The sequence below is a fragment of the Oryza sativa genome, chromosome 6, assembly GCF_034140825.1.
Source record: "Oryza sativa Japonica Group chromosome 6, ASM3414082v1".
NCBI classification, from domain to species: Eukaryota; Viridiplantae; Streptophyta; class Magnoliopsida; order Poales; family Poaceae; genus Oryza; species Oryza sativa.
The window spans coordinates 1,162,188-1,226,640 of record NC_089040.1 but is presented as its reverse complement, the minus strand read 5'-3'; the positions used below and the strand labels follow the sequence as shown (position 1 = coordinate 1,226,640).

General features: G+C 44.6%; 7 protein-coding genes and 1 pseudogene across 7 annotated transcripts; 5 read left to right on the top strand and 3 right to left on the bottom strand.

Moving 5' to 3' along the window:
* The first annotated feature begins 3,747 nt into the window (after positions 1–3,747).
* Positions 3,748–6,761, top strand: LOC4339944 (aspartyl protease family protein At5g10770). Its single transcript, XM_015786655.3, has 3 exons — positions 3,748–3,994; positions 4,973–5,262; positions 5,369–6,761. Exons 1-3 carry the CDS (start codon positions 3,841–3,843, stop codon positions 6,410–6,412), a joined length of 1,488 nt encoding a protein of 495 aa, XP_015642141.1. The 5' UTR covers positions 3,748–3,840; the 3' UTR covers positions 6,413–6,761.
* Positions 6,735–8,043, top strand: LOC107281233 (aspartyl protease family protein At5g10770-like; annotated as a pseudogene).
* A 13,526-nt stretch (positions 8,044–21,569) lies between these two features.
* Positions 21,570–24,223, top strand: LOC4339943 (uncharacterized). Its single transcript, XM_015787110.3, has one exon. The coding sequence runs from the start codon at positions 21,702–21,704 to the stop codon at positions 24,000–24,002; it is 2,301 nt and encodes a 766-aa protein (XP_015642596.1). The 5' UTR covers positions 21,570–21,701; the 3' UTR covers positions 24,003–24,223.
* Positions 24,224–27,587: 3,364 nt separating this feature from the next.
* On the bottom strand, positions 27,588–32,599 carry LOC4339942 (uncharacterized). Its single transcript, XM_015786030.3, has one exon. It carries the CDS (start codon positions 30,283–30,285, stop codon positions 27,829–27,831), a length of 2,457 nt encoding a protein of 818 aa, XP_015641516.1. The 5' UTR covers positions 30,286–32,599; the 3' UTR covers positions 27,588–27,828.
* A 5,077-nt stretch (positions 32,600–37,676) lies between these two features.
* LOC136356884 (uncharacterized) lies at positions 37,677–40,154 on the top strand. Its single transcript, XM_066311422.1, has 2 exons — positions 37,677–37,813; positions 39,767–40,154. Exons 1-2 carry the CDS (start codon positions 37,677–37,679, stop codon positions 40,152–40,154), a joined length of 525 nt encoding a protein of 174 aa, XP_066167519.1.
* Positions 40,155–40,429: 275 nt separating this feature from the next.
* Positions 40,430–41,651, bottom strand: LOC107278138 (uncharacterized). The gene has a single exon (XM_015787041.3). It carries the CDS (start codon positions 41,536–41,538, stop codon positions 40,873–40,875), a length of 666 nt encoding a protein of 221 aa, XP_015642527.1. The 5' UTR covers positions 41,539–41,651; the 3' UTR covers positions 40,430–40,872.
* A 13,964-nt stretch (positions 41,652–55,615) lies between these two features.
* LOC4339940 (aspartyl protease family protein At5g10770) lies at positions 55,616–58,610 on the top strand. The gene is made up of 3 exons (XM_015786562.3): positions 55,616–55,862; positions 56,390–56,676; positions 57,371–58,610. The coding sequence occupies exons 1-3, from the start codon at positions 55,697–55,699 to the stop codon at positions 58,400–58,402; spliced, it is 1,485 nt and encodes a 494-aa protein (XP_015642048.1). The 5' UTR covers positions 55,616–55,696; the 3' UTR covers positions 58,403–58,610.
* A 1,011-nt stretch (positions 58,611–59,621) lies between these two features.
* Positions 59,622–64,179, bottom strand: LOC136356883 (uncharacterized). Its single transcript, XM_066311421.1, has 2 exons — positions 64,104–64,179; positions 59,622–60,562 (listed from the first exon to the last, which is right to left on the bottom strand). Exons 1-2 carry the CDS (start codon positions 64,177–64,179, stop codon positions 59,622–59,624), a joined length of 1,017 nt encoding a protein of 338 aa, XP_066167518.1.
* Between the last annotated feature and the right edge of the window lie 274 nt (positions 64,180–64,453).

The following is a 64,453-nucleotide window of genomic DNA, read 5'->3' as shown; positions in this document are numbered from 1 at the left end:
GGGTACGTTGGTATGAGAATCTATACGATACGACATCAAGCAAACAAGAAAACAAGGATTATACTGGTTCAGACCCCTTATCAAGAATAACCCTACGTCCAGTTTATATGATATTGATATGGAAAACCACAGATTACAAATAGAACAACCAAACTTGATGAAACCAGCGAGATCGTAGTCGATGGTTTCGACTAGATGCCCCGGCGAGAAGGCTTGACGTGCTCCGGCTTCGTAAACTATGGTGTATTTGTTGGTGGGAAGATTCGATGCCTGTAACCCCTCGGGGGGTACTCCTTTTATACCGTATATCACCTTGATCTCCAAGTAAGACTCGGAGATATCAGACCCCGTACGATATAGAAAGAGCCAAACCCTCTCCGAGTAGGACTCTGTTGTCTTCAGACTCGTTGAGGTATTTTCCATAATATCTATAGATTTCCTTAACAAATACGGGAACAATACCCGTCCATCATGGTATACCGTATCCGTATATTCTATGAGTCGTAGGATAGGAGGTATGCCTTATCCGTAACCCTGACAGAGATCACTTGGAATAGGACTCGGCTGTGTTCGGTAGGTCGAACGGGATCGAGTCGGAAGAGCTCCCCGACTGGTTCGAATCCAAGTCGGAGAGAGAAAGCTTGCCGAAGTCATCGGTGACGAGCTCAAGGCTACCAAAGACGTATGTCTGCCCGGGTGGGAAGACGAAGTCATCGACGCTTGATGGAGATCCCATTCCACTAGTCGGTGAAGAAATCGACACTGCCCTACCTGGCGCGCCAACTGTCGAAACTAGTTTTCGGCAATATGAATTGGGGGTTGCGTATGAGCTCGAAAAGTGCGATTGGGACAGACACAAAGCTTTAGACAGGTTCAGGCCCTCTCTCTTGAGAGGTAATACCCTACGTCCTGTTTCGGGGATTGTGTCCGCCGGGTGTATTGATTGTGGAAAAAGTCTTATGCCCCTTGGGGGCGTCCTGCCCTCCTTATATAGTCGGAGGAGCTAGGATTACAATGAAAATACCTCACCTCATACGGTTCGGTATTGTATTGCCTATGTTACAATAGTATAGGACTCGGACTCCTAAGTTATTACCTTAATACATAAGGAATCACGTAACTTGGGCCTTTATCCGTATAATATCTATACATGAACTACCCCTACTTGTAATCAGACAATCCATGCCATGTAGGTATGTGGTATCCATAATCTCCTGTTTCCATTTTCAGAGGGCCTCTGAAAATCAAATATTTTAGGTGTTTTCTTAAGAAAACCACTCTTTAGAATCACCCAAATTTATAGGCGGTGTTTGACAGCAGTCTTAGCCATCTTCATAGGCGGTTAAAAATTTAAACCGCCTATAAAATGAAAGGACTGCACAAATTATTTTTTAATGTTTTGCACGGTATTTTCTTCGTGTGATTGTGCACTAATTTCATGCTGCCTTAGTTGGTTATTTTGGTTTCGTCGAGATGAACAAATATATCTGAAACTCTGAATTGGTCTGTCCGGACCTAGAAAAGTGAGATGGTACAATCATTGTTTAACGATGCAAAACTTATTTCAAAAAATAAAAAGATCCGATGGTGCCGATCGATCCAAAGCTGATTATCTAAAAGAAAAACAGATCCAAAGTAGATGTAAGCTTTGGAGGTGTATTAAAGTAGACTAACTAAAGTTTTGTGAGATGCTTTGGAAAAGATAGTAAAGGAAGCAGTGGTCCTAAGCGAAAAGTTGATAAAGGTCTATTTATATATTCCTTTAAATCTTTTCTTTTGAGCTTGCCAGGTGTTCTTTTTTTTCTGCTACATCACATTTGCATTTACCAATGTTAACACATCATACATCAATAGTGAGTAATGAAGTGATGAAGGGGCCTCACGAAGATTCATGCTTTTGTATTTAATTACTATCTGCTTATTTTTCCATATATGATTGTACTTCTGTGTTAGTTTGGGATTTGTTAAATGTGTCTATCAGATACAATAAGTTACTCTCTCTCAATCCTAAAATATATATACCTTTAGACTTTTTAAATTAAAAGAATATGGTGAAATTAAATGATTGTCATGATTAAAAGTTTTAGGTGGTGTCTAATTTAGTAACTAGGTTTATATATTTTGAAATAGATAGTCCAATGACATTCATCAAAAAGCTATTCCATACAGACACACGACTTCGTTAAATATGACGCATTGTGTCACATGTACTTCATGTGGGAAGAAAATTTGGTAAGACGGAGGTCCTACGCTAATAGGAAAGACTTCATTTCCAAGCGTGACACGTGTGAGCACCAATCCTAAAGCAATTTCATCCTCTTCTTCAACCTCACGCCTCACGACATGTGTGGGCACCAATCTTGCAGTCCTTGTCTGCCCCCATGTTCCTAGCGAGCTTGCACAGAGGAGCACGCACATGGGAGCTTGCCCTTCCTTGGTCTGCGAGCGGCTCACAGCAGGCCATTGGGGGAGCAGTGGCGAACCTCCAGCAGTCCAGATGAAGTAATTTGTAGCAAGCTTGAGTAGTTGAGTAAATTGATGGGCAATTGAGTCTGACCGTAGGGTGAGGAGATTGCTGACCTCTCGCAGGCCACCGCTTCGCCTCCACCAGTGTGGCGTTGCTGCTACGCTGAACAAGAAGGTGTGTGAGCTCGTTGAGACGCTGAATGGGAGTGAGGAATCGCCTCCCGCTGATCTCCTGTTCTCTATGAGCGAGAGCTTGCCGCCGGACTGAACTGGATGAAGGAATCACTGCTGTGCCATTTCATATGTGCCAACAGAGGAGAACTGAGAGATTGCTTTGAGATTGTCACGTTTTGAAACAAAGTCTTTATGATAAGCATAAGACTTTAGTCCTACCAAATTTTCTTCCATTCATGTGGGCTTGGTGGGCCACCGTTGAAAACAGACAAGAATCAAAATCATGATTGGCGCTAATTACCGATTCTGCGTGATTTTAATAACCCTCCATGCAACTTTTTTTTCCTCAAATGGTTGTTACCATTTTTTGCTAAATAAATTGAAATCTATATGAAAATTTGAAACTTATTCGAATCAAATTTGATATTTTCAAGCGGACTTAAATTCTGTAACTTTCAACTTAATTTTTGAAACTTTCAAGTCAAATATCAAAACCTTCATCTCAAATTTCAAAAACTGTTAACATGAAATTCGAAAATCTCAACTCAAATTTAAAACTTTATACTCAAAATTTAAAACTTTCAACTCAAAATTTAGAAAAACAGTCCCCATATTTTGAAACTTTGAACTCTAATTTAAAACTTTGAATGCAAAACTTAAAACTTTAAATCTTAAATTTGAAACTTTCATCTTATATTTTAAAACTTTCAAGCATTAAGCGCGTGAATAGCGCTAAACATATTAACCTGCACCTAACAGATATGCATGCATTAGGAATTAACCCGTCATTTATACTACTACATGGTACTCCTTCCATATTTTAATACATGACGCCGTTGATTTTTTAATCAACGTTTGACCATTCGTCTTATTCAATTTTTTTTTAAATATAAAAATATTTATATCATGCTTAAAGAACATTTGATGATAAATTAAGTCACAATAAATAAATAATAATAATATTTTTTAATAAAATGAATAGTCAAACGTTAGTAAAAAAATTAACGGTGTCAACATTAAAATACGGAGGCAGTACTACGTTTGGATGTAGCGAGTATCAATGTAAGGCACCGTCCCTGTGTCGGTGCGTATAGCCCTATAAAATATAGCCACATCCCTAGGGCAAGGCTCAAATCGTAGGGTAACCCACAGCTTAGCTAGCAAGCAGCAGCAAGCCAACATAGTAGCTAGCACGTACAAATGATCGCCATGACTCCTCTTGGACTACTGCTAGTGCTTCTCGTCCTCTGTAGCTCCATTCTTGTTGCCCATGGAGGAGACGCTGCAGCCGGCGCCTATATGGTCATAGCAACCAGCACCATGAAACCGAAAACTTTCTGCTCCGGCCACAAGGGTATTATTGAATTTCTAACTTTATATATATATATATATATATATATATATATATATATATATATATATATATATATATATGGTGGACCAGAATAAAATATACACTTTTGTATAAATATCATATGCTCCTAAAATATTGGTCAAAGTAATTCTCATCTCTAATTTTTCTCTACTATTATAAATATTGAAAATGTTTTCGCAGAATTTTGGTACGTCATCAGTGTTTGATAAGGTATTTGAGATCCAACGAGAAATTTAGACAGATGTTTTTATTATGTGAATTGTATTTTCTCAAAGGTAAATTACAAATTCATGTAAAATTAATCTCATTATAGCTCCTAAATAGTTGTTGTATCATTGAAAAACGTCTTTACCCGTTACAACGTACGGGTATTTTTTTTAAGTAAATATATAAAGCCAACATATTTTTTAATGGAATTAATAAACGTAGCTTTGCTGTCAACGTCATTTGATGTGTATGAACATGTATATACTATACCCAACGTACTGAGAGGTCGGAGTTATGTGACATACGGGTATGTTTGGATGGCATCTACACATTGCCACACTTCGATCTTTTTCCAAATCTTGTCACAAGAATGACTGACAATTTACAATTTAACATATAGCCACACTTGTGGTAGGTTTGGAAAAATGAAGTGTTTGATACGTACGCCAGATAAAAGTATGAAATGGCAGGTCATAGTTGTGACACTGAATCAAACATACTACATTGATACTTATCTAGAAAACTATATATGACGTACCTAACATTTGACATAATAAATAAATAATTAAAAATTGTGGCATCCAAACAATTGCGCATATATATATATATATATATATATATATATATATATATATATATATGCGCAAAATCTCCGCATAAATTATGGTCTTTTTTTATCACTTGGATCTCCATACGGTTTTATTAATTACAAGGGAACCTCTCATCACCGGCCGCATGCTTGTACCACAGTTGCTCCAGGGGACGTGCCGTCGCCGAACAGCACTTGGGCACCGTTGCATCACCTGTATGGGCCATGCTCGCCGGCGCCGTCGTCGGCCAACAGCACCGCCGCCGACGTCGCCGCTTCCATGGCCGACATGGTCGACGACGACCAACGCCGCGCGGACTACATCCAAAAGAGGCTCACCGGCGCCACCGACGACAAGCAGCCGATGGCCTTTTCGAGCAGAACCTCGCAATACGAGAAGAACGGCCAGTACGCCACTAATGGTGGCTTAGGCAGTGTGCCTCACCTCAAAGTAAGCAACGTCTCTCCTTAATTAGCTTGCTTGATCTGTCAATATAGTAGGAGTACTAAATTAAGTGTGTATATTATACTAATTGATTTGTTAATAAATAATGAAGAGTTTATCAACGACGGCGACGACGAATTCGGCGCCGGATGGCACGTCGGCGGTGACCCAGACGGTGATAATCGACTCCGGCAGCGACGTTTCATGGGTGCAATGCAAGCCATGCCCCTTGCCGATGTGCCACCGGCAACGGGACCCCCTGTTCGACCCGGCCATGTCGACCACGTACGCCGCCGTCCCCTGCACCTCCGCCGCCTGCGCGCAGCTCGGCCCCTACCGCCGCGGCTGCTCCGCCAACGCGCAGTGCCAGTTCGGCATCAACTACGGCGACGGGTCGACGGCGACCGGGACGTACAGCTTCGACGACCTCACGCTGGGCCCCTACGACGTCATCAGGGGCTTCCGCTTCGGCTGTGCGCATGCCGATAGGGGGAGTGCGTTCGACTACGACGTCGCCGGGTCACTGGCGCTCGGCGGCGGCTCGCAGTCGCTGGTGCAGCAGACGGCGACGCGGTACGGCAGGGTCTTCTCCTACTGCCTCCCGCCGACGGCGAGCTCCCTCGGCTTCCTCGTTCTCGGCGTGCCGCCGGAACGCGCCCAGCTCATCCCGAGCTTCGTCTCCACGCCACTGCTGAGCAGCAGCATGGCGCCCACGTTCTACAGGGTGCTCCTCCGCGCCATCATCGTGGCGGGGCGCCCACTCGCCGTGCCACCGGCCGTGTTTTCCGCCAGCTCGGTCATCGACTCCTCCACGATCATCTCGCGCCTGCCGCCGACGGCGTACCAGGCGCTGCGCGCGGCGTTCAGGAGCGCCATGACCATGTACCGGGCGGCGCCGCCGGTGTCCATCCTCGACACCTGCTACGACTTCACCGGCGTCCGCAGCATCACCCTGCCCAGCATCGCCCTCGTCTTCGACGGCGGCGCCACCGTCAACCTCGACGCCGCCGGGATCCTGTTAGGCAGCTGCCTCGCCTTCGCGCCCACAGCCAGCGACCGCATGCCCGGCTTCATCGGCAACGTGCAGCAGAAGACGCTGGAGGTGGTGTACGACGTTCCCGCCAAGGCCATGCGATTCAGGACCGCCGCCTGCTAAGTGCTAATTCAAATTTGCTTGCTTGCCAAACTAGCGTATTGTTAGCTTATTATTCGAATATAAGCTAGCTAGTTGATGAAATAATTAGTCAAAGTGATTGTTGTTTATGTTTTGATGCCATGTTTATCCTACATGGCGTACTAGTAGAGCATCTATCTCTATGGAAAGGGATTAAAGTAGCTAGCTTAATTGCAGCATTGTCTGCTAAAGTTTAGGCTAGCTACTAAAGCTCTTTTATTTATCTTGTCTGCAATAATTTGTTATCTTGATGTGATTTCGGTCGTGTGAGATTGTAATATCGAGTTATGCATCTCCATCTTGCATGTCAAGTGATGTACTACTTTTTCCATATCTAGCATTTTATGCATAATCTGTTGACTATTTGTGCGCACACAATTAACTAGAGATAGATTCTAATCTCCCGGGTGGACGTCCACCTAGGGCTGCTCCGCCAACGCGCAGTGCCAGTTCGGCATCAACTACGGCGATGGCTCGACGGCGACCGGGACGTACAGCTTCGATGACCTCACGCTGGGTCCCTACGACGTCGATCGTCAGGGTCTTCCTCTTCGGGTGCGCGCACGCCGACCGGGGAAGCACCTTCAACTTCGACGTCTCCGGCACCCTGGCGCTCGGCGGCGGTGCGCAGTCCTTCGTTTAGCAGACGGCGACACAGTACGGCAGGGTGTTCTCGTACTGCATCCCGCCGTCGCCGAGCTCCCTCGGGTTCATCACGCTCGGCGTGCCGCCGCAGCGCGCCGCGCTCGTCCCGACCTTCGTCTCCACGCCATTGCTGAGCAGCAGCAGCATGCCGCCGACGTTCTACAGGGTGCTCCTCCGCGCCATCATCGTGGCGGGGCGCCCGCTGCCCGTGCCACCCACCGTCTTCTCCACCAGCTCTGTGATCGCCTCCACCACCGTCATCTCGCGGCTGCCGCCGACGGCGTACCAGGCGCTGCGCGCGGCGTTCAGGAGGGCGATGACCATGTACCGGACGGCGCCGCCGGTGTCCATCCTCGACACGTGCTACGACTTCACCGGCGTCCGCAGCATCACCCTGCCCAGCATCGCCCTGGTATTCGACGGCGGGGCCACCGTCAACCTCGACGCGGCGGGGATCCTGCTCCAAGGCTGCCTCGCCTTCGCGCCCACCGCCACCGACCGCATGCCAGGGTTCATCGGCAACGTTCAGCAGCGCACGCTGGAGGTGGTGTACGACGTCCCCGGCAAGGCCATTCGATTCCGGAGCGCCGCCTGCTAATCGATCGATCTAGCTGCTTCTAATTTGCTTGCCTGCCAAACTAGCTATCTTGGTTTATTCGAATATAATTAAGCTACCTAGCTAGTTGATGAAATAATTAGTCAACTTATCAATCGCTGTTTAATTTGTTTTTCTTCTGATGCCATGTTTATCCTACAGTACTACTCCAGTAGAGAGAGCATCTATCTCTATGGAAAGGGATTAAAGTAGCTAGCTAGCTTGCAGCATTGTCTGCTAAAGTTTAGGGTAGCTAGCAAAGCTCTTTTGTTGTCTGCAATAATTAGTTATCTTGATGTGATTTGTGCTCGTACGTACGTGTGAGATTGTAATATCGAGTTATGTCCATCTTATCAAGTCATGTACTTTACTACTTTTCCCATATCTAGCCTTTTTACACTCATTTTTAGGTTTTAATGCATGATTTCATTAATTTAATTTTATCATACATTAAACCATTTTTGTTATTTAAAATTTTATGTAAAATATACAAGTCATGTTTATAGTATCTTTAATAATGAAATAAATCACAACAAAATGAATGATAATAACATAATTTATTAATGGTAAATTTTCCTACATAGCACCTAAAATTTATGTAATTTGTTTACAGACATCGTAAAAAATGTATCATGGCTAAACGATATTTTTAAAAAATGGTAATTTACCGAGGATATTTTCGACATAATTAGAGAGAGAAATTCTTAAAAAGACGAGAATAATCAAATATGTCTCCGAGGATATATCCTGGACTAAAAACTGAAGGGAGTATTTTTAGTGTCGGTTACACGGCCTAGGACCCTGAATTCAGACAGTGCTTTGCATTTATATATGACCAGCTTTGGTGCTCTACACCCTGCCCCTTTAAAATGCGTCCGAACAAAGTGTACGTCTATGGACCAACATACATAGTTACAAAAGAGGATCTCACTCCGTCTCTTTCTCCGAAAAGCGAAAGAACGTGCACATGGCTCAATGATAAGCCAATTAACTCGCCTTCATGCTTATGGCTAGTTTTGGAGAGCTGCACCTGACACTGTATCTCTATCGATCTCACCATTTTTATGCCTATGATTGATCAAGTTTTTTTAGATAATGGAATATAATATCCCGGCCTTTACTCAAAAGAGCTACAGCCAATTATTATATAGTAGTTTTCATGAACATAGTGTAAATCTAAATGAATAGAACGCACCGAAGAGAAAAACAAAGAAACCAGCCTAACGTAAGGAGATCACAATTATTGAAGTCTATTTGTAAATCTCCAACCATAATTGGCAAATAGTTGCATAACCGTGGTCTCCAACTTTCAGCACGCAACTTTCAGAAACTCTTCATCTTCATCACACCTTTGTAGTTGTGCCCAAAACCGGAGCCAATGAGTTGCCCTGAAAATGACCTGCATATAGGAAAATGATGGTGATTTGTCAAAAACCATATCGTTCCTACTCAGCCATATTGCCCAACAAATGGCAGAAGCTCCAACAAGTATCAGTTTACTCATTTTCTTATCAACTCCCAAAAGCCACACATTAAAAATATGAGATATACTAACTGGAAGATTAAAACCAAAAGAGAATAGAACTGCTCTCCATAAAAACTTCGCAAAATGACAATCCATAAAGAGATGTTGAATAGACTCTTTCTTCAAACAAAAAGAACACCTCAAGCTACCATTCCAGTTACGCCTTGCCAAATTATCCTTAGTTAACACAACCCCTTTAAGCAGGTACCACATGAAAATTTTAATCTTAAGTGGCAACTTAAGCTTCGAAATACACTTGTTTCTCTCGATATAGCCATTATTAATTAAAGCTAGGTATATAGACCTCACCGAGAACAAGCAATTCTGATGGAAATTCCATCTAAAACTATCAGACGAATCATTCAACTGAATATGTACTATAGAGGCACACAACTCATGCCAACAAACAAGATTCTGACCAACTAAAGCTCTCCTGAAAGAAACATTAAGCGGAACAGATCCCATAACAGTGGCAATAGAAGATGTTTTCGTCCGAACAATTGCGTACAAAGATGGATATTTATCCTTAAAAGCCAAGTTACCAATCCATCTATCTTCCCAAAATCTAATTTGTTCCCCATTATTGACAATCCAAGAACCCATATTTAAGAAAGTACTTTTGACATTCATAAGACCAGACTAAAAATGGGAATCACCTTGTTTCCTGTCAACTTGGGTTATAGATTTATTATAAAGATATTTCCTCTTCAATAAATCATGCCAAACCCCTTCCTCATTAATTATCTTAAACAACCATTTACTTAAAAGACATTTATTTTGTATCTCCAAATTATGAATCCCAAGACCCCCCTGGTCCTTGGGTTGACAAACAACATCCCACCTAGTGAGCCTGTATTTTTTCTTATGGTCATCCCCTTGCCAAAAAAACCGCGATCTATAATAATCAATTTTATGAAGAACCACTTTCGGCACCTCAAAAAAAGATATCATAAACATGGCTAAACTTGAAAGAACATAATTAATCAACACCAGTCTACCACCAACAGATAAATGCTTGCCTTTCCAACTACTAAGCTTTTTCTCAATTCTCTCTTCAATAAGTTTCCAATCTTTATTAGAAAGCTTCCTAAAATGCATCGGAATTCCAAGGTATTTAAAAGGAAAGGTACCTAACTTACAACCAAAAATATCATAATATTGTTCATAACATTCCTTTGTCTGACCAAAGCAAAATAATTCACTCTTGTGAAAATTTATTTTTAGGCCAGATAACTTTTCAAATACCGATAAAATCAGTTTCAAATTCTTTGCCTGTTGCAAGTCATGTTCCAAGAAGATAATAGTATCATTTGCGTATTGCAAGATAGACAAACCATCATCAACAAAATGAGGAATAACCCCATTCAAGAGTCCCGCCTCTTTAGCCCTCTTAATCAATAGAGTAAGCATGTCAGCTACTATATTAAAAAGAATAGGAGATAAAGGATCCCCTTGCCTAAGACCTTTGTAAGTTTGAAAACAATTACCAATTTGATCGTTAACTTTTATACCAACATGACCACCTTGAACAAAAGAAGCTATCCATTCACACCATCTAGGAGAAAAGCCTTTCATTCTCAAAGTTTGTTGTACAAAAGGCCATTTAACTTTATCATAAGCTTTCTCAAAATCAATCTTAAAAATTACACCACTTTTATCTTTGCGATGTAATTCATGTAAAGTCTCATGTAAAATAACCACCCCTTCCATAATATTTCTCCCAGGAATGAACGCTGTTTGAGAAGGACTAATTACCTTTTGGGCAACATCCATTATTCTATTTGTAGCAACTTTGGTAAAAATCTTAAAGCTAACATTAAGTAGGCATATAGGTCTATATTGTTGAATCTTTAAAGCCTTAGCACACTTAGGCAAAAGAATGATAGTACCAAAGTTAAGCGAATATAAAGGCAAACTCCCAGAATGAAAGTCCTTAAATAGTTCTAAAAGGTCAAATTTAATGACATTCCAGAAAACATGGTAAAACTCAGCAGGAAATCCATCTGGACCCGGAGCTTTGTTATGTTCCATCTGGAAAATAGCATCCTTAACCTCATTTTCAGAAAATTCTTTAGTTAAGGCTTCATTCTCTAAATATGAAACTTGAGGAATGTCAGCAACATAATTCTCATCAAACTGAAGGTCAGACTCATCAGGAGGGCCAAAAAGACCTTTATAATAAGTGGTAATATGCGACTTTAAATTGGCATCACCCCTTATTAAATGATCACCCTCCTGTAGTTGATAAATTCTAGTTTTCCTATGTTTTCCATTTGCCACTAAATGAAAATACTTTGTATTAGAGTCACCCTCCAAAATATCCTTAGTCTTAGCCCGCTGATACCATTTAATTTCTTCTTCCCTTAGAATGACAGATAACCTACTCCTGAAAAACCATCTAATATCAACTTCCTCTTGAGACAGGAGAACAGTCTCTGCCTTTTTATCCAGTGCCTCCAACTTATCTAAAATCTGCTTTTTCTCTTTTTTGTATAAACCGCTGGTATGTTTAGCCCATCCCCTAAGATGCTGTCTTAGGCGGCGAATTTTCGCTTGCCAACGCTCCATAGGAGTATTGCCCTCATCAACCCCAGACCAAACTTCTTTTACCATATCAACAAATCCATCACGTAACAGCCAACCAAGTTCAAACTTAAAACTATGTTGAGCGTTACTAAAAGAGGAAGATTTTGTATTTAGGAGCAAAGGAGTATGGTCTGAAATATCTCTATCGAGAGCAACAACAGAGGATAAAGGGTATTTTTGCTCCCATTCCGTGGACACTAAAACTCTATCCAGTTTCTCATAGGTTGGGTGTGCCAAATTATTTGCCCAAGTAAAATTCCTACCAGTCATTTGTATCTCCCTAAGGCACAACTCATCAATAATAGCATTAAACAAGAAGGGCCATCTATCATCATAATTATCATTATTTTTTTCATTAGGACTACGAATAATGTTAAAATCACCACCAATAAGAATTGGTAAGGTCTCATGACTGCACATGTTAACTAATTATGCAAGGAATTGGTCCTTAAACTCATTTTGTGCAGGTCCATACACCAACACTAAGGCCCACTTAAAATTATCAGCTTTATTTCGCAAATGAAACTTAATGTAAAAATCCCCCTCATCAATCAAACCAATGTCAGAATTTAATAAATTAATACCCAACAGAAGACCACTAGATCTGCCTCTAGGAGGTTTACAATGCCACAAAAAATCTTTACCAGCACAAAGATTATTAAGAGCAGCTGTAGAAAATTCTTTCTTAACAGTCTCAGATAAAGCAATAAAATCAAGTTGATGTTCTTTAGTTAAATCAGAAACAAACTTATGTTTTTTCGGGTCCTTGAACCCATCACAATTCCAAAAGATTCCTTTCATTTAAAACTAATTTTATTATTCTTCTTCTTCTTTTTACCCTTCTTACCATTAGAAATACTATTAGAAGAAGGTACCATGGAATCCAAAGTGGACTGAATATTACCACTATTCCCACTTAAATCCATCACCTCCTCCATAATTTCACCACATAAATGTTGTAGTAGAGTATTATCATCGAACTGATCGTCTAACTCACCTTCAACAATTACATCAGGAATTTGGTTAACAGAGGAACTAATCTATTCACTCAACCTATTTTTCTCTACACACTTTAAATCTTCTATAACATTATTGAGAATAACATTTTTATTTGAAGTAATCACACCTAGATTATTAAGGGAAGCAGAAATTTGATCATTTGTAAATTGTAAAAAAGAAACATTAACATCCATATTACCTTTAGCATGGGGTTTCTCCAAGTTCTTTTCCGCCTTCAACCTTTCAGCTCTTTCAAGGACAAGCTGATCACTGTCAGAAGCTCTCCTCTGGCTTTTCCTGGATGGAGAAATTAACGCCTCGGGAATAGCAGAGATTTTTTCAACCAGATTTTCTTGCTCAACCAACACGGTCTCCTCATCCAACCCGTCAAAATCTTCGTCAGACGCAGTCAAACCTTCTGACTACGGTATCAAACTCAACTGAGAAGAGGTAAAAGAAGGACCACCCCTCTCAGTAAGATTACTATCAGTAGCCATACTCACATCAGAGACACCCGGTCCAGACTTATTTCCCATGTCCTTCTCATTTTCCCCATCGTCATTTCTCTTCCCATCACCATCCCCAAAATTATCCATATCCAAAGGAACAGGATCCCCAGCACCAATATCTGACTCCACTTTAAAAGACAGCTAATACAAATGATCACCAATGGCCACATCAACAACATCAGGGATTAGAGATGGGTCAAGGACCAAAACTTGTAAACGAGCTATCTCATACCTTCTAGTAAATAACATATCAATAACTTTAGTAATCCCAAGAATAGAACCAACTGCACAAATAATTAAATATTCCCTCAACTCAGAAGGAAGCCCCTTACACTGAACCCAAACTTTTGGAATGACATATTTCACCTCATTCCCAACACCTCTTTATATGATCTCCATCTCAGCCTCACCAACTTTAGTGTGCACCTTTCCCCATTCCACCATGCGATTCAGCTCAGCAGCAGAAGGAAAGATAGTACGAAAAGTGTTATCACCATTGTCATGTACCACCCACCTCCATTTACCAGGAATTAACCTCTCCAATTCAGATACAACAGCCTTAACTGTCATCTGACCATTAGATATTTTAACCAAGGCCGCCCTAGGGTCATGCCTAATCCTTTGTCCAGCTGGGAGGGGAATATGAAAAAAACTCAAACCATCACCCCCATAACCACATAACTGAGCAGTCAAGAATATGATAATAAGTTCTTTCTTAATTAGTATCCTACATTTTTATACGTTAAATTAAATATAAACAGTATGAAAGAGGATGAATCATGAGTAAGGGATGGTTGTCATGTTCTCTCGTGAATTTACTACTTCCTCCGTCCTAATATATAAAGCACAATCACCACTAAAATGAATTTAGAAAGGGGCGAGCAAGTTCGAGCGTGACAATGTACTTTGTTTGCGGCGTTCGACCAGCACGGCGATGGCAAAATCTCCGTGGCGGACAGGTACAATATTTTTAATTATCCAAATAGTTCAGTTGAAAAGAATTTAAAGCTAGGTACTGCAGGTACCATAGGCCAATAGAAAGTCACGGGTTGCTATCTCTTTATTATTTGCAGTATAATTGGTGTGGTGTTGTAGTTGTGGTTTTCGCTCAATTTTCTCTGATTAACTAGGCACTATAAGGTTTAGTCATGTTTTCTTTTTAAAATGGAATACCTTCTTCTTAATATAAAACGTCAGCAATGGCCTGACCGTTCGAAAAAAAATTATTTGCAGTATATATATTTAGATCACGTCGAAACCAAGTAGTGAACTGTTTACTTTTGTGTATGGAATTATCAGCAGACAACAGGCAAGGAGTGAACTGAGCAAATTTAATCTTGTATGTACTTCCTCCGTTTCATAATGTAAATTATTCTAGCATTGTCCATATTCATATAGATGTTAATAAATCTAAACATATATGTCTGCCTAGACTCATTAATATCTATATGAATGTGGACAATGTTAGAAAGTCTTACATTATGAAATGGAGGGAGTATATGTTATTTAAAACACACTCTGGCCTCGCCTGTATGGTGGTAGCTAGGCAAGTACTTATAAATTAAATTAAAGCAACCACTCACTAGTACATGTTGGATCATACATATTTGTAGTTTGGTATAGAGATAAACCACTTGATCTCTGTCTAATTGTAGTTGTACTTTCAAAGGAGTTTCTTTTTGTTATTTAGCTTAATTATCGATTTACAGGAAATCAATGCCATTTAAAGGGTCAAATACTTCAACCTTTCAGCCAACTGTTTTACCATAAGGCTCTGTACATGTCATAATTAATCCAAAAATCCTATCGGTCGAGTGCCCGACGGATTAGGAAAATATCGGGCGCTCTTCCAACTACCCCCACCCATTTCCGTGACTCTCTCTCGTTTCTCTCGCTCTCTCTTCTATCTCTCGTTTCTCTCGTCGCAGTGCTCGAACCGCTTGAGCATGGCGAGCAGCATCGCCTTGAGGAGATGCGACAGCACCCTGTGGCCGGCCCCCGTGCCTCCTCCGGCGACGCCGCCGAACGCCGCCACCTCCCCAAGCCGGCAGCCGCCGCCAATTGCTCCTCCTCTGCGACGGCGACGCCGCCGAATGCCGCCACCTCCCCGAGCAAGCGGCCACCGTGGCAGAGGCCACAGCCACCCTCGCAGCGCGACGCCCCTGCCACCGACGTCGGCGACGGTCTGACGAAGCTCCGCGGCGTCGACGACGGCGGCTATATGGATGTGGTGGAGCTCAGCATGGCATGGACGCAGATGTGGTTGCTAACCATAAGAGTGGTGGAAGAGGTAGATCTAGGTTTTCCTCTTGAATTTGTTATGTTTCAATCCATGTACCGTGATGTTTTATCAGTTAAATTTGAAACGTTGCAGTGGGTTTTTCGATGGTGTTTCATCTTTTTTTGGATGTACTTGGATTTGTTTCATGTTTCGGTACATTCGGAACCGTTGTTTTATACGTTGTAGAAAAATGTTTCATTGTGTGATTTGATTGTGTTTCACAATTTTCAGCACTGAAATATTTTTAATTTGATGGTGTTTCATTCTTTTCCTCGATGTATTCGGATTTGTTTCATGTTTCAATATATTCAAAACCGTTGTTTTATACGTTATAGCAAAATATTTTATAATGTGATTTGATTGTGTTTCATTCTACCCGATTTGTATGCGCTTCCTAATTAATCTCAACAAGGTGTGGGCAAATAGTTTTTGGACATATGAATTTAATTAATTTCTGGCTTTCTGGAGTACATTTTATTTCTGATAAGCTGAACTTCCACTTGAGATTGCATTGCGCATGCACTGAGCCATCTATCCATGCTTGGACCTGTACTGATTGGAAAAGTTTTTTTTTTGTTTGAACAAGTTGTAATCTTATAATTAGTTCTGATTTCTGAATTAACTTTTATCTCCTCGCATTACTGCCATAGAAAGAACATACAGAAGAAATAGATTGCCCTGATGCTGTGCTGCTTGTTTCAGCCATAGAAACAGAAATACGACATTGTCTTATTTCTTCCCCTGTTTCCTCTCAAAAATGTTTATATTGTAGAAAAGTGAATTTTTATCATTCTTAAGAAGGTACCAACATATACCATTCAAATTTAACCGTTGATTTGCTAGATACACAATGGGCCAAGAGTAAAAATAGCGATGCTCGGTATCTTTCTCTGTTCCTTGCGGCAGACGTGGGAACGGGATGAGCGGATAGGAGGCTACCCAGGTACCTACAGGTGCGTTATGGCAACGCAAGAACGAGTATAGAGTGATTAATTGACTTTTAATTATTACAAACTTAAAAAATAGATTAATCTGATATTTTAGAACAACTTTCATATAGAGTTTCTTTCCTACATGTGAGATTAGATTGATCAAGGTGTAGGATGCCTTGCAAGGGGAACTCACATGACGGCACACAATTTGAGTTTAATGCTTTGATCTGAAAAGGGGAGGAATTGGGAGGAGGGTGAAAGGAAATAATGCCTAATTCAAAGAACGAAACTCTCATGAAACGATATTATTTACATTAGACCAAAATTTTTGGGTAATTTTACCATCCTTGAGAAGGTATCTAGATGTATCATATTTTCTAGTATAAAATTTGGTACCTCTAGATAACCTTAAGGTAAGGTATTTTCTCAAGTATCGTAAAATTCCTCAATTTTTTACCTTGTTTTTAGTTCATCAATACCAAGCTGCCAATTCAGCTTGTAGCTGGTAGCATACAACCATTTACGTTTAATTCAGCAAACCCCACAACACAAATCGTAGCAGCAAGAAGGGCCGGCGGAAAAAAGAACAATTCAAGGTGTCCGCCACGGAAGAGATCAGCCAGAGATTGAGGGCGGCGGGGATCAGCTCGGTACTGAACCAGCAGCGGGAGGAGCGGAGCAGGCGGAGGGAAGTTGAGCTGGTCCGGCCACTGCTGCATCTGCCATGCTCAGCTCGTCACTGTGGCCATCTCCTCGTCGCTCTTGTTGCCTGGCCGCTTGCAAACTCGAGGAGGCCTCCCAGCCGCCGCCCTCAACCAGATCTCGGCGTGGTGAGGTGCGAAGAGGAAGGGAATGGGCTGCCCAGGCGGCGCCGCTAACTACGAGCGGAGTAGACTTGTCAAAGGAGATTCAACGCAAAAAATACAATTTTACCCCTCAATTAACTCATCCATGCGGAGTACCTGGTTGACGCGTTGGAGGCGGTACCTCTCAACCGTTTGATTCTAGTATCTACGGCTTGTATTTGGTATTTTCCTTACCTTAAGGATGGTAAAATTTCTCAACAGAAAATACCTTACCTTAAGGACCTTGTTGATCATCTTGAGAGGAGATTTTGCAACTCTTTACTTGGTGTTGTATTGCTTTAAAATATAAATGCTTAATTTGCTCATCAGGTAAAGTTGGTAATTTACTCTATATATTGTGTCCCGCCTTCTCCGCCGTCCCCTCCGCGGCCTCCTTCTCTGCTTTCCGCATTGTCCCTGCCATGGCCACTACGGTGGCCTTTCCTGCCATGGCCACCGTCGCCCCTGCCACGGCCACTGTCCCTGCCGCAGCCACCGATACCATGGGGGCCACCGTCCCCTTCAGGCAATGGCGGAGCTACGTATAATCTGTGGGGTCAGCTGACATCACAGGTTTTTGCAAAATAGCTCAAAAACTATTGATATTTGTGTTGCAACAATAAAAAACTTAAGAATTTTACAGCTTGACCCCATAGGTTTAAGCAGCTGGCTCCGGGGCCACCCTGGCCGCTAATACCATCGGGGCCGCCGTCACCAGCATGTGGTATGCGTACGCCGTGGAAGTACACTTCTGCACCGACATACACTACTTCGCCACCGTACCCACCGACGCCGCCTGGTCTGAGGGCGTCACCGTGTGGCGGCCGCGGTGGCCGTGGCGGACGCCGAGGCACCCACCAATACCTCTACATCCGCCGGCGCCTCCACGGTCGTTGCGGCCACCACAGCCGCTGCGACCAGCTCTCCTGGTTGGCAGGGCTCGCCGGGTTGGCCGTCCACCGGAAACTCTCCTCCGAAGTTGGCGGCCATGGCTGCTACGGTTGATCGATTGGGGCGAGTTGGGTGAGGAGGTGAGATATTCCGATGCATGGGAGGGTTGGGGGTATGTAGCAGGTATCGTATTTATGGGATCTCCTTCTTTTTTTTTTGAACAACTCGCACGAGACGGTGCGAGGTAATATTGATAGAGCAGGAAAAAATTACAAAATTACAACCCTGGAGGGTCGTAACCAGGAAAAAGGAAAAAAAAAACCACCACCCACACATCGACATCGCCAACACACCAACCCAGGAGAAGGCTAGCACCGGAACGGCCGCCGCTAAGCGTGACCGACCGCCACTAGACCAACAAAGGGACACAGACGAGATCGCCCCCCTAGGGGATGCCAAAACGACGTCTTCAAGAAGAGAAGCGACAGAAAACCGCCGCCGCCATCCGTCGAAGCTTAAAGGAGCCAAGACTGGGTTTTCGCCCGGCAACCACCCTTGAGGGGTAAGACAGCACGACAACGCCCTCAGAATCGTTGTCGGTCCGGCCGAGGCCAGACTAGGTTTTCACCCGCCGCTCACCACTTGTGAAACCACGGCTGATACACCGATGCTCCACCACCACACAAGCTCTGCCGACATGTGGAACCCCTGCACCGGCGTCCCCCGCCGGCCAGCCTTCGTGCGCCGAAGACCGCGCCACTCCCACTGGCAGCTCCTCCTCACACCTAGGTCGCCTCCTCCACCGCCGGCCGCGCCACTCACGCCAAACCGGCCTCCTCCACCGGATGCGCCTCTCGCGCCATTCCAGCCTCCCTCCATCGGCCGCGCCTCTCGCGCCAAGCCGGCCTCCATCTCCGCCGCCCGCGCCTCTCGCGCCGAGCCGGCCTCCACTGCCATCGGCTGCGCCTCTCTGCGCCAAGCCGGTCTCCGACCCCTCCACCAAACGACACCACGCCGGCCAAAAGCAGCCGTCTGCCACGCCCTCGGCTAGCCATCCGAGTCCGCCATGCCTCCGGTGACCGCAGACACGGTCACCGCCACCGCAGCCGTTGCTGCCGAACGCCCAGCCACCTCGCTAGCAACCCGCATCCGCCGACGTCGCCACCGTCCACAGCCACGGCCGCCGTCGCCACTGCCATCGATGCCAGCCTCCGCCTCCGCAAACCGTTGCGCCGTCGTCCTCCGCCACCAAGCAGCCAACTCGACGCCACCGTTGCCAGCCGACGACGCTGCCAACTGCCACGAGCACCACGGCGGGCACGATTGTCGCCGCCGTCACCAGCAGCCGTCTGGCCGGTCAGCCTCCGCTGCGTGCCGGCCGGGCTGCTCCTCCGAGCCGCGTTGCCGCCGCCGCCGCGAGCTGTTCCGCCGAGTCGCGCCCCCGCTGCCGTGAGCTCGAGGTCGCGCCGCCGTCGCCGCAAGCACGAGGTCGCCCGCCGTCTTGCCGCGCCGCCGTCGTCGAGAGCTCGAGGCCGCCCGCCGTCGCCGCGAGCTCGGGCCGCCCGCCGACTTGCCGCATCGCCGTCGCCGCGAGCTCGAGGCCGCCCGCCGTCTTGCCGCGCCGCCGCCGCCCCTCTCCAGATCTGGCCGGCGGGGGGCCAGATCCTCCATCGGGGAGGCCGGATCCGCGTCCGGCGCGACCGGATCCGCCCCGCCGGCCGCTCCGGCCGCCGCCTTCCGCCGTGCGTGCGTCGCGCCGCCTCCCACGCCGAGGGGTTGCTCCGCCGCCGGCACGTTTTCCCCGCCGCCGCCTTCCCGGCCGGCCGCACGGTTTCCGGCGGCGGGCTCCGGCGGCGGCGAGGTGGCTGGAGGCGTTGGGAGGGGGCGGCGCGGGCGGCTAGGGTTTCGCTCCCGAGCCGCTCGCGTGAGAGCGGCGCGAGAGCTTGGGGAAAAAAATTTAGGAACTCCGTGGCGGCTGGTGACCGACACAGTGCTGCCAACCTGATCTCCTTCTTTTGGTAATCAGTCCAATCTTTCCTTACCTTAGTGTAGTGATAATGATATGATATGTTTCCAAATGGAGGGGATCACCAGCTCAGTCTTCATTTCCTTTCCGAATTAAGGCTGATGCTCCATCTCCGCGCACCTCTGCAATTCGAAACACGTGGAAAATACGCCTTCGAAATTGGCTTACGCACTTCTAGCCGATCTCTAAAGAATATGCTCTCATTTTTAACTTTCAAGTTTCAATTCTGTACTGGAAATCATGTATATATCTTGCGCATGTTAATTTTAAAAGTAAGAGCAATTTTAAAGTCCTTAGGAGGTACCACGAAGTATCAAAAATTTAGTGTAAAATTTAGTACGTTATAGTAATTAAATACTAAGAGATACCAAAATTACAATAGAAAAAGTGGCCCCTCATGGTATTTTCTCAAGGAGTATAAAATTACTCTAAAAGTAAACTGTGCAAAAATCTTCTTTCAGAACCAGAATGAACATGCTGACACGCATAAGGTTCAGGCTGAAGCATAGCCCGCCATAATTCCCGAAGTAAAAAAGGATCATGTTTCTTTGTCACTTTATATGCGTGTCACCATGTTCATTTTGTTTTGTTTTTTTTTTAAAACGTAAGAGTCTTGCTTGTCAATATATTAGTATAAAAAAAAGACTTCTACACAACCGCGACCCGTTGACGTGGTCATGGGGTTACAGGGGGGAGACAAAAAAAACATTGGACTGACTAGGAGAAAACCGGGCCCGGAATGTTCATTCTAGTTGAGGAAGAAGATTTTTGCAAAACCCGTATTACAGTATGGTTACGGAAAAGATCACAGAGGTAGAGTTTGAGAAAAGAAAACCTACACGCTACCGGGCTCATCCACGTCGTTGAACAACTTTGTTGCGGCATTTCCAAATGTTCCAGAGAATACAAAGCAGCATTGAGTGTAGTACGACTTGAGCGTATCCTGAAGGTCTTTTTTATACGATTATACGGTAGGCATACACCCACTAAAAAATACTCACAAATCTGCAAATACGTCCCTAAAACACGCTCAAAGAGAGGTCCGTGGCATACATTTTGGAAGCACGTGTACTGAGGCCTGGGCTTAAAGGCATCTACAAGGCCCAGTGCCAGCCAGAGCACAGCTGCAGCAGAATCCTTCAAAAATCCAGCCCAATCCAGCCCAGGAATTTGTTCACCTGGGCCTGATCACCATACAAAAATCGAATAAAGCAAACTGAATCTCTCTGCTGAGCCAGCTTGCCAGATCACCTACCTACCAATTCGAACAAAAGCATCCCATTATTTGATCGATCGATCGATCGATCGATCAATTAGCTCGATATCCATTAGCAAGCTGTTGTTGCATCGATCCATGGTTGTATCCATTGATTAATTTGATTAGCTGCAAGGGCAAGAACATCATATCTGCTAGCTAGCTTGTCGTCGCAATCAACGATGGACTACTTCAACGGGACGGACGCGCACTGCGGCGGCGCCGTGGGCGCCATGGGCTCCTACGTCTACAACCTCACCTCCTCCTACGCCGACCAGAAGAACGAGGTCAACATCGTCGCCACCTCCCTCGCCATGCTCCTCCTCGCCGCGCTCCTCCTCGCCTTCGACCTCCTCGCCGGCGCCGCCACGCTGCGCCCCGCCGCGCGCCTCGTCCTCTCCGTCTCCCTCGCCCTCTTCCTCCCCGTCACCTCCTACCTCTTCTCCGAGGCCAAGAACGACGTCCCCGGCGCCGCCGCCGCCGACGCCGAGCTGCCCCTGCGTGCGCGCCTCATTCTTGCGTGGATGCTGCTCGTCGAGCTGCTCCGCAAGAAGGTGGAGGCCACGGTCGCCGGCACTAAGGGCGCCAGTGGCGGCGGCCCCACCAGCCGTGCCGGCCGTGTCGCCTTCCTCGGCTACCTCGTCTTCTTCAACGTCCACGGCGCCGGCCGGAAGGCGGTGTTCGGCGTGCTCTGGGTGTTCGCCGCTGCCAAGCTGGTGCAGCGCGTCGCCATCGGTGAGTTCGTCAAGCGCTCCTTCGCCTTCGGCAAGAACCCGCAGCTCCTCGCCGGCTACATGGCGCAGACGCTGGAGCAGCAGGAGCGGCGCCCGCGGCGAGACGACGAGCTCATGACGAGCTGCAAGTACGCCGTCATGGGAGAGGAGAACCTGGAGAGGGAGGCCGGCCCGAACGGCTACCTCGTCGACCTGAACAAGACAGTCGCCGGCGATGACAACGCCGACGACGCCGTCGTCGTCACCGTGGGCAGGGTGTGGTCGCTCGCCGAGAGTGACCAGCTGCTGGTGTCCAACCCGAAGCTGAAGCGGCTCTGCCTCTCGTACGCTCTCTTCAAGCTGCTTCGCCGCGAGTTCGAGGAGACGCCGTTGACCGCCGCGGAGGCCGCCGACTGCCGTGAGCTCATCTTCCGAGGCCTGTGCAACGACGGCGGCGCCGCCGCCGACAGGGCGGCGACGCTGTTCCAGGTGTTCGACGACGAGCTCGGGTTCGTGACCGAGTACTACCACTCCGTCCTCCCCGTGATGCTGGCGAGCCCCTTCTTCCTCCTCGTCAACTACATCGTCTTCCCCGTCCTCGTGCTCGGCCTCTGCCTCATGACCGTCGTGCTCTGCGGCAACGGCGACATCGCCTTCATCGCCGGCAGCATCAAGAGGGACAACTACGCCGTGTCGTTCGGCTTGCTGAGGATGACGAGGTGCCTCCTGAGCAGAGTATTCCGGTCGCCGTCGGCGCTCTTCTCCTCCATTGACCTCTCCATCACGTTCCTCCTCTTCCTCACCATCCTCTACGAGGAGGCGTGGGAGCTCGCCGTCTTCCTCCTCTCCAACTGGCTCACCGTCTCCATGGTCTGCGACTACGCCGTCAAGCCGCCGAGCCGGCTCCGCCGCTCCGCCATCCGCGGCGTCCAGTGGGTGACGAACAGGATGAGCCGCCGCAATTACCTCCGTGTCAAGCAGTACTCCGTGCTCTGGTTCTGCAGGCTCCCGCTGAAGCTGCCGGCGGCGGCCGTGCCGGAGGAGGCGAAGCAATCCATCGTGGAGTACCTCGCGGCGTACGACGGCGCCGTCGCCCCGCTCAGCGCCGGCAGGTCGGCGGTGGCGGCGAGGAACACCCTGTGCAACGCGTCCCGGCTGATCTCGTCGGCGTGCGAGAGCGGCAGCGTCGCCGAGGTTATACTCACATGGCACATCGCCACCAGCCTCCTGGAGGTGAGGTGCCCGCCGCACGCGGAGGAGGAGGCGGCGGCGGCGGCGAGGTCGAGCACGGTGGCGACGCGGCTGTCCCGCTACTGCGCCTACCTGGTGGCGTTCCGCCGGGAGATGCTCCCCGACGACGTCGACTGCACGGCGCGGGTGTACGGCACCATGACCACGGAGCTCAAGCGGGAGCTGGGTCTCAAGGGCTACTACTTCTCGACGGACGCCACCCGGTACGGGAAGATGATGGCTATCGCCGGCGGTCAAGAAGACGACGAGGCGGCGGCGGAGGAGACGACGGTGGTGCGCAAGGGGGCGAGGCTGGGGAAGGCGCTGATGGACGAGGCGGCCGGCGGCGACGAGGCGGCGGTGTGGAAGCTGGTGGCCGACGTGTGGACGGAGATCGTCGTGTACGTGGCGCCGGCGAGGGACGCCGAGCAGGTGAGGGCGCACGGCGAGGCGCTGGCGCGCGGCGGCGAGTTCGTCACCGTGCTCTGGGCGCTCGTCACGCACACCGGCATTGCCCGCCCCGCCGCCGCGTCGGTGTGATCGCGGCATCGATCGGATGGTGATTGAGGATACTGATGGTTGGAGTGGTACAGTAAAGATTGGTTTGCATGCATGGATTGGCTAATTTTTGGATTGATTGATTGTTAATCACTTCATTATGATTAATTTGCATCCCAATGGATTGGTGTAACATCATATATCTGTGTGTTGATGCATGTGATATATACATACATACATGATGTGTGTTACTGTGTTTTTTTTCATGTAAAGATCATGTTGTGTATGTTCCGAAAAGCCATCAAAATGTTTGAAAAAAAAACAAGATAAGCCAATATTTGATATATGCTCAACAAACATATAAATTTAAATTTAACTTATACACATTATTCACAGTTTTTTGTACTTGTATTGTAGGTTGAATTTGAATTTGCATGTTTGTGTAATGAAATATATCTATCATTCTATTTTTAAAAAAAAAACAAATAGTGACTATTTAATAACCTAGAAAAATGAGAGGATACTCTAAGGGATGAAATGAGTTTTCCCATGTTATATGTTGATGATACGTACATATAAATGCGTGTGTTTTAATGGAATTGATTTACATTTGTACCCATGGAATGGAGTTACTAGTCACACTACAATTCGTACAAATGTAGACATTACACATCATCGATCAACCCATGCATTACACCAAACATGTTATTGATGTTATACATATTAAAATTTCAATCATATTTGCAAAATATGAGGTAGCGTCACAAACGGTTCAGACCAGACCTCGCAATACACCAATCACACAACCCAAAATCAAACCATATGCACACGCATTTACAACACAAACACATGAAATCAGCCATGGCAATCAATGGGCGTAGACGAAGCGGCGGCGGCGGCGCTCTTGTTGTCGGCGACGACGAAGTAGACGTCGCTGCAGGACACCCTGACGTTGTACGGCCTGGTGTACACGACGCCGGCGACCTTGAACCGCACCTGAGCCGCCACCGCTACGTTGAACGGCCCGGTTCTCCTCCCTTCGCCGGCGACGATCTCCTGCACAAACCTGTCGTCCAGCGTCCGCGCCGTCACCTCCACGGCCGTCGCGTTGCGCGGCGGCTGCAGGAGCAGCGCCGCCTCGTCGGCGGCGGCGAGGCCGACGAGGAGGAGGCTGGTGTTGGTCTCGATGTAGTCGGTGGTGCCGTACCAGAGCATGACGTCCAGCGCCTCGTACTCCACGGCGGCGCGCCCGCTCGGGTTGCCGGCCACCAGGGTCAGGTTGAGGAACGCCGCCTTGTTCTCGTCGGTGGCGCCGCTCCTCGCGTCGGCGACGGAGAAGGCGAGCGGCGGCGGGCGGAGGACGAAGGAGGCGGCGATGACGAGGGCGGTGGCGGCGATGGCGCCGACGAGGGCGCCGAGGAGACACCGCCTCGGATGACCACGGATCTTGGTCATGGCGCCCATCTTGACACAGCTAGTTCTTGCTAGCTAGCTACCTAATGTGCAAGCGACGTTGCATGCAACTAGAATTAAAAGGCGCCATTGAACCAGCAGCTGATCACAGCCTCCATCAGTTCAGTTGCATGGATTCGATCGAATAAAGTTAGGCAATTGCATTATTTCTGAATTCTGATCGGCAGCAGGAACGCTAATATGCATGTCAGTAGGAATTATATTCGAATAAACTTATTATTAGCTGTTCGTATAACTAAAATTTTCTAGTAGGACAATGCATGAGACAGCTTAATGAGCAATTTTTGTATCTCAGCTGCGACATGTGAGCAGAATAGGTTCTCTTTTTTTTTCGCCGGGTCGGAGCAGAATAGGTTCTTGCAGCTGCAGAAACTAGTGATTAGCAGATTGCATTAGCTAGTGAGGGTGAATGTCAATTCGATCAGCAGTGACGATCCACACAGGCATATATAATCCATGCATTATATCCATCCGTGTGATGAGCAGAATAAGTTCTTCCCCCTACGGACGGATCGGAGATCAAACATTTAATAAGATGCTTGAATGAATTACGTACCATACAGGCCTTGTTCGGTTAATCCCAATGAAAAAAAGATTGGAGAGGATTTATTCTACATCTATTATGGTGGAGAATTATTTCCCTTCAATTCTCTTCAATCCCCTCCAAACCAAATAACGTCTCAATGGTGAATAGTGTAATGGCATCAACATCGCACATGATACATATAAAGGGAAAACACAATTCATCCTAGGGGATATCCCCTATTTTTGCATGTTACTTAAAATGTCATAAAAAATTTGAAAAAAAATTAGTAGGATATATCAATATGTGATATATCACTTCACAAACATGCAAATTCAAATTCAACTTATACAAGTAGAAACAAAAATAACAAATTTGACAATGAATAGAACGCGTAATTCACAGTCAAATTTGTTATTTTTTTGAATTGTATAAGTTGAATTTTAACTCGCATATTTGCGAAAAGATATATTATATATTGATCTATTTTAACATTTTTTTAAAAAAAATTTTGATAACATTTTGAACGCCATATATAGAATGAGAGGATATCTCATCGAGGGATAAAAATCCACTTCCCATATAAAGTTGAAATGACTGATCAATGACAATTACTACCAAAGGAAAGAGCCCCAACGTTTGTCGGAGAAATATAAACGAGATTCACATTCTATCAGCTGCTCGGCGCATTATAAGGTGTCAAAGCACGAACTGGCGAAGGAACTTTTGTACTACCCTGAAGGCCTGAACCAATGGAAATTTGGTTCTCATCTTTGACTACTCCTTTCTTTTCCCGTGCCTAAATATGAATTTTTAATTCAAATGCCATTTAGGTATTCAAACCATCCCTCTCAAATAAATCATGAAAATTCCGAAGTGTCACTATTCATCTAGGCCGTTAATTTATCCCCTTCTTTCTCCCCAAGAAGCCCAACCCCTCCTTCCCCTATGCTCCTTTCCTTTCGTCTACCGAGTCATAACTCCTTATCCTTTGATTGCTCTCCATCTTGAGTTGCCTTCCTGATTCATCCCGCGGGCGCTTTGCCCAGTAGGCCATATTTGACGCAACCGAGCCACCTTTATGGGAGTGGATTTTGATCACTCGAGGGGATGTCCCCTCATTATTGCTTACCACTTAAATAGTTATGAAATTTTTTAAAAAAATTAAGAATATGTATTAATATGTGATATATCACTCCACAAACATGCAATTTCAAATTCAACTTCACATCTCGTAACGAAAAAACAAATTTGACTGTAAATATGCGTTAACTAGCTGTTGTTTACTTTGTTTTTTTCGTTACGAGATATAGATGTTGAATTTGAACTTGCATATTTATAGAGTGATATATGATCTCATGTTAATACATCTTCTCAATTTTTTCATAATTATTTAAGTGACATGTAAATAATCGAGGCGACATCCTCTCTAGAGATGAAAATAGTCTCCCACCTTTCTGCAACCAGTCTATATATCTGCCTCGTCATGAAGTCATAATGTCTCTCACCGTCATCTTGCGCCAACAACTTTGAAGAATTTCCCCTTCCACCTCAGTGAAAACTTAGCCACACCTCGGTAACGTAAGTATGGTACATATTCAGCGTTACAAACATTTTCCGACCAATGGACAGAATAAAAATGCATGGAATTATTAATTCATGAAGATCGGTAGTATAGCAGACTCTATAACCACACATACTCATGCACTTACAGTAGTAGAGACATTTTCACAACAAATGAATAAAAGAAAGAAAGAAAGAGAAGGGGAAAATAACATTAAAGAAGAGAAAGCTGCAGGCCAAACAAACACACATTCACGCATCCAAAAGCAATCAATCGATCAAGCAAGCAAGCAAATTTACACACATTAGCTAGTGACGATGGATATCGATTTCGTGCTGCTTATCGATCCGGTCCGGTGCGGATTTTTGTTGGGACGACGACGTGCTGGCGTCGTCTTGGGAAATTTTGAGAGCGATTTCGCGGAGGCGGCGGTGTCGGGTAATGCCGGTGTGAGTCATGAGAGCCCAAAGCACGGTGATGAACTCGCCTCCCTGCCATAGCACATTCTTGTGCGCCATGATAGTACGCTCCTCGTTGGACGGAGCCACGTACACGATGATCTCCGTCCACACCTCCGCCAGAAGCGTCCACATCGAATCATGATCATTCGTGTATTTTTCTAGCAACTTGTTGGCCAACTCTGCGCCCTTGTCCACGGTTCCCTCCTTGTTGTTATTCTTGCTGTTGATGTTGTTGATGATGGCGTCGGCTCGCTCACGGCCGCACGAGAAGTAGTAGTGGTAACATCCGAGCCTGTCTTTGAGCTCCATTTTCATGGCCTTGAACAGATCCTCCGCCTTCTCATGGTAGTCCGGAAGGAGCTCCGGTTGGAACGCCACCAGGTACGCGCAGTATCTGGACAGCGTCGTCGCGACGGTGAAATTGTCACTACTAGTGTTCTTCTTCTTCTTGTTCGGACAGCCGCAGCAGCTCATCCGCTTGCTGTCGGACTCGGTGATCATCACCTCCGGATCAGGCGGAGGATTGAGGCGTTCCAGGAGACCGGTGGCGATGTGGCATATGAGGATCACCTCCGCGATGCTGCCGTTCTCGCACGCCGTCTTGAGCTCGTCGAAGCTCGCTAGAGCAGACTTGGTGGAGGCGGAGGCGGAGGCGGAGGCGAGGGAGCTGAGGAGGATGGAGTGCTTGACTGGGACGGGGACGGGGACGGGCTTGGTGGAGACGAGCAAGGTGATGAGAGGGATGGGCATGGCGAGGGTGAGCGGCGGCCAACGGAGGTCGAGCGCGGAGAATTGGTTGATCATATCTTGGGGATGGAGATGGAAGCCCAGCCATGTCCGGACGGAGAGGATGCAGCGGGCGAAAGCACGGAAGGCGGAGTTGTCGCAGAAGCGGGTCTTGGCGACGTAGGCGGAGAGCAGCGAGACCGCGAACCAGTTGGAGAGGAGGAAGACGAACAACTCCCACACCTCCTCGTAGATGTAGATGATGTAGAGGAGGAAGGTGACGGCGAAGTTGATGGTGGCGAAGAAGGCGGCGGCCGAGTGATGCGCGGTCAGGAGGAGGCACATGGTGGTGTCGAATATGCCCGAGGAGATGGTGAAGTTGTCCGTCTTGATGCTCCGGAACGCGTACAGCACGTCGCCGCCGCCGCAGAGGATGATGGTCATGACGCAGACGCACAGGACGACGACGGGGAGGAGGAAGTAGTTGGCGACGAAGAAGAATGGGGAGGCCAGGACGACGGGGACGACGGAGTGGTAGTACTCGCTCAGGAAGTTGATCTCGCTGTTCATCACCTCGAACACCGCCACCGCGTCGCCGCTCTTGTAGAGGCCGTTGAAGATGACGTCGCGGCACTCGCTGGTCTCCGCGCTGCTCATCTCCGGCTCCGGCACCGGCAGCTGCTCCAGCCTCCGTCGCAGCAGTTTGGATAGCGCGAAAGAGAGGCACAGCCTCTTGAGCTCCGCCTTCTCGTCGCCACCATTATTTCCCGTTCCAGGTAGCCCTTGCTCCACCCAGATTTTGCCGACGGTGACGAGGGACGACTTGCTGTCCTCCTTCAACTTGTAGCCGTCGGCGGTGGCTTCAACACGCGCATCTTCCTCTCCCGTCACGATGTACCTGCAACCCTTTAGCATGGCGTCGCCTTGGGCCGGCAGCGACGGCGAGGTGGACATCATGTAGGAGGTGATAATCCAAGGGTTCTTGCCGCAGGCGTAGGAGCGTTTGCCGACCTCGGTGAAGGCGATCCGTTGCACCACCTTGGTGGCGCAGAGAACCCAGAGGACGCCGAACACGGCCTTCCGGCCGGCGCTGCGGATGTTGACGAAGACGAGGCTGCCGAGCCAGACGACACGGCCGGCACGGTGGATGGTGCCCGAGTAGCCTTTCATGGCGATCTCGTCCACCTTCTTGCGGATGAGCTCGACGAGGAGCATCCAGGTGAGGATGACCCCTGCCATGAACGGGAGGTCCGTCGACGATGCGCGGCCGATGCCGATGACGGTGGTGACCTGGTCGAGCTCCTTGGCCGTGTTCTTGGCCTCGGATAAGAGGTAGGACATGACGAGGAGGAAGAGGGAGAGCAGGGAGGTGAAGAGGAGGCGGACACGCGGGCTGAGTATGGCGCCCACGTTGGAGAGGCCGCCGAAGAGGTTGAGGATGAAGAAGAATCCGGCGAGGACGAACATGAGCACGGAGGCGGTCACCATGCTGCCCTCGCTGCTCGCGTCGGCATAGGTGAAGTTGCCGGCGACGCTGCTTGTTCCGATTGAGGATGAGTTGCAGTAATAATTGCTCATCTCGATCCCTCCCTTCCGTTTATTACTTCATTCAATTCAATTCATTCCAGCTACTAGCTTGCCTTATATAGGAGTATTATACTAGTAGTGCATCTCGACTACTTCCTCCGTTCCATGGCTCCTAATCTAAAAATTCTTCAGCTTAATTTGACCTGCTTTTCAAGTTTATGAAAAATAAATGTAACGAGAATAAATATATTCTCAATACGGTGGATTTTAATAAAACTAGCTTGTTTTCATAAATGTTTATGCACTTTTTCTATAAACTTCTTTAAAAAGTCAGAAATTTCACGCAGAAGAAAAACTAAAACACATTAGTTATAGATTTTTATTTAATCACATTAGAAACACATACACTCTTACACATCTGTGCACAATCACCCATATGAGAGCACACATGTGCTTCCTATCCCTACGATTGCATCCGTTTTATATTATAATGTTTTGATTTTTTTTCTAGTTAAACTTTTTTTTAAGTTTGACCAAGTTTATAAAAAAAACATATAGCAATATTTCAACACAAAACAAATATACTATCAAAATATATTAAATATTAGTTTTAATGAAACTAGTTTGTTGTTGTACATGTTGCAAAATTTTCCTATAAACATGGTCAAACTAGAAAAAAGTTAAAACGACTTATAATATAAAATGAATGGTTATCTTATGAACGCACACATGCACACTCTACTTTTATGATCACCTCCGAAGACTAGTACCTTAAGAACGCACACATGCACGCTCTACTTTACAAACACTTCCAGAGACTAGTCCGGCGTATTTTGAAATTGACGAAGTCACTACGGACGACACAATATCAACAGGTATGTCAGCTACCACTCGAAAAATAACTAGCCGTAAATACGAGTATTACGTAAAATCTGAAACTTGAACCTGGATGAGCATATTATACCACAAGGTACCTTACTAGCTAAGCTACGCCCAGTTTGCTCTTAGTTATAAATTGTGATATAATAAAACAAATAAATGCACTATGAATACAAAATTTATGGTGGATTTTAATTTGATATTACACATGCATGTACATTTTTTTATAAACTTTATCACGACAGTCCAAGTTTCCATCTTCTACTTCATCCTTTTTATGAGCACGATTCCTAAATTGCTAAATGATGTATTTTTGAAAAAAAAATCTATTAGAAAATTTCTGTGAAAAATCATATCATTTTTTTATGTTTTTTATAGCTACTCCATCCATTCCGAAATATAAGTCACAACCACCCTTAACTCAAAGACCAAGAAATAATTGTTATCACCTCATAGTTTGGATTACCCTAATAAATAAAATGCATGCACCCAGTAAAATTAGAGATGTTGATGGTGGAGGATTTAAATAGTAACATTTTAGTGGAAAAGATGTGCTAGTTAATGACATGCATGCATACACGTCTTATATTATGAAATAAGTTTAAAAAGTAGTTGTGCCTTATATTATGAAATGGATGGAGTAATACTTAATTAATCATGCGCTAATAAAACACCCTATTTTCCATGCCTGACAAATTAAAAAGGATCCAAAACCAACGTATATTGGCTGCGTTCTAAGGTCAAGGTTCCCAACTTCTCTCCCTTATTTTCCGCGCGCACGTTTTTCAAACGGTTAAACGGTGCATTTTTACAAAAAGTTTCTATACGAAAGTTGTTTAAAAAATTCATATTGATCCATTTTTTTAAAAAAATTAGCTAATAGTTAATTAATCACGCGCTAATGGACTGCGCCGTTTTCCGTGTGGGAGGGTAGGGTTCCCAACAAGTGGGAACGAACATAGCGTGTGGTTGTGGTTGTGAACTTGTGATAATTATTTGAAGGTAGAAATGACTACTTAACTGTTATAATGTTAAAAGTCGTTGGGGTACATATTCTAAGAAATTAAAATTTATATATATAATAGTTTTGTTTTTTTAAAATCGTTTAGTAGATTGGAAAGCATACGCGCATTCTTCTATTAAGTTAAAAAGAATATAACTATGCATGCGCTGCAAATTAAAGAAAGGTTGCTTCATTCTTTTTTATACAATCTAGGTGCGTATACAACGGCCCCTGCATGTGAAACTCGTTCACTTTAATAATGATGAACAGAAGTAGTAAAGCAAAAAAGAGACGCACATATATAACGTCGCGCACGTTCACCCAGCTAATAAGGAGGACATGAATAGGATTCCGACGACCAATCTTTGGAAAATAAAAGAAAAAAAAAGGAAAAGGAAATAAAATAAAAGGAAAAAGAGATTAAGGAATAAATTCCGACCAATCTTTGGAAAAGAAAAGAAAAAAAAAAGAAAAGGAAATAAAATAAAAGAAAAAAGAGATTAAGGAATAAATACCAAAGATTGAAACCAAAAAAGCTGGTAGCTTTCACGTGTTGAAGATACTGTATGAGCTAGCAAAACAACGATGATATGATGTCCGTCGGCAACTCGGAAACCTGGCTAGTTAAGCTCTTTAAATATATATTCTCCTCTCCAAGAAACGTGAGCTACCCACTACTTTAACAATTGCATTCTTTATATTTTTATTCTAACTCCATTCCATCCTATCTTTATCTAATAGTACCGGACTTGCTATACAATTAACTCTTAGATTCCTAACTCACATACGTAATTATATTATGTATATAACAGATATTAAAAGAATGATGATATTTAATATACAACTCTTTTTCTTCTGTAACGTATTTTTTTATTATACTAGCAAACAAGCCCGTGCATTGCAACGGGTGAAAAAAACATAATGATAATATACGGCTTTCATGCATAACCATATCGATGACAATCAGAAAATCAGAAAATTGGAACATCTTAATGGCCCAACCTCAATGATGACAACCTTACCGATGTTTGCTTTACCTAAAATAATTGGATTATTCATATGACAACATGCATATAATCTAAAATATTCTTTTAATCTCATTCTTGCAACCAATCAAATCCTACACCGCCTCGCATGTTCAAGTCTATACAAAATAGAGTCACTATGCACTCTTCTCTAAATAACAATAGAAATATTTTTTCTCGCATGATTTTTATACGGACTACGGAAACCTTTTTTTCCAGCGCGTTTTCTTTTGCGCTTTTTTTGATATTTTTTCCTCGCGCGTTTTTTTAAACCGTTTTTATTTTCCCGTGCATTTTTTCTTTTTAATATACGATGGAAATTTCTCATTTTAAATAGGTAGATTAGATTAGATTAGAGATAGAGAAGAGATATGTACGGACTACTAAAACAACAAATAGAAATTAGACTTTTTTTGCCGCGCTTTTTTCTGCCCTTTTTATTTTTTTTTTCTCGTGCGTTTTTTTTATGAACGGTTTTTTTCGCCACTTTCTTATAGAGTCAGATCTTTCTAGATTTTTTTTGGTTTTTTTTATTTTTTTACGGATTTTGTTTTTGTTTTTCGCTCTATAGGAATCGGACTTTTTTTTCATTGTGGGAATCGGATCTACGTTTCTTTTTTTGTTTTTTTCAAGGAAACGGACTTTTTTTTATTCTGTTTTAGGTGGGAATCGGATTTTTTTTCTGAATCTACGTTTCTTTTTTTTTGCCAGGTATCGGACTTTTTTTTTCTGTTTTTTCCCGTTTTAGGTGGGAATCGATTCTATTTTTTGCTAGGGAATCGGATTTTTTAGGTTGTTTTTTCGCTTTTTTTTTATTTTAACGGACGATGAAAACATGTTAAATTTTTTAAGTAGTAGAGATGTAAGATTTACACATGCAGCGCACACCACACTAAACATTCAAGAGTGCGCCTACTAACATACGCTAAAAAACAAAAACCAAAGACTACTGGTACATAGGGTTGAAAGTGATTCGGATAATTTTCGTCCGAACGGACCAATTTTCGGATTCAGATAATTTCGGTCGAAAATATCTGGAAATTTTTGAATTCGGAAACGAATTCGGATTATTTTTTTCAGAAATGAAAACGAATACTGTAGAGGTGATATCCGTTGGAATCGGAATTCGGTCGGAAACTATCCACTATTTTCCTTCGGATATCCAAGCTATACCTCAGACCTTATAGCTATCCAGCCCAGCCAGCCCAACCCAAGGAGGCAAGGAGGCAGCGCAGCCCAAGTACATGATGTAACCCTAGCTGCTTGCTCTGCTAAGTTGATATTCTGGTTTGGGTATTCCTCCGTATTCAATTTCGGTTGGATGGCTATGTGTCACGCCCGAGCTAGCCCCGAGCGGAACCAGCCCGTGACGCTCCAAATTAACCTGTTAATCGATACCAGTCCCAGGAAACAGTGCTGGTATCACAGGAAGACAGAATATCACAGCCACAGAGGTCTCTTTATTATAGAGTAGGATTACAGTCATGTTGGGCTGTGGACAGACCCCGAGCTCACAACTGCACTACAAAAGAGGAAAGCGGAAGCCAGGACTTGGACCAATCATCACAGGCGCGACTTGGGAACTAGATCGAAACCCTAAAACTCATCGAAGCCGACTTGCTCCTGGAAGAACTCCTCATCCGCGGGATCCACTTCATCTTCTTCGGCAACTGGGGGGGATTATTTATATAGAGCAAGGGTGAGTACAGGAGTACTCAGCAAGTCATGGGAATTAAGTGTTTAATGCAGGCTTCAAGGGAGAGGCTGTTGTTTTTGCAATTGATTTTAGTTAAACTCCTTTCTGAAACAACTAGGTGAGTGCTTCTCAAACAACACGGATGAGACAGTGTGTCTCGTCCGGTCGGAGTATGTGCAATGTATCAGTCTTTGATTTTCTCAAGGTTGGCACCCGGCCAACAGCTTTCAAACGGCCACCCAGGCCTGGCTGATCCCACCAGCGGCAGAGTTCCAAACAACGAACCCATTCCACAACAGCAATTTCACAAAGCAGTAGTCAAACAAAACTACGCTAAGGAATCACCTTACATCCGCCCATAACCGCGGGCACGGCTGTTCGAATAGTTTAATAACCTTTGCAGAGGGGGCACACTTTACCCACACGACATTACTAACCCGGATCACCCAGCCCGTGCAGAACAGCCACGTCTGGTGACCTTGAGGCTTTCATGACAAGGCATTTCGAGAGCCGACACAGGTTTACCATATGCCGACGAGAGGGGTCCCAGACCAACAACAGGTTAGGTCCCAGACCATCCTGTGCCAGGAAGCCCAGGGGTCCTCCCCGACACCACCCCAGCAAATCCACATGTCTCTCGACATCAAGGCTCCCCTGATTAGCTAATTACTCAGCCAGGGGTGTCCCATTCCACCCATGGTCGTACTTGTTATATGTTCGGATGAAATTCCAAAGGAAACGGTCCTTAAGTGCAAGAGCGGGAAACCGTGCTCCTGGCATGTCCCTCGGTCTGCGATTTTGGAAATTCATTTAGTTCGCAAGCACCGACCCAGGCGTCGGGTTTTCCAAGTCTTTTGTAAAACCCAAGTTTTACCCATCGTTGGATATTTTAAATTTGAGGGGAGGCCTCCGATGTGCATGCCCGAAGGCCCGTACATCGAAGTACCACATTTGACAAAGGAGTTTTAAGTATTCGATCATTAAGGAGGGTGATTGCAACAATTAGGATTGGGGGGGGCAGGCTACCTTGCAAGCCGTAGCCGAATTACTCGTGTTAATCCTAATCATGCAATATTTGCGGAAAAGAAATACTTAGATTTAAATTATAGGTGCAAGATGATCAAAGGTGACTTGCCTTGCTCGAGATCTTGAGCTTGATCATCGAAATCCTCGCACTGCGGGTCTTCGGGCTCCGAAGCTATACGCGAACGAGACGACTCAACAAACGGTGAAAATAAGGCCCTATTATTGACCTCTAAGTGTGCCATTAGATAGAACTCGGGATTTGAGAAATTTTGGAAGTTGAACGGAGTCAAACGGATGTACGGTTGGGAAGATATGGAATTTCTAAGATTGAAGGATTTATTGAAATAAAGGAAAAGGATTTATTAAAATACTTTTTGAATTAGAAACTAAAGAGGGAGGGGATTTAGACTTCGCGGGCGGCTTGAGCGCGGCCCGAGAGGGGTTGGCGTGGCTCGGCCATGCTATTGGGCCGGCCGGCCTTGAGAGGCGGCCCAAGGGGGCTCGCGGGGAGGGTGAGGGGAGAGAGAGGTTCGAGATGGACGCGGTCCATCGTGCGGGGTCCGGGGCGGGCCCACGAGTCAGGGACTCGGTGCACGAGGGAGGGGGTTCACGTGGCGCGGTGCTAAGGTTTCAGGAGGGGGAGGTGTGGCGCACGCAGGGTTCGCGGAGGACGGAGGTGCGGCGGGCCCACGCGCAGCCTCTTGGCTCTCCGTGGGTTGCGCGCACGAGCGGGGCAACGGAGGGAGGCGGCTAACCGAGGTCAGCCCGACTCGGTCCGAGGCCGAGCTGGCACCAATGTGGCGCCTTCGTGGCTGCCACGTGGGCCGGCTGGAGGAGGACGAAGGGAGGCTGGCCGGAACGGACGGCGGACGACGGCGGCGCTCACTGGAGCTCGTTGGGACATCTTCGGCCAAAGGGAGACGCACCGGTGTGATGATAAGAACGAGAGGGATCAAGCCTTCAGCTCGGATGCACCGGAAATGGCTCGACGGCGAGGAATCGCGGCAGCGCACGCCGGCGACGGCAAAAGAGGGGAAAGGCGACGGGACCACGAGGGACCGATTCCTCAGAGCAAGAGCATCTACACGACCTCGGGATTGCATTCCTAGCACCGGATTGGGCGGAGCTACACCGAGAGAAGCTGGCGACGAGCGGCGGCTTGCGGCGGCGAGCGGCAACGGTGGTGATGCCACGCCGGGCGGTGGGAAGGGCTTGGGCGGCGCCCGCGAGCTTCTAGGGGTACTACGAGTGCTACCACGTAATCTAAGGGGAGGAGGAGGAGCGAAGAGGGAGAACGGAGGAGAGCTCTACCGAGACAGGACAGGGCGCTGTGACGAGAGGCCGACGGCACGTTAGTGATCTCTCCGGCCTCGGGCCAGGGAAGAGGATGAAGACGAGCGCCCTGAGTCCCCTTCCGCGTCCACGGACGCGCTGGCTCCTCCGGCACGCGTGGCAACGAAAGGCGGCGGCGAACAGACACGGGCGAGGCGGCAATGGCGAGAGACGAAAAGGAGAGAGATTGGTTTGGGGAGGGGCTTGGGTTTATAGGGTGGCAATGTCGGTTCGGAAACCGACCTTGGGTGGTCAAAGAGCGAGCTGGCGCTCCGACGCTCGCGGCCAAAATGGCGGCAGAGGGCATGACGCCGGCGAGGGAGAAAAAGAAGGAAAGAAGGAGGGAAAGGAGGCTTGCCTCTTGCCACTTTGGGAAAAGAAAGAGGGAGAGAGGGCGGCGCGGCAGAGGGAGGAGGAGCTCTGCCTCCATCTCTTGGAAGCATGCGCGCGGTAGTGGCAGGGCCGGGTCGTGACGACGACGATGACGGCGGGGCGGTTTGGAGTGGAGCGGCGACAAGGGCGGCAGACGCGGGCTCAGGCGCGGCAGGCGCTGACGGCGGCGGCGACCGGCCGGTCGGCCACCACGGCGCGCGCGCGCGGGAAGCAACGGGCGGTGTGGTGATTTGAGCGGCGTCGGCGGGAAGCGACAGCGAGAGCAGAGAGGGAGGGAGAAGAGAGAGGGAGAGGGAGAGAGAGAGAGAGCGCTCAGCGCTCGAGTGGCGCACGTGCCTCGCACGTGCGGGCAAGGATGGAGGAAGGGGGAGAGATGGGCTGAGAGGGAATGGGCCGGGGGAGAGGAGATCGGCCCACGAACTCGAGGGAGGCAAAATAGACTTTTTCGAGAAGATTTGATTTGGGAGGGATTTGAGATTAGGGTTTGGATTTGACGATGGATCGGGGAATTGAGATCTGGAATGGCACGGACACTAGACAACATACAAAGAAACAATTTTCGCATTTAGGATTTTTAAGAGATAGTTTTCCCACTAGACGCCACGACGGAACGGGCGCTACACTATGACGAATTATCATAAGAAACTCGCAGTCAAGGGTAGTGTCTCGAAACACCAGGAGGGCATTGTAAAGGGGTATTGGTTGCATAGTTTTAATACTAGAAAGTATAGACTAATGATGTTGGTATACTAGAAGTATAGGAATGGATTCTTTTCTTATTCTTTCTCCACTTAGTTTAGTGTTAGTATTAGTGAGAGTATTTTAGTTCTTCTGCTTCGTGTCACTCTACCCCTGAATTAACTAACCCTTGTTTAGACTCTGATTTATAAAAGTAACATATAAATTATTAGCATGGTTTTCTCTTATAAATCTTCCATCGGGATTAAACAAATACGATACCTTGGAATAGTCTGCATAGTTGTTACAATGGTATATCCGTACGCTTGTGGATATAATCTGTAACCATAATATACTACGGATATTTCTACGCTATTGCTGGGAATTATATTCATAGTAATGTCGTTAAGAAATACCCACGCTCTCCTTCACTCTCACATTGGATAGAGATACAACGGATATTTCTGCGCTATTGCTGAGATCTATATTCCTTATTTTAATTTCTAATTTCTATTATTTCTAAATTGTATTTCTATATGAACTCTAAACTTATGTTTCAATATTTTTTTAATTACGAATTTCAGTTATTGTTAAATTGCATTTCTATATGCACTCTATATTCTTCTTCTAATATTCCTTATTTTTTTTAATTTCGAATTTTCGTTATTTCTAAATTGAATTTCTATATCGACTTTAACCTCTACTTTTAATTTTCTTATTTTTTTTAATTCTGAATTTTCATTAGTTCTATTGTATACCGGTATGGACTCTTGTCTAGCTTCTCTTCCTATATTTTTTTATTTTTAATTTCGAATTTCAGCTATTTTAAAATTATATTTACTCTTTTTTTTTCTTTTTCTATGCTATGAGATCTAACGTGGAGGCTTATTTTTTATTCCTTTAATAAGTTAATGTATAGATTAAAGCCGTCGTTCCATCTCCTCCGACCGCAAGCATTTGTGGATACCCATCCGCTGGACTCCTTGCTCCTGGCCAATTAAACGAACATGCTGTACTGTTCATCCGTCCATCGTGCTCACCGCGCGTGTCCGCGGTTACAACCCGGCTTTGGGTGCGGCGGCAACCAACACGCCAAGTTTAATTATCTAGCTAATAATTGAATCAGCTGTAGGTATGTAGACTTAGGGGTGGGCATTCGGTTAGACTGAGAAATTCGGTTCGGTTTTTTGGTCTTTTTAAAAATTCGGTCTTCAGAATCTCAAGATCGATTGGTCTCCAACAAAACTCAAGACTGAGAAAATCGGTCTTCGGTTAGTTTGGTTCAGTCTCGCGGTCATAGACCGAACTAACCGTGACAAAAGTTTAACAGCAAAAAAAATGGTACAAGATCGATGAATCAAGCAATTAGGTCATACATAACACACTACAAATTGATGTCACCAGCAAATCGAGCACTATTTGGATAAAAAAGAAGCAAATCGAACACGATTTAGAAAAGAAATCGGCAAATCGAACACATCTGGCGCACAACCACTTCAGCTTCAGCCTCCGGGATGTAGCCAACCAGCTAGATGCGGAGGGAGGAGGCGGAGGGCGGGCGGAGAAGGAGGCGGCGCCGGCGCCTGGCGCGGTGCTGGAGGCGGCGCCGGCGCGGTTGAGGCAGGAGGTGGAGGGCGGGCGGAGGCGGCACCGGGGGCGGCGCCGGCGGTCCGGCGCGGTGGAGGCAGGAGGCGGCGCCGGCGCGGACGAGGCAGGAGGAGTCGCCAAGGCGGAGGGCGGAGGCGGAGAAGGCGGAGGAGGCGCCAACGTGGTGAAGGCAGTAGGCGGCGCCGGTGCGGTCGAGGCAGGAGGCGCCGAGGCGGCGGGCAGAGGCGGCGAGCGCGGTGACTGTGAGAAGGGAGTGCGGGGCCTGAGGGAGCAGTGGTAGGGATTCTAGGGTTTTTTTTACTGGGCTTATTGGGCCTCTAGGCCTATTGGGCCAGTTCGGTCATCTCGGGTATTTCGGTTAACGGAGCCCAATAACCGAAATACTCGAAATAAATTCGGTCTTTTGCTAGCTGGGACCGAATAGCTACTCGAAATAAATTCGGTCTCGGTCTTTTCGGTTCAGTCTAATTCCTGCCCACCCCCTATACGTAGTATATATTATTCCACATACTTACATAGCAAATGCCAATGCACAAGCTGAGATTAACTGCCAGATCATGTAACTCATTAACTCAATAGCTATATTATATTTACACGATATAATATATGTGGAAGGAGATTAATTATTACGAGATACATTGCCAATTAAACCAGTTGTACATGATTTGAGGCAAGATTGCATAGGTAATAAAACATGTAGTGCATGCATCTGGCAGCCCTGTTGTAAAAATATTCAAAAGTATACTACAAGTCACGACAAGATTAAATAGAAAAGTTCGTATAATATAACTTTTTAGTAAGACGAATGATCAGACATAATAATAATAATAATAATAATAATAATAATAATAATAATAATAATAATAATAATAATAATAATAATAATAAATCAACGGTATGATTTATTTTATTTAAGAAAACAAAACATTCATGAAACTTTTTGGCTGCGAAGAAGAATATATAAATTGGCGTTTTTTTCCCCATCATGTCCTAGTACGTCAGCCGGTGCAGATGGGCGGTGGATGAGGCGGCGGCTGGTTGACGGGGAGGAAGACGACGCGAGGGCAGCGCACGGCGATGTCGTACACCCTGCTGTAGACGACGCCGATTTTGAAGGACACCTGCGCGGTGACGACAACGTTGATGGAAGGTGTTGTGCTGATGAGCTGGGAGGCGAGGAGGTTCGACTTTGTGTTGAGGCTGTCCCCCACCAGGAGCAGCGACGCCTTGATGCTCGCCCGCTGCGTCGCGGCGGCGGCCGGCACGTACGACGTGCCGTTGCCGGGCAGCGGCGTCTGGAGCGGGGCGCGGTACATCTGCAGCTGCATCTTGTCTTTCTGTATCGTCTTCGCCACCAGGTCCACGAACACCTTCCGGTACTGCACCATGGCGCGGCTGGTGGTGCTCCTGGCGGTGACGGTCAGGTTCAGGTAGATGCCCGTGTCGTTGCTGCCGATGGCGATCTTCTGCTGCGTCGCTCTCGCCACCGCGAACTCGACGTGCACCGGCCGGAGGATGACGGACACGGTTATCACCACGGCGGTCGCGGCCACGGTTCCCCCCAGAGCTGCCAGCACGATCAAATGGCGCCGGGCTTGCCAAGATGATGATGCTGCTGCTTTATTGTCTTTTCCCTTCTCCTCCTCATCATGATGATCACCCATGCCTAGCTAGCTAGCTATGATCACTATACTCTGTGTGTGTGTGTATAAGCTAGCTAGCTACTAGCTCAAATGAAACGGGACTCATCAGTAGCTACTACACTACTACTATATATAAACGTATGCATGTATTGATCGATCGAGCTTAATTAATTAATTTACAGACGACTACATATATACTCCATCCGTCCCATTATATGTGCAGCCATAAGTTTTCATGCCCAACGTTTGACCGTTCATCTTATTTAAAAAAAATATGAAAAAAAATTTAAAAGTTAAGTCACGCATAAAGTATTATTCATATTTTATCATCTAATAATAATAAAAATACTAATCATAAAAATATTTTAAATAAGACGGATGGTTAAAATTGGACACTGAAACCCACAACTGTGCTTATTATGGAATGAGGGGGAGTATATAGTATGTACTTCTCTATATCAACGCATATATATAGAGAGAGAAAATACTAACAAAATACTACGAATCTGGACATACCATATAATATTAGGTGATGTTGAGGAAACTCCAAATTGGATGCCTAATCATCTCTAAAAAAAAATCGGACCCGGTCAAATGTTTCAGTTAACCACCGGTGAAACATTAATATAAGTTATACATGATGAAATAAAAAAATTAGCCACTAAAATATTTTTCTGTGAAACACGGTAAAGACAAACGTTGAATCATATCGCTATTACGTATGAAACATCGAGGGTTAATAGATTGAAACATATGCTTTTTTTATCGGAATATAGTCATGTGATATCTTGTTGTAAAGATTTAAATACAACGTAGAATATAACGGTGTGATATCTTGTTGTAAAGATTTAAATACAACGTAGATCGAATATAACGGTGTATAGGACTGTATAATGAAGAGATAGCAAGACACAAGTAGGTTGTTGGTTATAGGGTTGGAGCGCTCGATCAGATCGGTCGACCAAACCAAAGCGAATCTCGAGTAGCATTAGTTCCTATATTTATGAAGGAAGGGAATAGCATCCTATTTTACTCTAGACCGACAACCTTCAACTTCAACTGTCAAATTATGTGTTGGCCATTGCATTGAGTACCCGAATCGGAATAAAGTCTTTTATTACAAAAGTTGAACAATCAGAATAAAGAGTAAACGGACCATGGAACTTTTGCTTTGCTATGCTGCTTTTGTGAAAAAAAAAATGCTCCAGGGATACTCAATCCATTATCTTCTTTTTTTTTTTACTTAGTCACATCTATAACATCGATCGTACACATGTTTTACGAAAGTTCTTCAAATCGAGCGCCCGATGCGGGCACGTATGCATCGGGCGCCCGCACCTCCCACGCCATCCCCACCACGCACCCCACCACATGCGCCGTTGCAACAAATCACCCGCAAATTACGAAAACGTTCTATTAAGGGAATCCGTTTCATTTTTTGTTCCACCAACAATGTTTCAGCAAGTATACTCGTGTTGTTTCACTATGTATAGATTAAATGTTCCAGTGAATTGAAACATCATTTTGCTATTTGAAACATTGTTTCTATATATGGTGAAACAGCTTCAAAACCGTTGTTTCATACGTTATATCAAAATATTTCATGAGGTGATTCGGTTGTGTTTGAAACATTTTTGATCTAATTAGTGAAATAATTCCGATCTACTTGGTGGAACAGCGCTCAATTTATTTTAAAAAAAGATCGAGCACCCGATTTGTAGGCGCCTTGCATGTTTTACATTGCCTTTTTTTATATAATTACACTACATATGCATGCGCAAACACCATTACACTCACACAAACGAATACAACCTCTAACACATATTTATAAAACTATAATTAAAAATGTATTATCTTTTTATGGCATGTATATCTAATTAAAAAGTCTATTTATCCCTTAAGATGACGCCCCCTTGTTTTTTCATGACACCTTAAAAAGTCATAAAGAAATTGAAAAACTTTGCCGCAATATATCAATATATATATATATATATATATATATATATAGAGAGAGAGAGAGAGACACACACACACACACAATATGAGCTGGCGTGATGTGTGTCTCATGCACACCCATAATGTGATTCATAACCAATCAACCATAATGTTATTCGGATCCCTAGATATAACCGAAACCAAAAATATAAAGGTCTATGGGTTTGTACAGGATATGGATTTTCATCCCTCAAGTGAATATCCCCTCGTTATTTGTATGTCATCTAAATAGTTATAAAAATGTTTAAAAAAATTGACAACATATATAGATTAATATGAAATATATCACTCCATAAACATGCAAGACCAAATTCAACTTCTACAAGTTGCAACAAAAAGAACAAATTAAACTGAAAATAGTTATGGTACAATCCCATTTATATTTATTATTTTTGTTATAACTTGTATAAGTTGAATTTTAACTTGTATGTTTGTGGAGATGATACATTTCATATTAATTAATCTATCTTGCCAATTTTTTTAAAAAAATTTATTACTATTTAGATGGCATGTATGAAACGAGAGGATATCCCCTTGAGAGATAAAATCACTTTCCTGTTTGTACAACCCAATAAACTAGCCTAATGGTAAGGACCAAACTATGTTTTAAGTTGTACTTGTTTATTATTAATTACAATTGTGAGACTAAACCTAATACTACCTCCATCCTAATATGTGTCCCATGCATCCTACCCTCCGTTCATAGTTAGAGTTTATCTTTTTTTTGGACAGAATAATATCTATCAATATTTTTTTTTGGGGGGACAGAATAGTATATATCAACATTTAGGGACGGAGCAAGTAGCTTCTTTCCCATGCATCCATAGCTGGAATCAGATGCTATATATATTAACAGAAAGCTAGCTTGGGTTCCATAGATAGAAGCTAGCTGAACTGAAGAAGTAGTACGTAGCTAGTGATAGTGAAGCTAGCTTGGGTTCCGTAGATATCCATATATATTTAGGCATGAGCACGGCATCGGCAGGCGGCGGAGCGAAATCTTCATCGAGCTGGAGTAGTAGTACATTTTTCCGGTGGATCAAGGCGGCGAGGTACGTAGTTGCGGTGGCGGTGATCGTGGCGATCGTGGTGATGATAGCGTACGCCATCAAGATGGTCGGGCGAGAGAGGCCGCTGGTGGTGAGTGTGACCGGTCATACGGTGAAGGTGCAGCGGCCGTCGAACATGTCCGGGAACCTCACCTTCGCCTTCACCGTCAGGGCCGCCAACACCGGCGGCTTCGGCCAAATATACTACACCAACATCAAGGCGTTATTGGCCGGCAGGAGCGCGTCGTCGCCGGCGTCGCCGACATACTTCGTCAAAACGGGCCTCTTGGACATGGCCGTGATACCGCGGCTGACGGCCGTCTCGCAGTCCTTCGTGATGTCCGGCATCGGTGCCAACGGGGACGGGACGATGAGCTCCAAGGATCTCAGGCCCTACTTCATGGACTTGTACAAGGGCAACACCATGCGCGACGCCGTGCTCCGGCTTAACGGCACGCTCATGACCGAGATCTACTCCGGCTACAACAGCACCGCCCGCACCGTCGTCTACTGCTGCGAGCCCATCTTCGTCGGCGACGACGACGACGCCCCGGACACGCCTGAGAGACCCTGCGTGGAGCAGAACGACCATTCCATCGACATGACAAATAAAAAAAACATGCTAAGCTGCGAGCTCAGCTAGCTCGATCCATCATTAATTATTCGATCCTTATCTATATATTTTCATACTAATTAATTTCTTCGTCGTTTTATTATATATTTAATTACGTACGTATGTTCCGATGTATCCATCTCTCCTGCCTCTCTCTATATATGCATTCCTTTTGCTTGCCGTTTCCTCACTTTACCCACCCATTCAATTAATGAAAATGGCTTCATTTTATTCACGCTACCAGTAATATTTCTTTTTTTCCCTCTCTATCTCTCATTTTTATATAAACTAGAAAAAATACCCATGCGTTGCAACGGGTAAACAAGAGCTTAGCAATAAATTAAAATATTAGGATCACTATACATTATAATTGAAAAGGTTAATGAAAATTCTAACATTAGAATCGCTATATATAGATTATAATTAGTGAAAATCTTTTCTGGGTTTTGGGCCGAAAGCTTTCCTTCCTTTTTAGCCCTAGGCAAATCTACTATCTCCCTCTGTTTGGCCTGCTTCCCTTCAACCAGGGAGTAGTGGAACCGTAAACCCAACTCGCACCGTCCACTACCATCTTCAACCTCCCGAAGATAGTCCCATACGGTTGACTGTCACCCAAAATCTCCTGAAGATAGAACCATACGGTTCTGTCACCCAAAATTTGTTGATGATTTTTGAACCACTCGATCTACTCTTTCCCCTTTTTTTTTCCAAAATCAGAGCGTAAAACTCGTGATAAAAACGACTGGGAAAGATCAACGTCATCATTGGTAACTGTTAAACGGAGATTAAATCCAGCAAATTAAAGCCGAGTCGAAAGTAAAAATCATGGAGAAAATGATGAGGGGGAGGGGGTGAGGAATCGATTTTTGCAATCAAATTGGAGGAGATCGAAATCGATATGGCGGCGGCAGGAGGCGTGCGGCGAACATATCGGATTAAAAAACCGGATGAGTAAAAAAAGCGCACGGGAGAAAAAATAGCGACAAAAAATTGATGAAAAAATCAAAAGCGCCCAAGAGGCACGCGTTGAACAGATCAGAATAAAAAAACAGACAAAAAAAACCATAAGAGTTAGGGCGTGGGCAAAAAAAAATAAACTCTTTCGTGTGCTAAAAAAAAGTCGGGAAAAAAACTGGTGCCAAAAAAACCAAACGGACTTTTTCTTTTTTTGTTACTTTTTTTAGTCGGACCTTTTTTCCTTTTTTTACAGACGAAGAAAATTTATTGTTCTTCTTAAGTAACGTAGAGATAGAGATTGAAAACAAAACATAAAATTAAAGCCGATTCAAACATAGATGATGTACCAAACTACTAGCAAAAATATCTTTAATTTTTATAATATTAGAGAAGAGATATATATACACTCCCTCCGTCCCACAATATAAAGGATTTTGGGTGGATGCGTGTGACACATCCTAGTACAATGAATTTGAACATATCATCTGGCTAGATTCATTGTACTAGCATCTATTACATCCACCCAAAATCCCTTATATTATGGGACGTAGGGAGTATATATGTCCTCTCATTGTTTGCATATCACGCAAATGGTTATGAAAAAAATCTAAGAAGATGTATTAACATGTGATATATCACTCCACAAACATGCAGGTTAAAATTCAACTTCTACATCTTGCAAATTTGTTTTTTTTTTGTTACGAGATGTAGAAGTTGAATTTGAAGTTGCATGTTTGTGGACCAATATATTACATGTTAATACAAGTCAATAGTATTAACTCATCTAGGGTTTTTACTTCTACTAATTTAAATATAATATATAGTTTTCCTATCGGTTTAGTTTAAAAGAACACCATCCATTGATTTAAATATTGACATTTAAAACAAGGGAATGCCTATACCACATTCAAAAGAAAATCCCCCTCAATTTCAATCAGATTTTGGTCTCTAATATTTGTGCTGCCATAGGGAACCTTATTTCTTTCCGTTCTTCCCCCCCCCCCCCTACATAGTCTTCTTCTCCCAAATTGCGTTCTCGCGTACGATGCTTCTGCCACCTCCTCCCCACCCCAGCGCGCCACCCATCGCCTAGCCCTCACCGGTAGTCAAAAGGTACGAACGGCGCTGACGAGGCCCACCACACCAGCCACCTACCCCTCCCCAACTCTCTCTTTTCTCTCTCTCCAACTTCCATTGCTAACCCACCACCCTCCTTCATCCCTGTGGCTCTAGCATTGCCACTGGCGCCTCGGCGCCCGCCCGTGTCCACCACCCACCACCGAGCCGCTGCCTCTCCGACCATTCCTTTAAGTCTGGAGAAACCCCCTCTTCCCTATCCCCCAACCCTCCTTCTACCCCCACCCCCAACTCTAGACCCTAACTTGGTCAGGGTCGCCACCATCGGTCGCTGGAGTTCATCAAGGTCGCCAAAGTTGGAGAAGAAGCCCACTTGAGCACAAATCGTGAAGCAGATGTGAATGTAAAAAATTTGCAAGATTTGGTTCTCATTTTTCTGTCAAATGTAGTTTAGCAATTCCGTTAAAACAATATATGCATGCAGATTCCTCTCGCTCTCTCGTCGCATAGATTATGTCATCATCGTCTATAGCTCAATCAACTTTCAAATTACGATACAACATTTTACCTATAGAAGTCTTAAAAAAAGGAACAATTATTAAAAAGTTAAACATTTGAAGTTGGACTGTATACATTCTAGGACAGTGTTTAATTAAAGTGGTACATGGTAGTACTGTTACTACTACCTGAAAACTCGGAGCTTATAATGGTAGCTTATGAGAACTTGGACAACTTGAGCCTCCCAGCCTCAGTGCCTCACATCTGGGAATATAGAGATAAACATAGTGTGTCTAAACCATATGTCCTGGTACTAGTAGGTCCTTGATGTTTTGCCTTTTTTAATTTGGTCATCATATACTAGGATTCTTTTTGAGACTTTGTCCCTTTCATTTACATCTTATCATACCAAAGTATGGTATATATGTGTAGGATTTCTGTACGTATAATACTCCCTCCATCACAAAATGTTTGACGCCGTTGACTTTTTTAAACATGTTTGACCGTTCATCTTATTAAAAAAATTTAAGTAATTATTAATTCTTTTCCTACCATTTGATTCATTGTTAAATACACTTTTATGTATACATATAATTTTACATATTTCATAAAAGTTTTTGAATAAGACGAACGGTCAAACATGTTTGAAAAAATCAACGGCGTCAAATATTTAGGGACGGAGGGAGTATATTTTTATTCTTTTTGGAAAGTATACAGCTTTATAGTTATATCAACATGCATGGTTGCATGGACCATTGCAACAATACACGGGAGGGATATATGCGGAGCGGAGCGAGCAACACCTAGCTTACACACACACACACACAAAGCTTGCTACCAACAGTGTGTAAAGCGAAAGGTTTGCAACACAAGATGTGCAACGAAAGGCAGCGTGAGTGTGGATCAGGGGCGGATCCAACGTGGGTGCAGGGGGGACTTAAGTCCCCCCTACACCCACAAAACCCATGGATACCCCCCTAAGCCCTCCCTTCAATTTTTTCATCATAGTTGATAAGATAGGAGGTGCTAAAGGTCTTATAATAGCATTTTAGCATAGTTTAATACTGAGATTATGTGTTTATATCAATGTACTCGGTATGTTGAGTCCCCCCAACTTTTTGTTTCTGGATCCGCCCCTGGTGTGGATCAAGGCCGGCCGGTGACTCAAGGCATGCCAAGAGTGCAACACAAGTTATCCACAGTATCGTGTACGTGAAACCAGATGTGCAATATTACGCGACGTGAGGCAAAAGGGGACTGATCTAATCCAGTGGCGGAGCCACCGTGATTCCCGGGTATTCCCGGGAATACCCAACATTTTTTATCAGAAAACAAGTATACTTCTAGTATATACACATGTACACATATTTGTACACCTAAATCCTCAACTCTTTGATCCAAACATAGCACAACTGGTCTCTTGCGATGCCTCCAACCAACCCGACCTACTCCGTCATGACCCATCAAACATCAGTTGACCCACTTAGCTAGCACTCTTTCAGACAGCCCCCTCTCGCTCTCCCTCCGTGACCCATCCCTCCTTGGCTCGGCTCCCTCGCGCCACTCCCCATTTGCAAACCCTAGGTGGCGGCGCGGCGAGACGGCAATCGGCGGCGGGAGCTGGACTGTGCTACCGCGGAGGGGGAGGCCATTGCCGCGGCGGGCGGCGCCCGACACTCCGCCAAGCTAAGGCGGTCAGGTCGGTTGGATGGCCGGCGGCCGCAAGGGGCAGGGACGGGCAACGGCTCAACGCTTAGACGGGAATACCCAACTTTGAAATCCTGGCTCCGCCACTGATCTAATCGAGCCGAAGATCAGACATGGACTTAATTAATCAGTACTTTCGTATTAATATTGTATATTGCGTAGCTGTGTACGTATCTCTCTAATCTTGAAACGATCAATGAATTTCATAACTAAGTATTCGTAAGAAAAAGAAATTCAGCTTTTGACAATATATAAATACATACTTACAGATCACTACAGTATAATACAACACACGTGATCGATGCTCTTTTTCTTTCACCAAGTTTAAACCTTTTCCTTTGATCAGTGTTGAAAAAGCAAACAAGGTGTAAGCCAGTTGTACTGAGATCGAGTTGTTGCATGAATAGCTGGCCTCTCCTGAGAAACTATATATATGTATAAAAAGCATCAAGCATCCCTAAATTAAGACAGACAACGTGTTAATATTCACACGTGCTTTTTGTGGTCCAAATTAATAATTAAGGACGATGTAGTAGCTTCCAAAGCTCAAGCATCTATATATTTCTGTACAAAAAGAAGCTTAAGCATGCATGATTGGCGGCATATCTAATAAAGCAAGATCTCGATTGATGCCAAGCACCTAGCTAGGAGGAGTACTGGAGTTAAGCAAAAGCCACCAAATTATATTTGTGTTTAATTGGAGGAGAGAGAAATTAAATGTGCTATAGATATAGAGCCAGCTAGCTACAACACGAGCTCGAACAAATTTTGTTAGAGAAAGAGCTAAGTCGGGTATTAATGGTATTAGTATTTACATGTACTCTCTCTCTCAGTTTCAGGTTACAAGATGTTTTAATTTTGGTTAAAGTCAAACTGTTTTAAGTTTGACCAAATTTATTATGAAAATATATTCAATTAATTATTGATTTGATGAAACTAATTTAGTATTATAAATATTACTATATTTGTCTATAAACTTAGTTAAACTTAAAACAGTTTAACTTTAATCAAAGTTAAAACGTCGTAATCTGAAAGGGAGGGAGCACTATACTTTGCTTTAGCATGCACGTGGAGAGGCAAATGATCTGTCCTTGTCCTTCGCAATACTTTACTTTGAGCTTTTCGTGAGACGGATACACACACATAAATCTACAACATCGAATTAATTTAATCAAATCCATCATTCAATATGTTTTTATGGTATATTTATTTTGGGTTAAAATATTGCTATATTTTTTTTAATTTGGTTAAACTCAAAGAGGTTTGATTTAGGACAAACCTAAAGTGACTTATAATATAAAATGAAAGGGGAATATTTGTTTTATTTTAGCATCGTCTTCAAAAGGTTTTATTTTAGAAACAGAGGTTTGATTTAGGACAAACCTAAAGTGACTTATAATATAAAATGAATGGGGAACATTTGTTTTACTTTAGCATCATCTTCGAAAGGTTTTATTTTAGAAACAGAGTACAAACGTACGCGCTCACAACGTGCACACAGGTGTCTCGCTGTCGACGGGTATATTGGGACAACTAAAAGAAACTAGCCGTAAATATGAGCACTCGTGTTAAGTGAAACTCTGCTCTGCCTCCGCATGCTCATGTGGAAAAGGGATCCTTTTGGTGGAAGGATGTTTTCAGATTGATTCCAATTTGTAGAGCCATTTCTTTGGTACATGTTGGGCTTGGTGACAACGCTTTTCTGGAAGGATAATTGGTCAGGGAGTTTTTTACATGATGATCGAGCACCCTATTCTCATTTGCTAAAAATAAGGACATCTGTGTCAAAGGTTTTCAATCTCTGAGTCACTTAGAAGAGGTATTTTATACTCCACTCCCCATCCAAGCAATTCAGGAATGGCACCTTCTTTCCAGCACTGTGCAAACCTTAAATTTAAATCATATGGAAGATCAATGGACATACATCTGGAACTCACCTCAATATCAATCGAAAAGAGTTTATGACATGTTTTTTACTCATATTCAACCTGAAATTCCCTTAACTCTCATCTAGAAAAGCAAATGCACACTCAAGTTCAAAGTGTTTCTTTGGTTATTCTTATTGGACAGATTAAACACTAAAGAGTTGCTGTAATGAAAACATTTCAATACCCAAGGTGGAGCTACATGTGTTACATGCAACAACTCAATCACAGAAGACTCTCTTCATCTCTTCTTCGTCTGCCCCTTTGCCCAGCAATGTTGGCATATCCTCGGTATAAATTGGGATCTAAACCTGAATTTCATGAACATGATCATTGCAGCGAATAGGAACTTCCCTCATCCCTTCTTTATGGAAGTTTTGGCAATCTGTTGCTGGCATCTCTGGAGTAGACGAAATGACTTGATCTTCAATGGTATTCAAGCAAACTTTGGCAAATGGAAGGCTGATTTCAAGGATGAGTTTACTCTGCATATGCATAGTGTAAAGGAAACAGAAAAACCTTTGTGGCAATCATGGATTAATAGCATATCTTAATTAGCTTGCCTTTCAGGCAGTCTTTTTCTTCTTTCTTTTTTCCCTCTTGTTGTACCCCTGTACAGTTTCCCCTCGTATATTGGCTCTTTTAATAAAATGTGCAGTACGAGCCTCTCCTGCTGTTTTAACCGTAAAAAAAAAGACTCTCGAATAGATAAGGCGCACTGTCTCCATCTTGATCTTGATCGGCTGACCGTCGTATCAGTGACAGGTTAAAAATCAAACCAGTTAGATGTGATTTTTCATCTCTAACGATATATATCTAAAACCCGTTCCTTAAATGAAGCCCATCATCGATGACCCCTCAACTTAGAGCTAATTCAACTTAGGTGGTAACGGACGAATAGCTTGCACCCGTCACCGTTGACCCCTCATCGGTGATGGGGTTTGGTTGAGGCCCGTCACAGATGTCCTGTGTCGGGCTGCAAATTCAACTCGTCAAAGATGAGGGGTCATCGGTGACGGGTTTGGCCATGAGGACCAATATTCAAGAGGGATTTTTTTGGCCCGTCATAAATGAGTGCCTCTATAACGGGCTGCTGACTGCCGTCATAGATGGGTTGTTCAGGATGCTTTGTTCTGTACTAGTATATCATTTTTTTAACAACGGCAAAGCTTGCCATTTATTGAATAAAGCAGGGAGCAATATTTACATGTAAGGAGTAAAAGTAATATTTACAAAGACCGAATAGGCACTAAGGTAACATCTCTGCTAGGCGTTTGGTTCCCGCCGTAGCCCAGGTTTTTTACTCTTCTTTAATCTTTGCGGTGAGGGGCGCCGTGCTTAGCTCCTTGTTTCGGAAGATTCGGCGATTTTGCTCGTTCCAAATTTCCCAAGAGATTAGGAGAATTAGGGATCTGGTCCCCAGCTTTGGTAACCCTTGGCATGTGGCGAGAGATTCCCACCATTCGTGAACCACGCTCGCCTGTGCCCAATTTGTCGGCGCCATGGGCGCACAGGCTAACCGGTTGACAATGGCATCCCATATTTTCTTGGTGTATCTGCAGTCTGCCAGCAGGTGAATAGCGGTCTCATTAGTGTGTCGGCATAGCGGGCAAACATCGTTGTTCTGCCATCCCCGGGTCGCCAATCTGTCGGACGTCTAGATTCTATTTTGAATGATTAGCCATGCAAAGATTTTGCATTTGCACGGTGCCCATACTTTCCAGATTAAGGTTTCAAAGTTTGTTTTGAGCGATCCGAAGAATTGTGCCTTGTAGGTTGAGGACGTTGTGTATTCTCCATGACACGTGAGCTTCCAAGTGATTTTGTTGTCTTCATCCGGGGAAAGTGTGACCTGTTGGATTGTCGTCCAGAGAGTGACAAGCTGGTTCAGGAGCTCAATTGTCATTCCATCATTGATGGGTAAGGCTTGGTCATCTAGCCACTGGCCGCTTTCGATTGCCTGCGCGAGTGAGCGGTTCTTCCGCCTAGATATCGAGAACACGAGTGGTGCCACATCCTTCGGCCAGCGCCCATCAAGCCATGCGTTGTCCCAGAATTTTATTGTGTCTCCATTACCAATCTTAATTTTCAAAGCAGACGCGAATAGGAGTTTATCGTTCTGGTCACACGGTGTCTCCATCCCCGCCCACGCTTTTTCTGGTGACTTTCACTCATGCCAAAACCAACGGAGTCTTAGAGCCCTTGTGAACTTGTCAAGATTCAGGATTCCCAAACCTCCATTCACCGTCGGTGAGCAGATCTTCTCCCAGTTGACTTTGCATTTGCCTCCAATAATATCACCAGAACCAGCCCACAGGAAACGCTTGCGTTGTTTATCCAGGACTTTGAGGGATCCTTGTTCACCTTGAGAGCCGTTAGCAGGTAAACCGGTTGCGAGGTGAGCACTGATTTGACCAAGGTTGTTCTTCCTGCCAGACCCAGGTTTTTCCCTCTCCAGCCCGCCATGCGCCCTGCTGACTTATCGAAGAGGGGCTGTGGGTGAACCTTGTGCAGCCGCCCTAGCATCAACGGCAGGCCCAGGTATTTTAGTGGGAAAGTTGCACGTGTAACCTACGACTCCTCCAGGATGTTATCGATGTCAAGATCATCACACCTAATCGGTGCCACCAAGGATTTTTGAAAGTTTGTGCGTAGACCAGTAGCATCTCCGAATCTTTGAAGTAGGTTTGTGAAGGCGTTGACATCTCTGCGTGCATGGCGCTCTCCTTCCTGCCCCGGATTTGGGTATGTAGCCCACTAGTATATCATATTTAGTTATGGCTCGGTATATTTTTAATCTTTGTACCCCCATTGAAAAATTTCTACTGCTGCCACTATTCAAAAGCGTGGGTGTGCGTACATTTGTGACCGCTTGTGTTCACTACAAGAAATCTTATGATAGATGACGCTTCATTTACATCAAAAAACATAAAATTTCGTCACGTTTTGTAATATGTGACGCTCGCGTGACGAAAATTCATCCGTCACCTATCATGCGTCTCTAATAGCTCCGATGTCACGAGAAATTCATCACAGAAGGTCATATTTCTTGTAGTGTTGTATCGTGTTTAGAAAAACAACTTAGGTGGTGTTTGGATCCAGGGACTAAATTTTAGTCCCTATCACATCGGATGTTTGGATACTAATTAGAAGTATTAAATGTAGACTAATAATATAATTAATTGCATAAATGAGAGCTAATTCGCGAGACAAATTTTTTAAGCCTAATTAATCCATAATTAGCACATGTTTACTGTAACATCACATAGGCTAATCATAGATTAATTAGACTCAATAGATTCATCTTGCGAATTAGTTTAGGGTTATGGAATGGGTTTTATCATTAGTCTACGTTTAATACTTCTAATTATTATCAAAACAACCGATACGACAATGACTAAAATTTAGTCTATAGATCCAAACAGGGTCTTACTCTTATGACCTCGGAAGGCAGCTAGCACCTCAGGAATCTTGGTTGCTTGCCGTTTGCCGACGCCTTCATAAGAGAACTCGATCACGATTATAACTCCATCTTACTTCTTAATATGTCCAATTATCCATGCAATCAAGCATCTAGAGTGCTATTTAAGAATTATCTTCTCCATGTTCTTAAATCAAAAGGCTCAATTAATAAAGGCAAGTTTTTATATTACACATAAATATGGGTGCTTCCTCGAGCGTATATCAATTAATGCTTCAAGATTAGCACCCATATTATATGGCTCTCTCATTTTCATAATTTAAGTCATTAGTTTTATTCTAATAAAACTAATATAGGTTTGATCGAGTTTATAAAAAAAATACACCAATATAAAACGCCAAAATATTTCCACAAACACACCATGCATGATATATGTTTTAATAGTGTATTTATTTAATTTATTAATTTAGATGTTGTATTCATCAACCATCTCGGTCATCGTTAAATGAGTTTGACTTAGAATAAGACTAGCTAAAATGACTTACGAGATGAAAAAAGAGATAAAAATTGTTAACTCTTTACTATCTTCATCCCAAAATATAAGAATTTAAAATCGGATAAAATATTTTCTAATATTATGAATCTGAATAGGTAGCTTGTCTAGATTTGTAGTATCCCATCTAGTTAGATACTTATATTCTGAAATGGAGAGAGTAATTAGTAAGTAGAGTAATAATAAGCATCTGCCTTGGAGATATGATCAACAACAACTCTCCATTATTTTGTAAAGTTATTCCCTACGTACCACATGCACGCCATATATATAATGCCTTTAATGCCCCCCCCCCCCCTATATATAGTCGAACAGGGAGCTAGCTAGACTTGGCACAGCACATCATCATCAGTAGCACAGCACAAATACAGGAGCGGCCCGGCTATGGCAATGGCTTGTGCAGCACTAGTGCCGTTGCTACTGTTGCTTCTTGTTGTGCTCTCTGGCTCTACATCTCTCGCTGACCACAGTGCAGGTGTAGATGAGGTCAACTACATCGTGGTGCTAACCAGCAGCTGGCTCAAGCCAAATTCCGTCTGCTCCAGCCTGAGTACCGTCTTAATTTTTCTCTCTCTTCTTCCTACTCTCTCCGTAATTTTTTCATATATAAGTTTATCCAAATTTATAGAAAATTAGCAATACTTCTAACACAAAACAAATATATTATCAAAATATATTCAATGTTACATTTAATTGAAAACTAATTTGGGACCGTAGATGTTGCTACGTCCTTTTACAAATTTAATCAAACAAAAAAACTTTGACTAGAAAAAAAATAAAAACGACTTTATATATGAAACAGAGGTAGTAGTACCTAAGATTAAAACTTGAACGTTTTTAATAAGTAGTTAAGTCAGAGCAATTATACTATTTCCTCCTATTATAAATATAAATCATTTATCTTCTCGACTCTTTACTAGACTTTGCCGTCGTTGGGCAACTTTTAACTATATATTCTTCCTTGTTTACCTTGGTAAATAACCTCTCTAACAAATGAAACGAATTATTTTGGCATTTAATAATAATTATTATTAATATATCATATTAATAAATATAATTGTTGTACGTGGATGTTAGTGAGCCCACACCCCAACGTGACCAACTGGGTCCCGTTGAGCCGACCGTACGGGCCGTGCAGCTCCTCGCCGGCGAAGGGTAGGGCGGCGCCGTCCACCGTCGACGGCATGCTCTGGTCGGACCAGCACCGCGCCGACTACATACAGTGGAGGCTCTCCGGCTCGGTCGCCGGCGTGCTGCAGCCGGCCGACGACGTGCCGGTGTCAACTAACTACGAACAGCAGTCCATAGAAGGAGATCTTAACTATGGCACGTACTACCCTGCACCTGCACCAATGTCATCAAAGGTAAAATTATTTAACCCACACATATGCAAAAAGAAGTAAAATAATTATATAACAATAATAATAATTAACCTATTACTAGTAATTAATTAGAAAGCTAAGTTTATATAATTAAAAAAGGTTAATAATTACCCACAATATATAATATTAATAAAATTGGCTAGAACTTCTTATGCATTATTGATTGATCTGATGAAAAGAATAATAGATCTAGAACTTATTACATTATTGACGTACATGCTGCTTATCAAATTCAAATTCAACTTCTACGTATAGTAACGAAAAAAATAAATTTAACCTTTTTTTTTTACAATTTTCCTTTTTCTTCCTGGAAGTATCTTCTTAAGGGAGGAAGAGATTTCCTGTTGTTGTTGTTTAGATTAAATGAGAGATCAAGATGTAGTAAAGAACTGGATTCTGATGTTATAATTTATTTTTTCTTTTATATATTAATAAAATCTTAACGGTGGTGGCTTTCCCTGCTGTGGTTCTTAAAAAAACTTCTTTTTTAAGATGTAGAAGTTCAATTTGATCTTACATATTATTTGTGCAGTGATATATTACATGTTAATACATCTTGTCAAATTACTTTTTCATAACCATTTAAGTGATATGCAAATTAACAACGTGACCGGACATCTCCTCGAGGGATCGAAATATATTAAAACGTACTCACATGCTAGCTGTCCGATCTCAGGCGATGAATCCGGCCGCCACCGGCGGCGGCGGCGGCGGGCCGGGAGTGACCCAGACGATGGTGCTGGACACGGCGAGCGACGTGACATGGGTGCAGTGCTCGCCGTGCCCCACGCCGCCGTGCTACCCGCAAAAGGACGTCCTCTACGACCCCACCAAGTCGTCGTCGTCCGGCGTCTTCTCCTGCAACTCGCCGACGTGCACCCAGCTCGGCCCCTACGCCAATGGCTGCACCAACAATAACCAGTGCCAGTACCGCGTCCGGTACCCCGACGGCACGTCGACGGCGGGCACCTACATCTCCGACCTGCTGACCATCACCCCCGCCACCGCAGTCAGGAGCTTCCAGTTCGGCTGCAGCCACGGCGTGCAGGGCAGCTTCAGCTTCGGCAGCAGCGCCGCCGGGATCATGGCACTCGGCGGCGGGCCGGAGTCACTGGTGTCGCAGACGGCGGCGACCTACGGCCGCGTCTTCTCCCACTGCTTCCCGCCGCCGACGCGCCGGGGATTCTTCACCCTCGGCGTGCCGAGGGTGGCCGCCTGGAGGTACGTGCTGACGCCGATGCTCAAGAACCCGGCCATCCCGCCCACGTTCTACATGGTGCGCCTCGAGGCCATCGCCGTCGCCGGGCAGCGGATCGCCGTGCCGCCCACCGTGTTCGCCGCCGGCGCCGCGCTCGACTCCCGCACCGCCATCACCAGGCTGCCGCCGACGGCGTACCAGGCGCTGAGGCAGGCGTTCAGGGACCGGATGGCGATGTACCAGCCGGCGCCGCCCAAGGGCCCGCTCGACACCTGCTACGACATGGCCGGCGTCCGCAGCTTCGCGCTGCCGAGGATCACGCTTGTGTTCGACAAGAACGCCGCCGTCGAGCTCGATCCGTCGGGCGTCCTCTTCCAGGGCTGCCTCGCCTTCACCGCCGGCCCCAACGACCAGGTCCCCGGGATCATCGGCAACATCCAGCTTCAGACGCTCGAGGTGCTCTACAACATCCCCGCCGCCCTCGTCGGATTCCGCCATGCCGCCTGCTGAGTCCGGCCGCCGCCCCCGACGTCTCGATCGGGACTCTACTACTACAGGCCGGAGCTGCTCTTGCTCCGGTGATACCTTTTAATTTTCATAAAGCTCGAGCGCTCGCGTCTTTAATTTGATTCCTCCTATTTATTTTTGCGTATGCGTACACGTGCTACAAGATCAGCTGGCTGGCGTCATGTATGAGCCAGATTAGCGGTTGCTTTGATATGTACTCTTCCATCCATGTGGGTATATATATATATATATATATATATATATATATATATATATATATATGCACGAAGAAATAAAACTTAATTTGTTTGCCTATTAACTGTACTGTACAACCCTTTTCGAATTCGTCATCTCATCTTTAAAAAACCTCTTCTAATTTGCTGCTGTCAACCAGCCATACACGCATGGGTTGTCATTCACAGGGGTGCAGGGCGACCGATATGATATTTTGGTCCAATGCATGTATCTGAATTCTTCTAGATATGAAGCACTTCGTTACAGATATGGATATGGATTAATACCCTAGCTAGTATGTCACAATTTATGTGTTGCATTCTTCTGCATGTGTGGCATTCCGTTTCAGAGATGAATGGGCTTATCTGAAGAATCATGCTTGTAACTTTTTTTTTAACGAGTTCTATTGATAAAACAGAAAAAAATTACAAGATTATGACACTGGAGGGTTGTAGCCAGGAAAAAGAAAAAATTATACCACCACCCACACACCGACATCGCCAACACACAAGCCCAGCAGAAGGCTAGCACCGGACCGGCCGCCGCTAAGCGGGATCGACCGCCACTAGACTAACAAAGGGACCCACGGCTAGCGCACCGATGCTCCACCACCATACTAGCTCTGCCGACATATAGGACCCCTGCACCGGCACCCCCCGCCGGCCAGCCTTCGTGCGCCGAAGACCACTCCATACACACCAGCAGCTCCTCCTCACACCTAGGTCGCCTCCTCCACCGCCGGCCGTGCTTCTCTGCGCCAAGCCGGCCTCCTCCACCGGACGCGCCTCTCGCGCCAAGCCGGCCTCCATCTCCGCTGCCCGTGCCTCTCGCGCCGAGCCGACCTCCGCTGCCATCGACTGCGCTTCTCTGCGCCAAGCCGGTCTTTGACCTCTCCACCAAATGATGTCGCGCTAGCCAGATGCAGCCATCTCCCACGCCCTCGGCAAGCCGTCTGAGGCCACCATGCCTCTGATGACCGCAGACACGGTCACCACCACCGCAGCCGCTGCTGCCGAACGCTCAGCCACCTCGCCGTCGCCATCCTCACCTCGCACCCGACTACTTCCCCGCTGCCGACGTCACCACCGCCTCCACAGTCACGGCCGCCGTCGCCGCTGCCACCGACACGAGCCACCGCCACCGCAAACCGCCGCTGCGCCGTCGCCCTCCACCACCAAGCAGCGAGCAACCGCCGCCGCCAACTGCCACGACCACACCGCCGCCGCTGTCGCCAACAGACGTCGCCAGCCGACCACCACTCGGCCACACCCAAATCCGGCCGAGAGCTGCCGTGGACGTTGCCGATACTGCGTCCGCCGTCGGCGGCCACCGCCGCCGACAGCACCACCTCCAGGAGCTCCTGCCGGCGGCTGACGCCGCCGCCGCCGCCGCGACGGGCGCTCCTGCCCCGAGCTCGCCTTGCTACCGCCACCACGTCGTCGCGAGCTCTGCTGCCCCCGCCACGAGCTCGCCCGATCCGGCAGCCGGGTGGCCAGATCCGCCGCTGGGGGGCCGGACCCGCCTCCAGTGCGCCTGGATCCGGCGCCTCTGCCGACGTCGCCACCGTCGCCATCCCCGCCGGCGTCGACCCAGCCTCTGCCATCCCCGCCGCCGTCGACCCAGCCGCTCCTCTACCGTCGCCGTCGCCATCCCCGCCGCCGTCTCCGTCTCCGTCTCCGCCGCCAGCCGCCAGCTGCCACACCGCCAGATCCGGCCGAGGCGGCGCGGATTTAGCGGTCACCGTCGCCGCCGTCCTGGGCTGCTCCCCTTGCCGCCCGAAACGAGGCGAGCTCGACGAGGAACGAGGAGCCCCGCCGCCGCCGTCCTTGTGGCCGCGCGGCTTTGCCGGCGGCCGCTCAGGCGGCGGCGAGGCGGAGGAGGAAGATGGGGGGAGGGGGCGGCCGGGGTTCGATGCCTCCCGTGCTGCCCCTAGGGGAGGGCGATGCGAGAGCGTTTTACAAACCACTATGCTAGTAACTTGCAGTGCTAGTAACTGGTGGATCGCTTGCATGAAGTAAATATTTTGCCCTCAAGCTGCCACTCTTATATATTTAAGTGAAATCCCAATCTGCTAAGCTGCCACTCTTATATATTTAAGTGAAATCCCAATCTGCTAAGCTGCCACTCTTATATATTTAAGTGAAATCCCACCCTTGTATACTCTTATATAGCAAAACAAGCATAGTGGCCCGCGCAGATTGCGCGGCTAGCATCATTATATTTTCTCTCATATAATAGTATATATGTTTTCTCATTATATTATTCAAATATATTAAAATGACAACATAATTTTAAATTTTGCAATAACTTTACAAAACTACTAATGTGTAATATTTATATTATATTTTATATACGTGTTAGTTATTAATTATTTTTAATATCAAATTTTAGTTATTTGTAAATTATATATATTCCTATATGGACTCTAGACTCGTCTTTTAATATTTCTTTTTTTAATTCCGAATTTTCTGTAAATTGTATTTTTATATAGAGTCTATGCTCTTCTTCCAATATTATTTATTTTTATTTATGAATTTTTATTATTTCTAATTGTATTTCTATGTGGACTCTAAACTCATCTTTCAATATTCTTTAATTTTTAATTTCGAATTTCAGTTGCTTCTAAATTATATTCCAATATTTGTATTCCTATATTGACCTTAAATTCTTCTTCCAATGTTTTTCTTAATTTTGAATTTTAGTTATTTGTAAATTGTATTTTTATACAGACTCTAAACTCTACTTTTAATTTTATTATGTTTATTCCAAATTTTAGTTAGTTTTAAATTCCTATATGGACTCTATACTCTACTTCTAATATTCCTTATTTTTTTAATTCCGAATTTCTATTTTTTTTCTAAATTGTATTTCTATATATACTCTATACTTTACTTCTAATATTCCTTATTTTTAATTCCGAATTTATATTATTTCCTAATTGTATTTCTATATGTACTCTATACTCTACTTCTAATATTCCTTATTTTTAATTCCGAATTTCAGTTATTTCCTAATTGTATTTCTATATGAACTCTATACTCTACTTCTAATATTTCTTTTTTTTAATTCTGAATTTCAGTTATTTCCTAATTGTATTTCTATATGGACTCTAGTCTCCTCTTCTAATATTCCTTTTTTTCATTCCGAATTTCAGTTATTTCCTAATTGTATTTCTATATAGACAGACTCTAGTCTCCTCTTCTAATATTCCTTTTTTTAATTCTGAATTTCAACTATTTCTAAATTGTATTTCTATATGGACTCTAGTCTCCTCTTCTAATATTCCTTATTTTTTAATTCCGAATTTCAGCTATTTTTAAATTGTATTTCTATATGGACTCTGTCTTTTCTTTTTCTCCGATTAATGTGAGAATTTCTAGACCATGAGAGCGAACTTGGAGGTTCTTTTTTCTATTCCTTTAATTATATATTTAATTCCAAATTTCTTTCTAAATTGTATTTCTATATGGACTCTAGTCTCCTCTTCTAATATTTCTTATTTTTAATTCCGAATTTCAGCTATTTTTAAATTGTATTTCTATATGGACTCTGTATTTTCTTTTTCTCCGATTAATGTGAGAATTTCTAGGCCATGAGAGCGAACGTGGAGGCTCCTTTTTCTATTCCTTAAATTATATATTTAATTCTGAATTTCTATTTTTTCCTAATTGTATTTCTATATGGACTATATAGTCTACTTCTAATATTCCTTATTTTTAATTCCGAATTTCAGTTATTTCCTAATTGTATTTCTATATGGAGTCTATACTCTACTTCTAATATTTCTTATTTTTAATTCCGAATTTCAGGTATTTTCTAATTGTATTTCTATATGGACTCTAGTCTCCTCTTCTAATATTCCTTATTTTTTAATTCCGAATTTCAGCTATTTGTAAATTGTATTTCTATATGGACTCTAGTCCCCTCTTCTAATATTCCTTATTTTTTAATTCCGAATTTCAGCTATTTGTAAATTGTATTTCTATATGGACTCTGCTTTTTCTTTTTCTCTGATTAATGTGAGAATTTCTAGGCCATGAGAGCGAACGTGGAGGCTCCTTTTTCTTTCCTAATTGTATTTCTATATGGACTATATAGTCTACTTCTAATATTCCTTATTTTTAATTCCGAATTTCAGTTATTTCCTAATTGTATTTCTATATGGAGTCTATACTCTACTTCTAATATTTCTTATTTTTAATTCCGAATTTCAGGTATTTTCTAATTGTATTTCTATATGGACTCTAGTCTCCTCTTCTAATATTCCTTATTTTTTAATTCCGAATTTCAGCTATTTGTAAATTGTATTTCTATATGGACTCTAGTCCCCTCTTCTAATATTCCTTATTTTTTAATTCCGAATTTCAGCTATTTGTAAATTGTATTTCTATATGGACTCTGCTTTTTCTTTTTCTCTGATTAATGTGAGAATTTCTAGGCCATGAGAGCGAACGTGGAGGCTCCTTTTTCTATTTCTTTAATAATATAATAGATCGTTTTACTGTAGACTTGCTCGATGGTTGCTAAATGCACTGACAGTGATACAGTACAAACCATACTATATTTTAGATAGAAAGTTAGGGCTAAGCAATGAATGGGTTGTCAGGTTTTGCTGCTGTCAATTTTCTTCAGCAAGCTCTCCCTTAGCCTGTTCAATTTCAATGGCATGCAAGCAGCTTCGTATGTCAGAAACGATGCAAACAAAATGCTCGACGGGGACGGTGGTGGAGGCGGCAGTGCAGGCGTCGGAAGAGGCGAGTGAGACGAAGGCGGCGAGGGCGGACGAGTCATCGAGGGCGGCTAAGGTGGCGAGTGCGAGGAGAGAGGGCAGCTTGGGTTAGTGAGTCTAAAAGATGATTATACCCCTCTGTAAATAATTTTCCCTGGACAATAATACCCTTCTATGATTCAACTACCATTAAGTGAGGTGGTAGTAGAAATAAATATGAACCATTCGATCAAATGAAATTAATGGTTCAGATTATTTTCTACTACCAGTAGAGAGCATATCGGAGTGGGACTCAAAGAGTAGTGGAGTTTCTTTTAAAATTTGGACCTCTCCCGATGAAAGCGACAACGAATAAAGCCATTACTGTATATTAGCAGTGCGTATAATTTCGATTAGGACCATGAGGTGGAGTAATGACCAATACTCTGATCCTAAGCTGAGAAATCAATGTATGTGAGCAGAATAAGTTCTTGCATGCAGAAACAGCTCGTGATTAGCAGATTGCATTAGTGGGTGGACTGTCAATTCGATCACAGTCACAGAAACGACATGTGAGCAGAACAAGTTCTTCCTCCTGCAGAGATCGAACATTGGAGAGATGACATAGCGGTGACAATGGCGATTTGGCGATTGCATCAACGTGTTGCACATATATAAAGCTAGCGACAAGTATAGGCGATGCGTGTGCTTGACAGTGTACAGTGCAGACCATGGGTGGCGACGGCAAGCGCACCAAGTTGCCGTGGCTGGGCGTGGCGAGGTACGCGGTGACCGCGGTGCTCGCGACGACGGTGGCGGCAACGGTGGTGCTGGCCATTGTGACTTTAGGAGAAGAATTTGGGGATTCAACAGTAACATTGATCTAACCCTAAAGGGCAAATATAAATGTATACAAGTGATGCGAAAATACTAAACTACCCCTAATATCTTAACACCCCCACTCAAATGCAATGTGTATACACATTGCATTTGGAGTGTAAAATAAATATGAGAACACAAGCTAAATATTGGTCTATCTCCAAAGTCTTGATGATGTCGTCGAAGTGTGTCAATTCTTGGATGATGAAGAAGAAAAGATGTATCTCTTCCTC

Bases quoted from the DNA above. Each gene is read 5' to 3' on its own strand.
- LOC136356883 (XM_066311421.1), bottom strand. From the start codon at position 64,179: ATGGCCAGCACCACCGTTGCCGCCACCGTCGTCGCGAGCACCGCGGTC. The intron at 60,563-64,103 runs GCAACTTGGTGC...GCCCTCCCCTAG, and splicing joins CCTCGCCACGCCCAGCCACG to GGGCAGCACGGGAGGCATCG.
- LOC107278138 (XM_015787041.3), bottom strand. From the start codon at position 41,538: ATGGGTGATCATCATGATGAGGAGGAGAAGGGAAAAGACAATAAAGCA.
- LOC4339943 (XM_015787110.3), top strand. From the start codon at position 21,702: ATGGACTACTTCAACGGGACGGACGCGCACTGCGGCGGCGCCGTGGGC.
- LOC4339944 (XM_015786655.3), top strand. From the start codon at position 3,841: ATGATCGCCATGACTCCTCTTGGACTACTGCTAGTGCTTCTCGTCCTC. The intron at 3,995-4,972 runs GTATTATTGAAT...CTTGTACCACAG, and splicing joins TTTCTGCTCCGGCCACAAGG to TTGCTCCAGGGGACGTGCCG. The intron at 5,263-5,368 runs GTAAGCAACGTC...TAAATAATGAAG, and splicing joins GCAGTGTGCCTCACCTCAAA to AGTTTATCAACGACGGCGAC.
- LOC136356884 (XM_066311422.1), top strand. From the start codon at position 37,677: ATGACGGCGGGGCGGTTTGGAGTGGAGCGGCGACAAGGGCGGCAGACG. The intron at 37,814-39,766 runs GTGATTTGAGCG...CAACCACTTCAG, and splicing joins GGGAAGCAACGGGCGGTGTG to CTTCAGCCTCCGGGATGTAG.
- LOC4339940 (XM_015786562.3), top strand. From the start codon at position 55,697: ATGGCAATGGCTTGTGCAGCACTAGTGCCGTTGCTACTGTTGCTTCTT. The intron at 55,863-56,389 runs GTACCGTCTTAA...CGTGGATGTTAG, and splicing joins TTCCGTCTGCTCCAGCCTGA to TGAGCCCACACCCCAACGTG. The intron at 56,677-57,370 runs GTAAAATTATTT...GTCCGATCTCAG, and splicing joins CTGCACCAATGTCATCAAAG to GCGATGAATCCGGCCGCCAC.
- LOC4339942 (XM_015786030.3), bottom strand. From the start codon at position 30,285: ATGAGCAATTATTACTGCAACTCATCCTCAATCGGAACAAGCAGCGTC.